We start from the raw sequence: 71,087 nt of genomic DNA, 5'->3' as shown, positions 1-71,087 counted from the left end.
TGGAAAAATCACGCCATTTTTTTTGAAGAAGGAAGCATTTGGACTGGAACGGGCTTAAAATTTTTTTTTTTTTTTTTTATTTTTTTTTTTTTTTTGTGAGACGGAGTCTCGCTCTGTCGCCCAGGCTGGAGTGCAGTGGCCGGATCTCAGCTCACTGCAAGCTTCGCCTCCCGGGTTCCCGCCATTCTCCTGCCTCAGCCTCCCGAGTAGCTGGGACTACAGGCGCCCACAACCGCGCCCGGCTAATTTTTTTGTATTTTTTTTAGTAGAGACGAGGTTTCACCGTGGTCTCGATCTCCTGACCTTGTGATCCGCCCGCCTCGGCCTCCCAAAGTGCTGGGATTACAGGCGTGAGCCACCGCGCCCGGCCAACACAAAGCCTATTTTAAAATAAAGTGTTATTCATTTATTAGAATTGCAGAGTACAAAATAAATATGAAAAATAATATTAAATAAAGTATTGCTGGGTGCAGTGGCTCTCATGCCTGTTATCCCAGCTACTCAGGAGGCTGAGGCAGGAGGACGACTTGTGCGCAGGAGTTCAAGGCTGCCATGCACCATGATTGTGCCACTGCACTCCAGCCTGGATGACAGAGCACAGTTCTAATAGAACTTCAGGACCGGGCCTGATATTATGTCCTGCAGAAATGCCTCTCCAGGGAACAGAGGTGGAGAAATTGTAGGTTCAGTATTTTAAATGGGCACCTGTAACCCAACTCCCAAACCTCACCCTCTTCAAAGTCTACATATCAGTAAGTTGAGAGTCTACCGTAAATTGAGATAGTCACATTACTTACTGCTCTCAGTAACGTCTGCCTCACTATGGAGCCAAGTTAGATTAGGAGAGTTTTACTGGAAGGAAATCAGAAAGCACATCACACATACGCACACACACACACACACACACATACACACACAGCCCTCACGCTCATCTTGGTTTTCTTTTACCTCTCTGCCTTTGGCAGGAAGAGTTTGAATAACACCTCCCGTTTTTTCGTTGTTGTTATTGTTTTGTTTGTTTGTTTGCTTTTAGACAGAGTCTCATTCTGTCCTCAGGCTGGAGTGCAGTGGCAAGATCTTGGCTCACTGCAACCTCCATCTCCCGTGTTCAAACGATTCTCATGTCTCCGCCACCCAAGTAGCTGGGATTACAGGCACGTACTACCATGCCCAGCTAATTTTTTTTGCATTTCTAGTAGAGGCAGAGTTTTGCTGTGTTGGCCAGGTTAGTCTCAAACTCCTGGCCTCAAGTGATCCACCCACCTCCGCCTCCCAAAGTGCTGGCAATTACAGGAGTGAGCCACTGGGCCCAGCCACACGTCCTGTTTTTAATCCAGACTGCTTTTGATGAGACAATTCAGGAAATCCGTATATTTATCTCTTTGTCTGCTTTGTCATAAGGGGGATAAATAAAGTCCTGAAGGTTTTATTTAAGTCCTAAGAATAAAATAGTCTTGAAAATACTTTATCTTTCCATTAAACATGTTACTTAAAAGAAAAAACTTTCTAGAAATAAAGACTTATTAAGAGTCAAGTTGCCCTTCTAAATGACATATGCAGGAGGCTGGAGAGCTGGGTCAAGGATCTCTTTCAATTGCATTTGATCAATTACTTTCTTTGTTCTGCTAGCTACAAGTAATTGTCCATACTAGCCATTTGGTTAGAATGTCTTCACGGAACAAATGGCAATCTTTTGCATATTCTTTTCCTCATGTTCTGTATGAAGACTATAATCCATTCTAAGCAACAACGACCTTTGTAAATTCAGGTCTCCCCTCAACCCCTGAGCTAGGGCTGGGACCCTCCCTTCTGATTCTTTGAATTTGCTGGTACCTTCCATTAGTCTTGAATGACATAAACCATTACAGCCCACCTCAATTCTATCCCATGCCCTAATCTACTTCATCTCTTATGCCCCAGACTAGTTTTCACAGCTTCCTGTTCATTTGTTCATTCCACCCTGGGTCTCTAAGGAGATGAAAGAAATCTACCTGATCGTACCTCTTTCCCTCTACAACATGCTGTGAACAGCAGCCTTGGAGTCCCAAAACCTGTGTGCAAAATTTTAACACTTATTAGTTACTTCACTAGTATAATAATAATACTGTCCTCGTAGAGTTATTGTGAGGGTTAAATTAGTTAATACATGTAAAGCATGTAAAATAGTGCTATTCAAAGGATATTCTTTGAATCTATACCGTCCAAAAATTGCTTGCTACTAGCCTGCAGCTAGATAGGTATAAAAGTATAGAATGTTTACAAATGAACTTATCAAATCTTCATTGGATTGATAAATTTATAAATCAAAAAAAAAGTTCATTGGGGGCATTAAAAGCTTTAAATGTTGATATATACAGCATTTATTCAAAGTGTACATAAAGGGCTGGGCATGGTGGCTCACACCTGTAATTCCAGCATTTTGAGAGGCCGAGGTGCAAGGATTACTTGAGGTCAGGAGTTCGAAACCAGGCTGGCCAAAATGGTGAAACCCCGTCTGTGCTAAAAATACAAATAATTAGCTGGGCATGGTGGTACACGCCTGTAGTCCTAGCTACTTAGGAGGCTGAGGCAGGAGAATCGCTTTAATCTAGGAGGGGGAGGTTGCAGTGAGCTGAGATTGAGCAACTATACTCCAGGCAAGGTGACAGAGTGAGACTCTGTCTCAAAACAAAAAACAAAAACAAAAAAACAAAGTGTACATAAAGGCCCTTAAAATCAGGAATCATTATTTCACTCATAACTTTTTGTGAAGTTATGATTGTTAAATAATATGTAGAAGTTATTAGTATAATAATTTTCTATATTAAACACTTTACATCTACTTTCAACGTACAACATATACAAGTTTTGTAGTTGTTTTTCTTTTTTCTATGTCATTTTTTAGGAATTAAGGTTTTTTTTACTTTTTTATTTGTTAAATATTTATTGAAGCATTTGTAGTAATTTATAACCAATAACTAATTTGTACAGTGATTTCAATTTTAAGGTTTTTTTAAAAAAATTTTCATTGGTCACTGTAAAAGCTCATAGGAAGTAACTTTTAATGTACTTTGCAGAAATATTGATCTGTGACAAACTGGAAATTCAAGAAAAAAGTTAATCACTTACCACAGAGAGTTTGAGAAACACTGACTTATTACAGAGCTCTGCCTGGCACATTGTAATATGAAACACATTAAAAAGTGCTAGCCAAATAAGAAGTGTTCACGAATACTTGCTATTACTACTTTCATTTGATAGATGAAGAATCTTAGGCAGAGAGGAGTTGAAGAACTTACCCATGTCCAGTGTCCATGATCCTGGTCCACTGAGGCACACTGCACTGGACTAGAAGTACCTGCCTGCCTACCCCGGGTAAACTGATAAAAGGAGTTTTCTTTATTGAGACAGGGGGCCCTGCAGAAAATCCGGGACAAAAAGCAGAAGCCAAACACATATTTCAGAGTGTCCCCAAGATGTTGATGTTGCCATCAAGAGCCGGATGAAATGGAATTGCCCAGAAAGCACCTGCAGGTGCATTGCCCAAGCAATAGTCACAACCCTAAGTAATAACCAGCCGGAAGTTGGCACTGGAGACCAACAAGGCACCTAGCAACCCAGCAGAAAAGAAACATTATCCAGAAGCCAGGAGATCTACTGGGGACCCCAGCTTCCCCACAAAACAAAAGGTCAAATAAGCTATATCCTTTCCGGATTCTACACACTCTTAGAGAAACAACAAAAGATAAGCTGTTTGAGCACTTTTGGCTAACAGAAATTGAACCCCACTAAAAGGGAATAAACTTCGGTTGTGTTAGAGATGTAGTTAATTGTCTCCTAGTATCCCCTAAGGGAAAGGGCTCAAGAGAAAGTTCCAGTTACAGAGGAAAAATCTCCTTTTCATTGTACCTCTGAGTTGTGAGATGAGTTGAGTTTTTCTGTCACTACAGTCACATTGGGAGAAAACTAGAGAATGAATTAAGGAACCTGTGAATCTCATGCTTCATGATTCATTTTTTCCAACTCCTTCCCTCCAAGCCCCTGTGAGAGCAGAGTTTGCAGTGCCTCATGTCTGCTGGCCTTGGAGCAAAGTGTCAATCAACGTGTCCCAGCCCATTAACCAAACTTGAGGACAAGGGAAGTTAAGTGCCGCAGCCCACAGGGGAGCATGTAAGTGGATTTAGATTCCCCAGGGAGCATAACACCTTAAGGACTGTGCCTGCAACCGCTGGGGAGACAATGAGACAGGCGGGCAGTGATTCTTCGAGAGACTAATGAGGCTTTTCCTGGCAGAAGCACGTCTCTGCCTACACTGCACTAATGCAGCATTAATGGAGAAAGGAGAGGAAATGCGAGCATTTTCTTCTGCGGAGGACAGATCTTGTGTTACGTCTTTTTGTTTCCTTGATTTATTATAAGGTTTTTAACCTTTTTTATGAGTTAAGTAAATTTTAGTATTACATGTTATATATCTGTATATTTGAAAGATAAATGTAATGACAGCTTTAATATTTACACCTGTAAAATAAAAGAAAACATTTCTAAAAACCCAATTAATTCCTTAACAGTTTTAAAAGTAAGAGGCTTTTGTAAAGTTTCCCTACGTTGTTTGTAGTGGTTACATGACTGTATATGTTCCTCAAAACTCATTGAACTAGGCCAGGGGCAGTGGCTCACGCCTGTAATCCCAGCATTTTGGGAGGCCGAGGAGGGCAGATCACCTGAGGTCAGGAGTTCGAGACCAGCCTGGCCAACATGGTGAAACCCTGTCTCTACTAAAAATACAAAAACTACCTGGGTGTGGTGGCAGGTGCCTGTAATCCCAGCTACTCTGGAGGCTGAGGCATGAGAATCACATGAACCTGGGAGGCAGCGGTTGCAGTGAGCCAAGATCTCACCAAGCCACCGCACTCCAACCTGGGCAACAGGGTGAGATTCTTTCTCAAAAAAAAAAAAAAAGATATCACTGCACACCTATTTACACACCTATTAGAATGGCAAAAACAAACAAACAAACTAAAACCTCACTGAACTATATATATGTTCAAAAAGCCTGAATTCTCAGCATGTTAATTATTCTTCCATTTGAAAAAATATATTAATTTATTAAATCCCAAAAGCAGTTTTAAGGAAACATGTGAATATTATAACAGACTTTTTGGAAATAACTTCAAACCTACGGAAAATTTTCAAGAATAGTAGAAAAAACCTTATTTTTTTCCTAAACTAAATATTTGAGAGTAAAATGCCTATTTTACTCAATCTCACCTTGTGTTATTTAGAAAGAATGGAAGAGAAGGGAAGGGGATGAAGAGGAGGGGAGGGGATGCAGGGGAGGGGATGAAAAAGAGGGGATGAAGGGGGGGTAATGAAGAGGAGGGAGAATAAAGGGGAGGGGATGGAGGGGAGAGGATGAAGGGGAAGGGGAATGAAGCGGGGGATGGAGAGGAGGGGATGGAGAGGAGGGGATGAAGGGGAAGGGGACTGAAGGGGAGACGGAATGAAGGGGAGGGGATGAAAAGGAAGGAGATGAAGGGGAAGGGGAGTGAAGGGGAGAGGAGGGGAGGAAATGGAGGAGAGAGGATGGAGAGGGGATGAAGAGGAGGGGAGGGGATGTAGGGGATGAAGAAGAGGCATGAAGGGGAGGGATGGGGATGGAGGAGAGGGGTGGAAGGGGAGGGAAGGGTGTCAGGACTGATTTCTTCCTGGAGGCTCTAAGAGAGGGTCCACTTTATTGCCTTTTCTGGCTTCTAGAGGCGATCTGCTTTCCTTAGCTTTTAGCTCTTTCTTCCATTTTCAAAGCCAGCAATAATGGGTCCAGTCCTTCTCACATCACTCTGATCTCCTTTTGTGCCTTCCTCTTCCACAGGTAATCCAAGGTAATGTCCCCATTTCACGATTTTTAGCTTAATCACATCTGCAAAGTTCCTATTTCCATGTAAAGTCATGTATTCATGAATTCCAGGAATTAGGATATGAACATTTTTAGGGACTCACTATTCTGCTGGTGTTTTGGGGTTTGTTGTTGTTGTTGTTTTTGGTTTTTGTGTGTTTTTTGTGACTGTCTCTCTCTGTCACCCAGGCTGGAGTGCAGTAGTGAGATCTCGGCTCATTGCAACCTCTGCCTCCCAGGTTCAAGCAATCCCCACCTCAGCCTCTTAAGTATTCTCACCACGCTCAGCTAATTTTTCTTTTTTTTTTTTTTTTGGTTTGCAGGTAGAGATGGGGTTTCACCATGTTGCCCAGGCTGGTCTCAAACTCCTGGGACTCCCAAAGTGCTAGAATTACCAGTGTGAGCCACCGCGCCTGGCCCACCATTCTGCTGTTAAATCAGCCACTGTGCCTGGGCAACTATTCTGCTGTTTAGCCTAAAGTCGTCTTCTTCCACATTTTAAGTTCAGCCTAAATGTTTCTCTGTACATAATGAACTATAACCTAAATGGAAGTGCAAACAGACTGTAACCTACTCTTGTGCCAATCAGAAAAAGTTTTGGCCAATCTAAGGGGGCTAACTGATCAAATCGTGTTCAAATAAGGTAGACACCCAGCTGTAATCTATCCATGTTTCTGTCCCTCTGTTTTCTGTATGCCACTTTCCTTTTACTGTCTATAAATCTTTTACCCTGTGGCTGCATTGGAATCTCCCTGAACCTATTCTGGCTCAGGAGGCTGAGCTATTCATAAGTCATTTTTTACTCAATTAAACTCTATTAAATTTAATGTGGTGAAGGTTCTTATTTTAATACTGCCTACCACAAAAAGGAAGGATGGAAGAAAGGAAAGGAAGGAAAAAAGGAAGGAAGAAAAAGCCTTACCCAAATGTTCATATATGGGTTTTTATGGTCTTACTAAATCATCCAGAGGATACCTAGAATTCATTGCCTCCTATCTTGAAGTTCCAGCACTAGAAGGACCCTTGCGACGGCTTCTTTTCCTCCCCTCACTCATCAGTTTTGCTGTTTCATAGCCACCACCTGCACCTCTAACCCTAGCAGCTGCTGCACAAGTCAGGCCCACCACAAACAAGCTCATGGCTGAGGGCTCTTAGTGTGTCCCCGTGGTTTATGGACCAGGTGCCTTCCTGCGTTCCCATTTCTCCAGAGGAAAGGGGTACTTGCGGGGTCTTGAAATGGCACCTCATGGTTAACAATTAGAGGCTGAAAATATTTATTTAAACTAAAAGAAAAATGCTTCTTGGAGGGATTTCAGGTCCTGTGACGTGTCACTGAGGAAAAAGGATGAGGAAGGCTATTATTCCCTGAGGCCCCTCCAATGCTAACAGAAGGCCCTCTTGCACCCATTCCCAAAGTTGCCTTCTTGCACCTGTGAGTGCCTGGTTATGGGAGGATCAGGTGTCAATCCAATGCCACATTTTCATCCCAGGTGAGGAGAGGCCCCATCGTCCTCTCCCCTTCCCTGCCCCCTCTTCCCCTGACCAGCTGTTGCCAGCACCTGAGCTCAGAGGCTCCCTAAGAACCAGGCACGAGCCTCATCTATTCACGCTGGTTAACTGGTTACAGCTTGAAGACAAGAGAACATTCGTCCATTTTTGTTTGCTCTCTGATATACTGGTGACCCTTGGCAGCTTTCAGACTAAGATTCAACCCCAGAAGGATCTGGAAGGCCTGGGATGTGCTGACTTCCACCAAGCCATGAGCGCCAATGGATGCCCTTGTCACCTGTTTGGGTAACACCAAGTTCTTCCTCAGCCTAGTTAGTAAATGGTTCTGCTGTCATTCCGAAGGACTGGCAGAATGTCCAATCAAAGACTTTTGCTGCTTCTGGTCTAGAAGTTTTGGACATTAGCCCTCAGGTTATGGGGATCTGGTCCTGACTATCTAATGGTGAGATTGTGTAGGTGGGGATAGGGCAGGAGGTGAGGAGTAGTGGGAACAGGTGAGGCAAGACTCTAGCTTACCAGTTAAGAACTGGGTGCTGAACTCTGACTACCTTGTTTGGAATTCTAGCTCTGTTGCTTTATAAGCTTAAGTTCTCTGTGCCTCAGTTTTCACACTTTAAAATGAATATATACCTTCCTCATACTGTTACTGTTGTTTCTGTGGGGAAGGTTTTGTAGGACCAAGGGAAACTTCCTATTTGCCCTCTTAAGGTTTACTGAAAAATCAACTCACAACAGTCTGTTTAACTGGAGAAAAGACACAAATTTTATTAACATGTACACAGGTTGAACCACAGAGTGATCACTCACCCCTCAACAGTGTTCAGAAGCTTAGAGACCATCCTGGCCAAACAGGTTATGGGAGGGGAAAGAAGAGGAACTATGTTGCTGCGGGGTGAGGGGAGCAATAAAGGATTACTAGGGAGAATGAATTGATTCAGGAACAGAGATGAACTGGTACATTATCTTGTAAAAGGGTCTGACCAGGTGTGATGATATTCTTTGTCTTACAAAGAGGTAAAGAAAAAAACAATTGTTCCTTTTGGTGGGTCTGGATCTTAGGTAGATAAGGAAACTTTGACTTCATCTTTGGGAGAGTCAGTTGCGGGCAAAGTCAGAGAGACCATGAGGCTTCTCCAAAACACCATATATTGAGGTAGTTGTTTCTGAGATGTAACAGCTGATATTTACCAAGCACTTCCTAATACTACTATTGTTTTATTCTGGGTGGCATTCAGCTCCCGAGGGAAACAGGGCTCTGAATGGGCACTTCCTCAACAATTAAAATGGCTCCTTCTCTGGGTATTACTGTGACTTCCCTGCCTCTGTGCTCCTTCTGATTAGATTTAAATCAGAGAATAAACAGGAGTGATCAGACACCTCACTGGAGGGGAGGCTGGGGACCTGAATAGCAGTTTGGATTTCTGCTCCCAAGACTGTCCGTGGGACCTGCAGAGCTTACGTAGAGGCAAATCCAGAATATGGGGTCTGGGACTGAGACAATTTGGGGAAACCTCTTTTAGGAAAAAAATATACAGAATCACGAGTATAAAATGAGGCAGTAGCACATGAACATATTGCTGGGATGCTGCTGGAGGAACAGCCCTGAAGTTTTATCCTCCTTAGCTTTGGAGTGAGTTCACTCTGGCTGATATGGTTTGGATGGTTTTCCCCTCCAGATCTCATGTTGAAATGGGATTCTCAGTGTTTTGGAGGTGGGGCCTGGTGGGACGTGATTGGATCCTGCAGGCGGATCCCTCATGAATGGTTTGGCACCATCCCCTTGGTGATAAGTGAGTTCTTGCTCTGTTAGTTCATGTGAGATCTGGTTGGTGAAAAGTCTAGGACCTCCCCGCTCACCCCCACCACCCCCTGTCTGTACTCCCTTGCTCCTGCTTTCTCCTTGTGATGCCCTGCTCCCTCCTTGCCTTTCACCATGATTGTAAACCTCTTAAGGCCCTCACCAGAAGCAGATGCTGGCCCCAGACGTCTTGTACACCCTGCAGAACCGTGAGCCAATTAAATATCTTCTCTTCATAAATTTCCCAGTCTCAAGTATTGCTTTATAGTAATGCAAATAGACCAATACACTGGCTAATTTTCAAGTTTCCTATGAGGAGCTCTGTAAGTGTCCCCTCTGTGCAGAACCTCAGAGATTCTATCAGCCCTCAAACGGATCTTCAACAGAATGCAGGCCCCGGGCTGGACAGCTCCCAGAGAGGTTTGCCTGCCCTCTTGGGAAGACTGAAAAGTGTTAGGGGTGGGGCTGTCTCTGCCCTCAGAAACTGCCCCAGGACATCCTGGGAGCTGCCCAGCCTATTGGGTGAAGGCTCCCCGGTTTCGGTATCCTTCCGCAAAGAGAGAGGCTGACTGACCATGATGTGATGGAATGCGCAACCTCTTCACTCTGTGATCTCAGGAAAGCCAACCTCTTTGATCTTCAGATCCTTTAAATAGGGTAATAATAATAATAATGCCATCCTCACAGGGTTGTTGTCGGGAATAATCACAAGTACGAAACTCTAAAGCCCTATGTAAAAGTTGGTTCTATTTCACTGCCCTCAGCAAGACTAGTCCACAGATGAGAAATGATGGTGAGCAACTGGGCGGTGGGAAGGACTTCATCTCCTCCTCCACAGCTCACTGCATCTGCATTCTTCATGAGTCTGAGACTAATTTGTTACCATCTTTCTTAGGCAATTGAATTATCTTCATCATGATTATGGCAGAAGAATAACCACAACATGAGGAGCTAGGATTGCCCAAGTGGAGTTTGAAGCGTGGTCCTTGTGAGAGACAGGACTAGCTGGATTTCCTAGGCCAACTAAGAATCCCTAAGCCTAGCTAGGAAGGTGACTGCTTCCACCTTTAAATACGGGGCTTGCAACTTAGCCCACACCTGACCAATCAGAGAGCTCACTAAAATGCTAATTAGGTAAAAACAGGAGGTAAAGAAATAGCCAATCATCTATTGCCTGAGAGCACAGTGGGAGGGACAAGGATCAGGATATAAACCCAGGCATTTGAGCCAGCAACAGCTACCCCCTTTGGGTCCCCCTCCCTTATGCGGGAGCTCTGTTTTCACTCTATTTCACTCTATTAAATCTTGCAACTGCACTCTTCTGGTCCGTATTTTGTTATGGGATGGAGCTGAGCTTTCGCTTGTCATCCACCACTGCTGTTTGCCACCATGGCAGACCCTCTGCTGACTTCCATCCCTCCGGATCCAGCAGGGTGTCCACTGTGCTCCTGATCCAGCGAGGCACCCATTGCCACTCCCGATCGGGCTAAAGGCTTGCCATTGTTCCTGCACGGCTAAGTGCCTGGGTTCCTCCTAATTGAGCTGAACACTAGTCACTGGGTTCCATGGTTCTCTTCCGTGACCCAAGGCTTCTAATAGAGCTATAACACTCACCGCATCGCCCAAGATTCCATTCCTTGGAATCCGTGAGGCTGAGAACCCCAGGTCAGAGAACATGAGTCTTGCCACCATCTTGGAAGTGGCCTGCCACCATTTTGGAAGTGGCCCGCCACCATCTTGGGAGCTCTGGGAGCAAGGACCCCCAGTAACATTTTGGCAACCACGAACCGACCTCCAAAGCGGTGAGTAATATTGGACCACTTTCGCTTGCTATTCTGTCCTATCCTTCCTTAGAAATTGGAGGAAAATACCAGGCACCTGTCAGCCAGTTAAAAACAATTAGCATGGCCACCGAACTTAAGACCCAGGTGTCAGGCTATCTGGGAAAGGGCTTTCTAACAACCCCCAACCCTTCTGGGCTGGGGATGTTGGTCTGCCTGGAACCAGCTTCCACTTTCAGTTTTCTTGGAGAAGCTGAGGGCTGACTGGAGGCAGAAAGCTGTTGTCCCGAACTCCCAGCATTAGCCGGTTGAGATCACGGCACAGCCAGAAGTCTCTACTCAACAGTCGCCCATGTGTGCGCCCCTACCTTTCCTTCTGACCCATACCTACTGGGTCCCGACCATGACTTTCTTGAAAGTGTAGCCCCCAAATTCTCCATACCTCTGAATCTACTTCCTCCGATCCCTGCCTGCTACGTACAGACTTTCATTTCCTCTGGCAAGTTGTATCTCCAAAGGGATCTAAGGAAGCTCTAGGCTGCGTCCTTAGGCATCTAGGCTATAAACCCAGGGAGTCTTATCCCTGGTGTCCCTCCCGATTTAGGTATACAGCTCTCCACATGGGCAGTTATGTAGGATCCATTCCCCACCACCCTTGCCAGGGTCCCAAGTTTGTAATGGCTGAGAGAAAGACACGGAGAGAGAGACAAAAAGGGAGTCAAAGAGAAAAAGAAAGGAAAAGATAGAAATAGTAAAAAAAAGTGTGCCCTATTCCTTTAAAAGCCAGGGTAAATTGAAAACCTGTAATTAATGATTGAAGGTCTTCTCCGTGACCCTATAACACTCCAATACTACCTTGTTGTCAGTGTAAACAAGGGCGTAGCCTGAGAACGCTGAGGCCACTGACAACCTGGAGCTTTCCTATCAAAAATCCTTAACCCAGCAGATTTCCTAACAGGGGATTCAAATCTTAATTACCATACAAAGGTCTGACTAGACCTAGGAGGAACTCCCTTCAGGACAGAATGATAGATGGCTCCTCCCAGGTGATTGAGAAAAAACCCAGTGGGTATTCAGTAATTGATACGGAGACTCTTGTGGAAGCAGAGTTAGAAAAATTGCCTAATAATTGGTCTCCTCAAATGTGAGAGCTGTTTGCACTCAGCCAAGCCTTAAAGTACTTACAGAATCAAAAGAATATCTCAATCCTGACTCAAAAGGTTAGCTACACCCTCTCTGAAATGAATTTGCATAAGAACTGTTGTTTATAGGAATTGCATCTTGATGGGGCAGCTGAGTTGTTATGAAATACTCAGGAATCCAGTCCAGCCCTAGGACTCACCCCTGAGTGCACACGCAATATTGGGCACGATGGTAAAGGACCACTAGAATCCAGCAGCCCAGACCCCTTTCTTTGTGGTCAAGAAAGGCAAGAAAACAGGCACAGGACTGATACATCAGTGAGCGTAACTAATCCAATAAGCAGAGGTCCATGGGTGGTGATGCACCCTGGAAAGGAATAAGCATTAGGACTATAGCGGACGCTCCATGACTAACGCTCATCGGAAAATGACTAGGGGTGCTGGCATCCCTGTGTTCTTTTTTCAGATGGGAAACATTCCCCACCAAGGCAAAAACACCTCTAAGATGTATTCTGGAGAATTAGGACCAATTTGATTCCAACACGCTAAGAAAGAAATGACGTATATTCTTCCGCAGTACCGCCAGGCCACGATATCCTCTTCAAGGGGGAGAAAGCTGGCCTCCTGAGGGAAGTATAAATTATAACACCACCTGACAGCTAGACTTCTTTTGTAGAAAAGAAGGCAAATGGAGTGAAGTGCCATATGTACAAACTTACTTTTCATTAATAGACAACTTGCAATTATGTAAAAAGTGTGATTTATGTCCTACATGAAGCCCTCAGAGTCCACCTCCCTACCCCAGCGCCCCCGTGACTCCTTCCCCAACTAATAAGGACCCCCCTTCAACCCATACAGTCCAAAAGGAGATAGATAAAGGCGTAAACAATGAACCAAAGAATGCCAATATTCCCTTATTATGCCCCCTCCAGGCAGCGGGAGGAGGAGAATTCGGCCCAGCCAGAGTGCATGTACTGTTTTCTCTCTCAGACTTGAAGCAAATTAAAATAGACCTGGGTAAATTCTCAGATAACCCTGATGGCTATATTGATGTTTTACAAGGGTTAGGACAATCCTTTGATCTGACATGGAGACATATAATGTTACTGCTAAAGCAGACACTAACCCCAAATGAGAGAAGTGCTGCCATAACTGTAGCCCGAGAGTTTGGCGATCTCCAGTATCTGTTAGGTCAACGATAGGATGACTACAGAGGAAAGAGAACGATTCCCCACCGGCCAGCAGGCAGTTCCCAGTGTAGATCCTCATTGGGACACAGAATCAGAACATGGAGATTGGTGCCGCAGACATTTGCTAACTTGCGTGCTAGAAGGACTAAGGAAAACTAGGAAGAAGCCTGTGAATTATTCAATGATGTCCACTATGACACAGGGAAAGGAAGAAAATCCCACCACCTTTCTGGAGAGACTAAGGGAGGCATTGAGGAAGCATACCTCTCTGTCACCTGACTCTATTGAAGGCCAACTAATCTTAAAGGAAAAGTTTATCACTCAGTCAGCTGCAGACATTAGGAAAAAACTTCAAAAGTCTGCCTTAGGCCCAGAGCAAACTCAGAAACTCTATTGAACTTGGCAACCTCGGTTTTTTATAACAGAGATCAGGAGGAGCAGGCGGAATGGGACAAACGGGATAAGAAAAGGCCACCACTTTAGTCATGGCCCTCAGGCAAGCGGACTTTGGAGGCTCTGGAAAAGGGAAAAGGCTGGGCAAATCGAATGCCTAATAGGGCTTGGTTCCAATGCAGTCTACAAGGACACTTTAAAAAAGGTTGTCCAAGTAGAAGTAAGCCGCCCCCTCGTCCATGCCCCTTATGTCAAGGGAATCACTGGAAGGCCCACTGCCCCAGGGGACAAAGGTCCTCTGAGTCAGAAGCCACTAACCAGATGATCCAGCAGCAGGACTGAGGGTACCCAGGGCAAGCGCCAGCCCATGCCATCACCCTCACAGAGCCCCGGGTATGCTTGACCATGGAGGGCCAGGAGGTTAACTGTCTCCTGGATACTGGCACAGCCTTCTGAGTCTTACTCTCCTGTCCTGGACAACTGTCCTGCAGATCTGTCACTCTCCGAGAGGTGCTAGGACAGCCAGTCACTAGATACTTCTCCCAGTCATTAAGTTGTGACTGGGGAACTTGACTCTTTTCACATGCTTTTCTAATTATGCCTGAAAGTCCCATTCCCTTGTTAGAGAGAGACATTCTAGCAAAAGCAGGGGCCATTATACACCTGAACATAGGGGAAGGAACACCTGTTTGTTGTCCCCTGTTTGAGGAAGGAATTAATCCTGAAGTCTGGGCAACAGAAGGACAATACGGATGAGCAAAAAATGCCCATCCTGTTCAAGTTAAACTAAAGGATTCCGCCTCCTTTGCCTACCAAAGGCAGTACCCCCTCAGACCCAAGGCCCAACAAGGACTCCAAAGGATTGTTAAGGACCTAAAAGCCCAAGGCCTAGTAAAACCATGCAATAGCCCGTGCAATACTCCAATTTTAGGAGTACAGAAACCCAACGGACAGTGGAGGTTAGAGCAAGATCTCAGGATTATCAGTGAGGCTGTTGTTCCTCTATACCCAGCTGTACCTAGCTCTTATACTCTGCTTTCCCAGATACCAGAGGAAGCAGAGTGGTTTACAGTCCTGGACCTTAAGGATGCCTTTTTCTGCATCCCTGTACATCCTGACTCTCAATTCTTGTTTGCCTTTGAAGATCCTTCAAACCCAACATCTCAAATCACCTGGACTGTTTTACCCCAAGGGTTCAGGGATAGCCTCCATCTATTTGGCCAGGCATTAGCCCAAGACTTGAGCCAATTCTCATACCTGGACACTCTTGTCCTTTGGTACGTGCATGATTTACTTTTAGCCACCCATTCAGAAACCTTGTGCCATCAAGCCACCCCAAGTGCTCTTAAATTTCCTCTCTACCTGTGGCTACAAGGTTTCCAAACCAAAGGCTCAGCTCTACTCACAGCAGATTAAATACTTAGGGCTAAAATTATCCAAGGGCACCAGGGCCCTCAGTGAGGAACATATCCAGCCTATTACTGGCTTATCCACATCCCCAAACCCTAAAGCAACTAAGAAGGTTCCTTGGCATAACAGGTTTCTGCTCAATATGGATTCCCAGGTACGGTGAAATAGCCAGACCATTATATACACTAATTAAGGAAACTCAGAAAGCCAATACCCATTTAGTAAGATGGACACCTGAAGCAGAAGCAGCTTTCTAGGCCCTAAAGAAGACCCTAACACAAGCCCCAGTACTCAGAACAAGAAATAGAATAGGGAACCTCACGAGGACATAGTTTCCTCCCCTCAGGATGGCTAGCCACCGAAGAAGGAAAAATACTTTTGCCTTCAGCTAACCAATGGAAATTACTTAAAACCTTTCACCATACCTTTCACTTAGGCATTGATAGCACCCATCAGATGGTCAAATCATTATTTACTGGACCAGGCCTTTTTCAAACTATCAAGCAGATAGTCGGGGTCTGTAAAGTGTGCCAAAGAAATAATCCCCTGCACTGCGGGCCATACATTTCAATCCCTGTATCTTTAACCTTCTTGTTAAGTTTGTCAGCCACTGGGGCAAATGTTCAAAGTGCAGGTCACCTATCCCAGTCCATGCTGACTGAATCAGAAAACCTGCAGATTCCACAAGCATAGATTTTTCTGATGCACACTGAAGTTTGAGAAACACTGGTTTCAAAACATTACCTAATAGGAAAAGCTGTGGAGTATTTTTTTGGAAAGAGAATGACTTAAATTTCAAGAAATAAGTGACAATTAGAGGCTAAAGCCCAGTAGGGGGGAAAATAAGCCCTATTTCCACTTCTAGCAAAGATAATTATTTAGTGGCTTAGGTAAGAAGCTGTGCCCTGATCGTAGCCATCAGCTTAGAGAAATGAGCACTAATAAGTGCTAGGAAATGTTCGGCATATGAAATTCAAATGTGCTAACAAAAGTAAAATGCTTTCCCTTTAGAATTTGTGGACTAGAATGTATGTAGCAGACATTATTCCAAATCAACAGAGATTAAATATACCAATGTGAACATCACCTTATATATTAAATAATTAACTTTAATTTTTAAAATTAATATTCCATCAAGGTATCTGCATTTCTCACAAACAGTAGCTCTCTAACTTCAATGAGTAGAAGAAATCACTTAAGAAGCTTGTTAAAATGTATATGTTCTAGACTCCCTCTCCTCCATTGATTTTTTTAGGTTAGAGATCAGCCTAGGATTTTAATGAGATTTCCAGTTGATTTAGAAATGGTGTTAGAAAGGCTAACCTGACTGGGCACGGTGGCTCATACCTGTAATCCCAGCACTTTGGGAGGCTGAGGCGGGTGGATCACCTGAGATCAGGAGTTCAAGCGATCAGCCTGATCAACACGGAGAAACCCCATCTCTACTAAAAATGCAAAATTAGCCGGGCCTGGCGGCTCATGCCTGTAATCCTGGCTACTCGGGAGGCTGAGACAGGAGAATTGCTTGAACCCAGGAGGCAGAGGTTGCAGTGAACCGAGATCACGCCATTGCACTCCAGCCTGGGCAACAGAGCAAGACTCCATCTCAAACAAAAAAGAAAGGCTAACTTTTGAAAAACAAACACTTAGGAAGAGTCTGACCTCTGACCAACGACTCTCTCTTCCCCCACCAAAAAAAAAAACAAAAACAAAAAACACTCAAGACAATTTATTCAACCAAACTTCCTACTTAGCTGCACATTGAATTAATACTCAGTGACTAATTTAATATCATATACCCATTTCCAGAGCCATGAACACAGTAACAATTGTAAGTTCCCAGAATTGAATTTTTTTGCCCGTAATTATTACAAGAAGAAGCTTAATAGTAAATCAACTTAGGGTGGTACTCTGGTCCTGTGATGTGTGAGTACACACATGTAAATCAAATGCATTAATACATTAAATTTCAGTTTTCTGGATTTCTGCATACAGGACAATATAAGTGGAATGGATGTTGGTCATGCTTTTTGGTTACTCAATAGTTTTTGAGCTCTGTTCCCACTGAAAAGGTAAAGAACGTACCATCCCAAAATATGCAAAATAGGTATATGATTATTTCGAGTAGAAAACATTAGAGAAATTGTAGTTTCAGAGAGAGCTAGCTGATTTGTGTCTTCCTGCAGGCTTGGTCTTCCTGAAGGCAGCAAGCCATGAAGGGGTACACGTCTCATACCAGGGTGAGAAAATAGCTCTTATTACCAGACTGGGAACTGGGCACTACAATAGACCTGAATAAATATATTTATAGAAATAACCCTTATCTTCCACTAGTTTCACACACACCCACACTCACATATTTTGTAGTGACTTCCCTAGAAACTTGCTGTTCCAGGCTGGGCACGGTGGCTCACGCCTGTAATCCCAGCACTTTGGGAGGCTGAGGTACATGGATCACAAGTTCAGGAGTTCGAGACCAACCTGACCAACATGGTGAAACCCCATCCCTACTAAAAATATAAAATTATCAGGGTGTGGTGGCATGTGCCTGTAATCACAGCTACCTGGGAGGCTGAGGCAGGGAATCGCTTGAACCCAGGAGGCAGAGGTTGCAGTGAGCCGAGGTCATGTCACTGCACTCCAGCCTGGGTGACAGAGTGTCACCAGAAAAAAAAACAAAACAAAACAAATTTACTGCTCCTAGCCAGGTCCCCTTTGTTCTGTCATTACCTCTCAAATTTATCATTCTTTATCTGATAAGTATAAAAGCATTTTTCTTTGACCACTTCTTCAGACTCCACTTTCTTGTGAAGATATCCATCTATAATTGCCTGACAGGTTCTTCCTGCCCACTGCACAGACAAAACCAATTCACTAAGACGATAATATTGCAGTAGAGAAAGCATTTCATTATTGCAGAGCTAGCCAAGAAGGACTAGGGTTATTAATATTACTCAAATAAGTCTCCTTGAGAACTCAGAGGATAGAGTTTTTATGGACAATTTGGTGGGCAGAGGGCTAGAGAATCAGTGCCACTGATTGGTTGGAAATGAAATCATAGGGGTGTGGAAAATGATTCTCCGTCAATCTTTGGGTGAGGGCCACAGGACTGGCCTGAGTCATGAGTCCCAGGTCTGGGTGGGGTCAGTTGGCTACCAGAATGCAAAAGTCTGAAAAAAGTCTCAAAAGATCAATCTTAGGTTCTACAATAGTGATGTTATCTATAGGAGCAATTGGGGAAATCTTGAATCTTGTGACCTCTGGCCGCATGACTCTTAAGCAGTAATGAAGATTATAGAACCTGTGCCTACCAGAATTGTAGCAGAATTCAGGCTCCTCCCATAATCCTAATTTCATGGCCTTTCATTAATTTACAAAGGTGGCTTTGGTTCCTAAGCAAGTAGGGAGTTAGTTTTAGGGAGGGACTATTATCATCCTTGCTTCAAAGTTAAGCTATAAACTAAATTCCTCCCATGGTTAGCTTGGTCTATAGCCAGGAATGAGTGAGAACAGTCAGCCTGTGAGCCTAGAACCAAAATGGAGTCAGCTTTTCTAGACTTCTCTCACTGTCATAATTTTTGCAAAAGCGGTTTCACATCCATATACATGTAAAGCTAATAAAATTTATGTGCTTTTCTCTTGTTAATCTGCTTAGTATTAATTTGATTTCTAGATCCAGCTAAAAAGCCCACTAAGACCTAAAAGGGGTCCCCTAAACTACATTTGGGGAATTTTCCCCATCATTCATCTTCTCTTCAAGATGGAAGCCCTCCACCAACTTCCCTTAAAACTAGTGCACAAGGAGCATTATTTTCACAGGAAGAAGGTGGTACTGGGTGAGTCCAGTCAGCAAAGAGATGTGGCTGGATCATGATGGAGAGATGCCAGCTTTCATAGGTAGCATTGGCAAAAGCGCGAGGGCAGAGAGAGATGCCAAATGCAACACAGAGGATCTTTGGTCTTTGGCAAGCACCATTTGAATGGTGTGGTGAGATCTGAAATCAGAGTATCAGGGACACAGAACACACTGGAATAGAAAAGATATTGGTGCATTTAGGTTTACAGGTAGAAAGCAATTAGGGAAGAAGTTGATGATATAAAGGGGATAACTGTTGAATCAGGTATGGGAGCAGATGCAAATAATAGCATTACTTTTCTTACACTTTATACAAGGCCCACTGATTCCTACTACTGATTCCATGAAAGAGGAATGTGTTAGTCCATTCTCACATTGCTATAAAGAACTGCCCAAGACTGGATAATTTATAAAGAAAAGAGGTTTGATTGACTCACAGTTCTGCATGGCTGGGGAGGACTCAGGAAACGTACAATCATGGTAGAAGGCAAAGGGGAAGCAAGGCACATCTTACGTGGTGGCAGGAGGAAGAGAGAACTAAGTGGAAGTACTATACACTTTCAAACAACCATCTCTCATGAGAACTCACTTTAACAAGAGCAGCAAGGGAGAAATCCACCCCCATGATCCAATCACCTCCCACCTGGCCTTTCCTCCAACACTAGGAATGACAATTCCACATGAGATTTGGGTAGGGACACAGAGCAATAACGATATCAAGGTTTTATGTACATTTTATGGGTAAGTAAAGAGGCTCAGAGAAATTAAATAATGGGTTATCCAACCGAGAAGAGACAGAATAGCAACTCAGCTGGCTCCAAAGCTCATCACCTTGCTTCTACACCAGAAGACCAAGAGGTCCAGTAGAATGGTTGGACTTAAAAGGAGGGAGAAGACCTCATTTACTGGAGGGAAGAAGGGAAATACTAATATAAGTTTCTAGATTTAATGACGTAGGAGGAGAGCAAACAGTCTGCTGTTTAGTAGGGGAGTAGACGAAAGTGAAGTGATATTTGAAAATATAAAGTTATGTGCTTTCTATAGGCTCTTAGGGAAATTCAATCTTGAGGAGATGTAGGTATTTGAAGAAAGTAGTGACAGTTACTGAGGGACTTGAGGGACTAGATAAGGAAACTACGTATAGAGATAAATTATGGTGCAACTGAGGTTGGAGATAATTAATTGGAAGTAGCTCCAGTTCTTAAAATTCTAGACTGTTTTCTTTAACAGCGCTCAGTCTCTTAACTGTAAATTTGTAGAAACACTCAGCATTTTTTTTCAGTGAATCAAGCAGGTCATGGATGCATGGAAATTGGAATTATTGGAAAGAGGTTTATAAGTGATTGGCCATGGAAATTAAGGTTTAGTGAGGAAGAGAAACAAAAGGGGAGACAGAGCAGGAGACAACCAGGGGTGGAAGGTTGGGGAACAAAGGAATTAAAAGACTAGACATGGCAGAGGACCTTTGATATGGTTTGGCTGTGTCTCCACCCAAATTTCATCTTGAATTGTAGCTCCTATAATCCCCACATCATGGGAGGAACCCGGTGGAAGGTAACTGAATCATGGGGGTGGTTACTTTTATGCTGTTCTCATGATAGTGAGTTTTCACAAGATCTGATGGTTTTATAAAGGTCTTTTCCATCTTTTGCTCATTTTTTTCCTCCTTCCTGCTGCCGTGTGAAGAAGGACGTGTTTGCTTCTCCTTCCACTATGATTCTTAAGTGTCTTGAGGCCTCCCCAGCCCTACGGAACTGTGAGTCAATTAAAACTCTTTGCTTTATAAATTACTCAGTCTCATATATTTATTCGTAGCAGCATGAGAACGAACTAATACAACATTTTAAAATTTTAATTTCCAATTTTTTTAAGAGACAGGATCTCTGTCACCCAGGCTGGAGTTCAGAGGTGCAATCATAGCTCACTATACCCTGGAACTCCTGAGCTCAAGCAATCCCCCCACCTCAGTGGTCTGAGAAGCTGGGACTATAGCTGGGAGCCACTGGGCCCAGCTGTGGCAGAGGAATTTCAATCCTGTTTGCTCAAAATTAATCTTGAAACAAAGACAGAAGCAGCTGTCCATCTTTGGACCAGAAATCTGACCACAGTAATTCAATCTAATTGGGTTTTTTCTGTCATATAAAAATGCAGAATTAGGCAGTCCAGGTAGGTTCAGTGCATCTACCACATCATCAATACTCCAAACTCTATCACCCTGTTCTTGTCCATTAACCTGTGGTTTTCATTTTCATGGTTTTGAAGGTGATTAGAAGTTGTGCATAGTTTGGTTCTTCCCAAGAACCCTACCCCAAAATATTGTTTTTTTTCTTTTTTGAGAAGGAGTCTGGCTCTGTCGCCCAGGCTGGAGTGCAGTGGCCGGATCTCAGCTCACTGTAAGCTCCGCCTTCTGGGTTTCCGCCATTCTCCTGCCTCAGCCTCCTGAGTAGCTGGGACCACAGGCGCCCGCCACCTCGCCCGGCTAGTTTTTTGTATTTATTAGTAGAGACGGGGTTTCACCGTGTTAGCCAGGGTGGTCTCGATCTCCTGACCTCATGATCCACCCATCTCAGCCTCCTGAAGTGCTGGGATTACAGGCTTGAGCCACCACGCCCGGCCTATTTTTTATTTTTGAGACAAAGTCTCACTCTGTCACCCAGGCTGGAGTGAAGTGGCATAATCTTGGCTCACTGCAACTTCTGCCTCCTAGGTCCAAGCAATTCTCCTGCCTCAGCCTCCCAAGTAGCTGGGGTTACAGACATGCGCCACCATGGCCTGGCTAATTTTTATATTTTGGGTAGAGACAAGGATTCACCAAGTTGGCCAGGCTGGTGTTGAACTCCTGACCTCAAGTGATCCACCCACTTTGGTCTCCCAAAGTGCTGGCATTATAGACACGAGCCACCATGCCTGGCCTAAAGAAAACATTTTAAAAGAAAAGAATAATTATTAACTACAATAACACATACAGAAAAGTACTAAAAAAATGTAATCATAGAATACTATGTGCTTATTAGAGCATAATATTTATGGTCATAATAACAAAGACACCTAATATGGATTTCACAAAAAGTTGACATATGACATTAAAAGGATGGAGGGAAGAAATGGATTGTGAAATAAACTCCTCATTTTCTGAAACAGGAAGTCAAGAGAGGGGTTCTAAGAGTAATGAAGGCCGGGCGCAGTGGCTCACGCCTGTAATCCCAGCACTTTGGGAGGCCGAGGCAGGCGGATCACGAGGTCAGGAGATCGAGACCATGGTGAAACCCTGTCTCTACTAAAAATACAAAAAATTAGCCGGGCCTGGTGGCAGGCACCTGTAGGCTCGGGAGGCTGAGGCAAGAGAATGGCGTGAACCCAGAAGGCGGAGCTTGCGGTGAGCCGAGACCACACCACTGCACTCCAGTCTGGGTGACAGAGGAGACTCCGTCTCAAAAAAAAAAAAAAAAAAAAAAAGAGTAATGAAAAGAGACAGCAACAATCAGGTGTGGTGGCTCACTCCTGTAATCCCAACTATGTTGGGAGCTGAAGAGGGAAGATCATTTGCGGCCAGGAGTTCAACACTGGCCTGGACAATACAGTGAGATCCCATCTCTATAAATAAAAAGTCAAAAAAATTAGCCAGGCATAGTGGTATATACCTGTAGTCCCAGCTATTTGGGAGGCTGAGGCAGGAGGGCTGCTTGAGCTAGGAGTTCGAGGTTGCAGTGAGCTATGAGCCACCACGTTGTGGCCTGGGCATCTCTATTAAAAATAATGAGATTGCAATAGTATTTAGAGATAGGAAAAGAGATATACACCAGCGTGTCTGAAAGTGGTTGCCTCAGTAAGAGGAAGAGAGATGGAGGTCAAAAGGACAAAAAGTTGGTTTCCTTATAAGCCTTTTTTCCCTATTTGATCTTCTTTTTTTTTTTAAAGGCAGAACAGAATAAGGACAGAGTGGGGATGAGAGCCTTCTATTCAAAGTATATTTCTCAACATCAGCTGGGAGCTTGTTAATGCAGTGTCTCCAATCCAGCCCAGACCTACGGAATCAGCCTGCATTTTAACGCCATCTCCTGGTGATTCATATGGCCGTTGTCATTTGAGAAGCATTTGTCTACTAGTCACAGAGCAGGGGACCTGAGATGAGGTGCAGGTGTCTATCGCTGTAGTAAAGGTGAGGAACTGAAACAAGATTCATAAGTACACAAGATTCTGAACTCAGCCCATCATTCGAGGTAACTTCACCCTTTTCCCTTATACCTTCTTAACATCACTGCTCTGTGTTTCTGGCAAGTCTTAATCTTGTTTCCCAAATTTCCTGCCCTGATCATCACTTTTGTGACAATCTGGTTTGAGTTTGACCTCTTTACTTCACAAAATCTATCTTTACAGATTTTGTCACATGGCAGTTGCACGTATTATTTTTCTCAAATTGTTCCTGTTTATTTAATTACCAAGACCATATAACTCACAATAGATTAGATGCTCAAGAAAGCTTAACAATTGGGTTCTTTCAAATCTTCAAGTTATATGCCAGAACAGATGAATGAAGAACTGTATGTAGACCAGTCTCTGCTCTCCAGGAAAGGAAAGAAAATAAGATTACAGATAAGAGCTTTGATGGGGTAAATCCACAATTATAATTGCTCTTAGTGGTCCCTGGGTGTCATGGCTCACACCTGTAATCACAGCACTTTGGGGGGCTGAGGCAGGAAGACTGCTTGAGCCAACGAGTTTGAGACCAGCCTGGGCAACATAGTAAGAACCTCATCTCTACAAGAAATTAAAAAATTAAAAGTTAGCCAAGTGTGGTGGCATGTACCTGCAGTCTCAGGTACATGGGAGGCTGCCGTGTGGGAGACCACTTGAACCCGGGAGTTCAAAGCAGCAGTGAGCCCTGATTGTGCCACTGCTCTCCAGCTTTGGTGACAGAGCAAGACCCTTTCTCAAAAAAAACAAAACAAAACAAACAAACAAAAAAAACACAAGAACCCTCCCATCAAGACAGTGGCCCTCTAATGATTCCACTAGAAGTGAGGACTAAGCTAAGTAGGTGTTAGTTAGATCAAAAGAAACCTTTGATTTCCAGTCCCACTAAACTATGCCTTTATTATATTTTTTTATCCCAAGTTTTGAACGATTTGTAAAGCTTCTCTAAATGTTGAGTCTGGTTTAAGTATAAAATTAAATTTCCTTCAGACACATAAAAATTACAACTCTATCAAAAGCTAATTTTGAAGCTATTTGGAAGCAAGGCTTAATTACAAAGTTTCAAAAGAAAACCCCTCTATGATTAAAGATCTTAGTTCCTTTATTAAAGTGAAAATTAATCTATGCAAATTAGCTTCTCTTTGAAGTGACCCATGTGTGTTAGTCAGGGTTCTCCAGAGGCACAGAACAGGATATATGTATATATGAAAGGAAATTTATTAAGAATTGACTCACAGAGCAGTCTTGAAACTGATATGAATAATTTTTTTTATACCATAATCCAATTCTAGTTATCTTAATTGAATTTAAAACTTTTTCAATTGCATTAAATTTACAAAAAAGTTCTTCCTCATTATACTAAAGCATTTCCAGTACTCAGATACTGAATGAGTAAAATCATTTTATTGGCTCTTTTAATTAACTCCTTCAAATGCACATTGTTTAAAAACTGACTAGGTCAAAAATAGTTACGCCTGCAGGTTGACCTACTCGGACTCTGCCAAACTCCTTCAAGTTCAACATAAATTGACAATTTCAGAGTATAAAGTCAATGTTATGGAAACACTGCTCCTCCTTTTCCATGGGGCCAATCTGGGCAATTTTTTCATTAAAATTCTTCTTCTGCCTGTTTGCTGCGGGACTCCTTGAGCTGCTGTAGCCGCTCCATAGTTTCAGAAATGGTGCGTTCCCCGTGGACCTTATTGTCTCTTGTGCGGATATTAACAGTGCCACTGATTTTCTCTTTTTCACCAACAACTAAAACAAATACACAAAGCTTTGTCAGACTTAATCTAAGATATGGAAGGATTCACACTGAACATCTGAAAAGAAATGATCCTAGGACCCACCCCATAGCTTCTGACACATTAAAAGGTACAAGTGACCACGTGTTAATATTTAAAAGAAACTCTTTGCAATATCTAAAACTACTACTGTGCTTATTGAGTCAATCTAGACAACTTAAAATAATAATAAAACCCTAAACATCATGAATATCTTTTTCAAGTAATTCCACATGAGGAATTATCTTAAGAAAGTAATCAAACAGATGTATTTAAAACAATGTGTCTTCATCCTTGATATAGCAAAATATTTTTTCACAAACATCCATGATTATTTAAGTGAAAAAAAAAACAACCAAAAAAACCAGTATGTATGCAAGAGCCTATTTTTATAGTTATTATGTATTAAAATATATAATAGAAAAAAATCAGGACTGGAAGGAACTAAATTCTTGATTACAATTCACTTAAGTCTGTCTCAAGGTTTCAGTAGATTTTCCTGATGTCTGGCAAATTTTCTTTGTTAAGTTTCCATTCTTACCTAAAATGAAGTTATACTGTGCTAACTGTGCATTTCGAATCTTCTTATTCAATGTACAACCTGGATCCAGATCAATGTCTGCCATGAATTTGGCATCATGGAATTGTTGCCGTACCTATTGTAACAGAGATACAGAATTTGTCAGATCTAAAATTAGAATTATATTTTGATCTTACATGATTTTACTGAACACAGGGATCAGGACTTCCTGGGTGAACTTCCAGCAATTTAAAGCTGGCAAAACTGTCTTAGATAATATTATTCACTGCCATTTTTCCCCCCTTTTTGAGAAAAAGGCTAGCTCCTCTTTACTACCTCAGGTCATGTGTATTAAGTAAACAATATCTTCAGTATTCTTCTTTTCCAAAAAAGCAATACACTAGATTACATTTTATTAATTTTACATTAACTAAACTTCCCATTAACATGATAACCTATTAACATGACAAAAAGACCTAAATGAATAATTTTATTTCACTATCATTTCATATGAACCTCAGATTACAGATATGAAAAATATCACATGATCAACACCTGAAAAAAATGATCTTCAACTGAATAAATCTTAACTTCTGAGTATCAGAAAGTTTATCAGATTATCATAGGCATTAGTCCCTTAACTTCAAAATAGAATAATATTTAATAGTCTAAAAGTAATTTAGATTAGAACAAAGTAACAATGAGTCTAAAAAATGTTTCGCCGCGCCTGGTGGCTCATGCCTGTAATCCCAGCACTTTGGGAGGCCAAGGCGGGCGGATCACCTGAGGTCGGGAGTTCGAGACCAGCCTGACCAACATGGAGAAACCCTGTCTCTACTAAAAAAATACAAAATTAGCGGGGCATGGTGGTGCATGCCTGTAATCCCAGCTACTTGGGAGGCTGAGGCAGGAGAATCGCTTGAGCTGAGGAAGCGGAGGTTGCTGTGAGCTGAGATCGCGCCATTGCACTCCAGCCTGGGCAACAAGAGTGAAACTCCGTCTCAAAAAAAAAAAAAATGTTTCTGTTCAACCTGCTATAAGAGTTGGGCATTTTACATTCAAATCACCCCACACCTGGCAGAAAACTGTTTCCTTACAGTGGCCATTAACCCAAAGGAAGAACAGAAGAGTTGGAGGAAGCTGGTGTTCCTTCCTCATCTCTGCCATAGGGACAGTATCCTTGGGCTTTCACAAAAAGCCAATGTGAGCAGTGACTGTCTATCATCTTTTTGTAGACACAGAAGTTATACTGTCGACTAGCAGAATCACCACAATTCCACCCAGACCACTTAGAAGAAGGGTCAGAGTTTCTGGAAATCCTGGTCAGAAAGCAGAATGAATTTTTCCAGGAAAACATCTTAAGTACAGCTGAAGGTGAAACAGTAACTACCATACTCAAGAATCACCAGTAAAACCAGCATTCTCCGGTTGACCTAGGTGACAAAATATTTCTTTCAATTTTTGATTGAAAAGGATTCTAAATGATCTACAACACATTCATTTCTCAAATGCGAGTTATGTGTAAACCAAGGGTTATTTATGTATGTCAATGTTTATTTCTATAAGGTATACTTTTTGAAACAATCTAGGTGACTTTGCCTATACTGTGCACAAGCTTTAGCATATTAACTAGTAGATTTTTAAGCCATAGTGATCACAAACCAATTAACCTGTTGAAATTTTGTAACACCCATTTCAGAAGGGTCGTTACAGAATTTTAGAATGCCAAGATAGGTCTACATCTTCAACTGATAACTACTTTAAAGAATAAAGCATCAGTTTTTTTCATTTTTCTCAACATGGGTCCTGTGTGTGCCTGTGAGATGGGCAATTCTGCAGTTAGGGAAGTGGCCTGATAATTACAGGGTGTTTAACATGTCTACTCTACAGTTATTAGGTATCGGGAGTACTGCCCTGTCTTCTCTCCCCACAAACGAAAAACTTACCACCACGTAATCTGGAGTATCACCCTACCCCCAAAGGGAAGTGGGGAAGTCAGTGATGTCTCCAGTTGAGAACTCAGTTAACCAATACAGAACTTTTTCCTACTGTGTGAGCTTTCACATACAAATAAGACAAAGTGCACTCAACCCTAGAACATTAACTTTGATTCTCATCATTTGTAACTAAAACTACTGTGTGCAGTAATAGTAATAGGAATAGTCTGAATGGTTTATCTACTAGATGGTTTAGTGTTCATTTTTTTTTTTTTAAGAGATGGGGTCTCACTATGTTGCTCAGGCTGGAATGCAGTGGCTACTCACAAGCACAATCATCACACCCTGAACCCTCAAAGATCCTCCTGCCTCAAGCCCCCAAGTAGCTGGGACTACAGGTATGCACTCCATGCTCAAGTTCATTTATTTCTTAAGGGTAATTAAGACCTGAGTGTGGTTTATTCTGATGGTATGGAGACAGGATGGCTTTGATGTTATGGTATTGTTCACTGATCAACTTTTAATAATTTGAAATTCCTTAGTATGGAATTTTCACTACGGCAGAACAGATTGTTATATGCTTTAAAGTGAAGTTATGAATGGTTATACATTTGTTGGTTACGTTTTTTGGGGGTAGGGGCAAGACACTGGTCTGCTATGCTACTAACCTGGAAAAAAGTTTCAAATAGCTGAAGAAATTTACATTAAAATGAAGCAAAATTACTCTTTGAGTCAAAGAGCAGCTTCAACTGTATTTTGAACTGGAATTTACCTATCATACTGAAGTACCTGATATTTGCTAATTTGGTTTTTTAAAATACTAAATACTAAAATATACAAGTGTAACTGGGTATGGCGGCTCCTGCCTGTAGTCACTGCTACTTGGGAGGCCGAGGTGCGAGGACTGCATGAGCCCAGGAGTTTGAGGTTACAGTGAGCCAGGCATTGTACCACTGCACTCCAGCTGGGGCAAGAGGAAGATCCCATCTCTTAAAATGAATACAATAAAATATACAAGTGTACCTAAAACACTATCCAAATATGTCTTCTGATTATGGAATCATGTAGAAAAGCATTACAGAAGAAATATAATCTATTCAGGCTTAACAAAGATTAAAAATAGTAACATTTCTCTACATCACAACAGCTCGATTCACCAAGAATATAGGGCTTATGTGATCTGAAAAGCTTAACAGATACTAAGTTGAAAGAAAATTCACATCTAAGGCTTACCTTTTGGGCATATTCATCACAGGTTGGTCCCACTGGAACTACCATTACCTGGCGAGGGGACAGCCAAAAGGGCCTTTGAAAGAGAATAAAAATACTCAGTGTAGATGTGGGCACATTCACTAAACAGGGACAGCATATTTCTTAGTCTACTCTTCAGTATCTTTTCCTGGAACATGTAAGGACTACTTTTAAAACTTGGCTTAAAAAACCCCAAAATGAAAAATCCTATCCAATAAAGATTAAGGCGAGGAGATGCAGAAGAAAACTAACCCTACATAAGGAAAGTCTGTAACTACGATTTGTCTTGCTAAGCAGATAGCAAAACCAGTTGAGGATAGGACTATGCCTCACACTTTAATACATCACAAAACACTGTGAGAGGGGGTAACAAATTATTTAATAACTGCATGTAGTGATTAATTGTTCGAGTATTTTATTACTTATTCTTCACGGGGACACAGTGTCCTCAGTTTATTCAAAATCCATTTTGCACCACTCAGCAAATTGTAACTGATAATAACTGGTTATGGCACTTGGTAAAAATGAGAGTTTTCACTACTTATTAAAAAATAAGCCCATCCAATTCTCCCTTTGAAGCAATTCAAGTGTCAAATGCTTCTGATGCTGCAAACATCAGGCTAATGTTTCTCTCCATCATTCCTCTATTTTCAGTTGTTCTGTTATATCAGGCAAACATCAGGCAAAAGGCTAAAGTAGGCACTAAATTCTACCCTAATCATGGACTTTTCCCCACCTACAACAAGTTTAGCAGAGCAATTAGCTGAGGACTCCCTTAATTCTTGAAGTACCTTATAGAGCATGTGTCTCACACTTTATCTGACTTTGAAAAATCTAAAGAGATTATATCATTGACCAGTATGAAAAACTGTTCTAATTTCTGAAGTAACCAAGTTCAAATAAAACTGAAATGACAGTAATGTAAGATTAAACCAATGTACATCATTCTACAAAAGTGTTAAATCAATGAGATTAATATGGAAGGCTCTACACATGGGTGCTTTTATAACCCTGTGCTGCTTTCAAATGCATTGTGGGTCCAGAAAAAAACTGCTTAAGAAGTAAGATGAAAGTTATGTGGCCATGTATCTTGCCAACAAAAACGTAACCTCATAGAAACGAATCACAAAATGTTGATTAGTTTGGCATCTGTTTTAAAAAACGCTTGGCTTTTAAAAGATGTCAAAATACTTGCTTGTTATGATTAGCAAGGCTGAACGAAAAAAGCCATAAGCTTCCTCATTTATCTACGTAAAACCCAGCAAAGCCATCTAAATCCCAAAACAAAGTTACCAGAAAAGCATCCAAAACAATAAGTATACTTCTTAACAGAATACTAATCCCTAATTAGAAAGTATTACACAACATTCAAACAAACCAAGTTCTGGAATTAATTACTACTAGCATAAAAAGTTTGTGTTTAGATTATGATTCCTTATTTTTTAGTGAACACTTGTCATTAGTTAGAAGCAACTGACTGCAATCATTCTCCCTTTCCATCTGATAATTAAATCAAAAAGTAGACATTTCTTGTAGCCAATTTATACTAATCAGAAAAAAAAAAAAAAAGACAAAAATTACCATTTGCCCCCATAGTTTTCCGTGAGGATAGCAATCATTCTTTCCACTGACCCCAAGATGGCTCGATGAACAATCACTGGCCTTTTCTTATCATCACCATCGTGGCTACAAAGAAAAAGAATTTGTTTTGCCTTATCATATATATATATTTTCCCCCATATATCCCTGGAGAATATTCAGAGCAGACACCAGAAACTCACCTTACATAAGTAAGATTAAACCTGATGGGCAACTGAAAATCCAGCTGGATGGTCGCACACTGGTGGTACCGCCCAATCGCATCTTTAATCTGTATGTCAATCTAAGAGGCAAAGACTGGGTTATTATAAAATGCCAGTGATACTAACGTGGAGTTCAATAGTTGGATTAGGGCTGATTTTTCTTTTTCCCAACTTCTTTCGAAGCCATATCCTCTTCATCCACAAGTGAAAATCATATTATCCGAATACACTTCAGTGCTCACCTTTGGACCATAGAAAGCTCCGTCTCCAGAGTTTAACTCCCACTTTTCACCAAATTCATTCAGACTGTTTTCAAGTTGCTGAGGATAAAGCAAAAATTTTTTTTAATTGCAATTTCCCTTCTTCCAGCCTGAGACTAAAAATACAGTAATTACTTTCATAGATCAATATTCTCTGCTTTAGAATTTTGTCCACCTGAACATATGCTCACATCAACCCCTTTTTAAAGCTTATAGCTTGATAACTGAAAAAAGCCATTAAATTCAACCATTCCTAAAATACACAAAGAAAAAAACTAGCTTACTCAAACCTAGGAACCATTTCCAATTTCCTTTTATCCATTTAAAGAGGCTTGGCTTTCTTACATCTCGGAACAAGCCAATTTCAAACAGTATTCAAAAGCATGCTGAAAAATACCACTTACTTTCTCAGCTTGGTCCCATACTTCAATATCTCCAAGGAATTTTTCCGGGCGAGTAGAAAGGTTCAGTTTAAAAGAAAATCCAAATACGCTATATACCGTACGTAGAAAATCCAAACAACCTTTTATTTCATCTTCAATCTTTAAATTAAAAAAAAAGAAAAAAGAAACAGTAGTTATTTTCCTTGAGTTTCTTGACACTTCTTTCAAAGTATTTTATTCCCCAGGGTCTCATACCTGCTCCATGGCACAGAATATGTGAGCATCATCCTGCTGGAATCTTCGTACCCGGGTGAGTCCTGTGAGTGCTCCAGACAGCTCATTCCTATGAAGTACCCCAAAATCAGCTAGCCGCAGAGGCAGTTCTCGCCAGGACCTTGGCCGATGATCAAACATAAGGCTGAAGAGAAAAAGAAAAGTCCACGGACACTTAAGAATAAAACTGCTTGTGTAATGTTATATTTAATTATATGAAATGTTGTCAAACAGCCACTGATTCTAGCTGTCCATCCAAGCAACATTTCTCAAATTCTGGGCTTCATACAGCAGTAAAAGCATCTGCATGAATAAAATAGCAAATAAGTTATAATTCAATGAACCACAGTGAAGAATAAAAAATGTATTCCAACAACTGAAGAATCTGGGAAAATTAAGAAGGAACTTAGTTGATTTCCTGGCCTATAATACAGCTTCTTCACAAAGATTCTTCTCTCACCTCCTCTGCCCTCCATGCCTGGCTAATAGTTGCTGCGGACACTGAGTTACCTGTATCCACAGCTCTCCTGTGTCTTCCCTTAAGCTGTTCTTCACCCAACTTTCAAAGATAGAAAGCAGAGCGGCCTCATGACAAGGAACATTTTCCAAGAATGCTGAGTCATTAGCAGGTTTTGACAGAACAAGTTTCTTTAAAAACAACAACACACTAGATAATTTGTTACACCCCTATATTCCATCTTCCTCTTTTATATTCTGCCTTGGTCACTGCTGTGATCCCAGTACCATTACTGAATGCCCATAGATCTGGAGATCTGGCGGGACACAGTGGCTCATGCCTGTAATCCCAGAGCTTTGGGAAGCCAAGGTGGAAGGATAGCTTGAGGCCAGGAGTTTGAGACCAGGCTGAGCAACATAGCAAGACCTCATCTCTACAGAAATAAAATTTTAAAAATCAGCTGGACATGGTGGCATATGCCTGCAGTCCCAGCACTCCAGTGGAAGACCTCTTAAAAAAAAAAAAATAGATCTGGGGATCTAATGAGGCACAGAAGATGTAATACAACAATGATGTTGCTTTTAAATGCTCTTCTGATCACATAATTTGTTTTTAATGAAAATGTTGTTAAAGGAGAGAACCACCCAGGATGAATTGTAGCATGTGAAAATCTTCAGTAGAAATTCAAAGCTGCCGAATACCAGTGTCCTGGGCAGTTCATGGGTTTCAAAGCAAACAGCTCCTTCTCCACCTCAAAGGAGAACATGTTCTCGCTGTAGTGCTGCCAGTGACCCGAGGTCATCCAGAGTCGGCTGTTGAAAATGTTTGGGGTGACTACCTCCTGGAATCCTCTTTTCCTATATTCACTCTGATAGAAAATAAACAGAAACATGTGTAGGCAAATAAATGCTCATACTTCAAGTGGGAGTAAAAACTTAAAAGAGAGATTTTATACTCTCTCATGAGAACGATGCACACATGCCATGATTAAGAAATCTCACTTCTAAGTATATACCGAAGAGAAAACTCTTGCCACATGTACATAAGGAGGCTTATAAAAGCAATGCTACTGCAGCATGGCTGATAATAAGGGACAATTATACATCAGTGTCCATCAGAAAAGGGTTGAGCACATTGTGGTAGTTACATAACAAAATAACATGTAGCACGTGAAAATAAACTGGATTTGTATGTCTCTAAAAATAAATCACAAGGCAGTCTGATACACAATGAGGCTTCCTATATGTAACACAAATACATAAATAATTTAAGGGTACACATACACAGGCTAGATGTAAATAACATGGACAAAAAGAATCCACGTCAACTTCAAAACAGTAGTTTCTTCTAGAAAGCTGGTATATGGTATACCAGTATATGGGTATATATAGCAGTATATGGAGGTATATGGATCAAAACTGGGTCCTAAAGAGAGGCTTTTTAAACAACTATTTTTTTTTTTAATATCGTGAACAAAAAAAAAGCAAATATAGTTCAAAATGAATCTTTGTTAAATTTGGGTAGTAAGTACACAAGATATTGGATATACTATTCTCTATAAAGTTATACTTGAAACATTTCATAATTTACAAAGGAAAAAAGCAATGTAAAAACCGTTTTTTCAAAGAAAATAGAAATCAATGATCAAAGTCAAAGAGGGCACAGAGCTCCTGTGTCAAGGACCACGGGTGCCCCTTCAAGCTCACCAGCTTCCATATGTATATGAGCAAAATCAACTACTAGGGATGATTTATGAGGCCACAGACTTCTACTTTTACTTACTGTTTTATATATTTCTTCTCAAATAGAGATTATCTTCCTTTTTAGTAGACCTTATTTAATAAAAATGATCATATACCCTAAATCTAAAGAAGAAAGCAATAAATATGACTTACCCTAATGAATTCAATAAGTGCATTATAAATGTAGGCTCCCTTTGGCAGAAAAAAGCAACTTCCAGGGCTGAGTTCATGAAAGAAATATAGTTCTTGGTCCTGGGTAAAAGAAAAGCAAAAGAATATTTATGTACGTCATGTATATGTGTGTGTGTATATACATGAATTTCAGTGTTCTTGAGCTCAGAATACGGTCATGATGTCCCATATTTCAATCAGTGCCAACTCTGAATCAAAGAAACCATGTCAGTGTTTCTGGTGGTACAGAATTGCAGCTGATCTACAATTTGGCAGACGTGTAACACATGCCCTGCTTGTTATATTCCTCAATCCAGTCAAGTTTCCCCAACAGTGGCAGGGAGGAAGGGTCCCTCAGTTCTCTATCCACTGCAGTACCTCTTATAGTTCTTAATTCCTTAAAGCTCCAAGATCTGAAAGTTTTTTCATTTTATTTATTTATTTTCTTAATAGGAGTGTCAGGAAGGAGACTGGGATAATGAAATAGATGATGGTAAAGTTGGCTGACTTTGGGTCACGGTGAAAGAAACACACCCTCCTACCTCCTTGCCCAACATCCCCCTCACCAAGTGCCCAAAAGCCCTCAGGGAAGGGCCCACCAATCGTTGCTGGCTGCCTCATGGCTGGAAAGTCAGGTAGTCAGGGGTGCAAGGCACTGGCTGCTAGCTTCAGCTCAAGCTTCATAACCTAACAGCCAAGGACCCCTGGCACGGAGTGCCTATTTTAGAGAGGAAAGTTTTATCTAGCCTAACTTCCAGTTTAGAGGACATTCAGCAGTAACAGAGATAATGGGTAGAGGAAATGACAGCACAGGATCTGTGTGTGACACGCTGTGTTACCTTGGGCAACAAGTAGGTTAATCTCTGTGGGACTCCGTTTCCACATTTTAAATGAGTCAGTGAGACTAGATGGTTTCCAAAGTCTAGTTCTCCCAGCTCTACGAGAAGCTGTTATACTTCTTTTACAGAAAACTGTAGATCATCAGCGTTTGTTCTGAATAAAAGTAGTTCAAATGCATTTTTGTGTGGTACTGAGCCCACTCCAGGCAGATAATGTGGACAATCAGCAAGTATTTATAGTTCGTACAGGACATAGCACCAGTTACTAAAAAGCTACAGCATCTCTTCAAAACAAAATTCCTAGTACTTCATACAGCTAAATTTCAAACTTCAAATGAAGTTCAAAACAACTCAGTCTACACATATCATTGTTCTTGAACATACCCTGCCAATTTTCCTATGATCTCGGTTTTTAGCTTCCTCTTGGAACTTCTCCCACTCTTTCAACATTTTAGGATCTGGGAATGAAATGCCATAAATTCTCTGCAGAGTCTCCATATCTGCTTTGCCTTCCCAGTATGTGGAAGAATTCTGAAAACAAGGATTAACCATGAAACAACATTCAAATTTGTAAACATCTCACTTATTTTAACTCACAATTGCTTTGAGGCCTTGTTAGAGTAGTTACTCATTCTGCAGCACAAAGTTGGCTGTTTACTTCCCTCGAAAATGCCCCTCCCTCAATTTGCAGGTGGGTGCAGTGGCTCACGCCTATAATCCCAGCACTCTGTGAAGCAGAGGCAGGAGGATCGCTTGAGCCCAGGTGTTCGAGACCAGCCTCGGCAACACAGGGAGACCCTGTTCTTTACACACACACACAAAAAAGGAAAATTACCCAGGCATGGTGGTATGTGCTTATGGTCGCAGCTACTCAGGAGGCTGAGGCGGGAGGACCGCTTGAGCCTGGAGTGCAGTGGCACAATCTCTGCTCACTGCAACCTCATTTCCCAGGCTCAAGTGGTCCTCTACGCTGTCTTTTTGGGGTAACACAGTGAGACCCATTCTACACCCCAACACCCCCAAAACTGCCCACCCCTCAATACTTAACCACAATTCCACAAACATTACTTTGCCTGCAAAGGCATTTCTCACAAAACGATTGAGCAAAAATAGAAATGAGCCAATAAAAAAAATCTTGAAATGACTCAATTATTCTCTTGATTTAAAGTGCATTTTAATAACCTCCACAAAATGTCTATGAAATAGTATAAAACTGGGTTCTGTTAAAAAGAACAACTTGGGAAATTATTAATTTAGACATACAAAGGGCAAAAGCACATACTCCTAGTGAGTCTCAAAGCTTTTATAGAGCCAGGATGGCCCATGCTGTATGATTTTGTAAAACCTCTATCCCCTGGGCTTGCTCTGGTAATGACAGCAAGTCAGTCACCCCTTGAGGGATTTCAATTATAAAAACCTGATGGCATACAGCTCCCAGTCAATAGACAGCATGAGAAAACATCGTTTCATGTGCAGCAGAAAATGGTAAAGAGAAATCAGTGAAAGTGTAAACACATATCTATTCCAGACAGATACACTCACATAGTCTTTAAAGTTACATTGCTTACTTTGTGTATTTTTAAAGCCTTAATTTTGCCCGTGTGTCTGACATGAGGACCCCGGCAGAGATCTATCAAAGGGCCACACCTAAACATAAAATGAAAGGAGTTTTAACAAACACAAAATGACATACATACCAGATACATTTAATGACATCTAATATTCTCACCTATAGACTGTGGTAGTTGGAGTATTCACCTTTTCATTCAATATCCGACATTTGAACTTGTTGTACTGAAAACAGGAAAAATTATTCTTTTAAAAGACTGTCCTTTAATTTTTACTTCTAAGTACTATAGGTAAAATGTAGCACTGTATGAATATAAATGTTGATATTTCATGTTTTAAAAATGTGTTGAAGGAATGGTTTGCTAGGGAAAAAAATGAAATAAAAATAATAATACTTAATGTTTTCTAAAGAACCAAATACGCTTCAGCTTAGTACACTGAACTCCAGTGCTGTCACTTCAACTAACATGAATAAATGATATTAACGGTGGGGGCCACACATTATGGTTCAATTTACCTTAAACATTGCCAGTAAAGTTTCTTTCTTAACTTCCAGTCTTTCAAAAGCTTGTTTTTCTTTAATGATTTTCTTACATAAAGACTCCAGAGAAGAGAAATCATTGCTAGACACACCCCTGAAGGAGAAGAGAGTATAATCTTTTCATTCCATTTGAATCACATCATGGCTTCAAAAAATGTTTATGTGGAAAAAATATTTGGAATACTTCAAGGGTTTTAATATCAAAAAATTAGACTATTGCATCATATCTTAGAATTCTAAACAAAACATTTTTCATAAGTAATTTTTACATTTTATATTTTCAGTGGCTTCTACCTTGGTCATCCATGGAGACCTTTCTCACTAGTGACCCCTTCCCACAACTCCATCACCAGGTTTTAAAGGAGAGGGGAGGACCAGTCTCCCTGAATTTCCCAAAACACCTTAGGACTCTACCTCCATCAATCTATAATAGAGGTCTCATTATTACTTCAAGGAAAATGCAACATTTCAAGTACCGATAATGGGCATAAGTGATGAAGAAGCAGCGAGAGCTATAACATTTCTCCTTTACTGAGAACTCTAAAAATAACTTATGGATCCATAGTCACTGACTTCAGTTTTCTTTATCTAGTTGACAGCTTACCCTTCCTCGAGGTACATGTCATAATAGAATCCATTTTCTATTGGCGGTCCATAACACAAACATCCACCATAGACTCTTTCCATGGCTTCACCCATTATGTGAGCACTGGAGTGCCAATACACCTGAAAATTTAAAGAAAAATGGCATGGTCTGAGTCTTGGCATACAAGTTGTCAATTAAGGTGATTGCCTGAAAGAGACATAATATTTATTACAAGTAAACCCAATATATAAAATCCTAAATTTCTAAATCTATAAACTACTGTGTGTTTCTATCCATAGCCAAAGTAATTCAAAAGGCTTCCAATTACTAAAGTGTATTTTTATTTTGGAAATCATCTGGTTTAGCTGTTTTCAAACAAATGAAACTAAACTTGCCATCACTAATTAAATAGCATTGATTTTGCTCTCTGAAAACAATTGCTCTCACAACGTGACTATCTCATTGACTGCAATGGCCCAGGTTCTACTGAGTCAATGTGCCCACAGCACCATGTCTCAGACACTGTGATCTGGTCTTTAGCTGGCTATGGAACATCACTTAGAAATTATATGTTGTTATTGGCCCAAAACAAAGGTGGTACAACCCGACCCCACAACACAACGACAAAACATAAGGACAAACATCTGTACACTGAAACCAAATGGCACTACTTGGTTTTAAAGTAATCACTGGGATGAGTCAGAATACACCCAAAGCAATGTTTTCAAGATTTAGTATTAAGGTACCAAAGTGACATTAAAAAATTCTCATAAGAAACTTGAGGACTCCAAAATACATTTGAAAACCACTAATCCACATACATAAGTGAACAATCATCACTAAAACAAAATACTTTGTTTCCCCTTATATGATACACAGCCATGAAGAATTAAAAAGAAAATCTTGTCATCAAATGCAGGTTGACTTTTATAGTGTTATCCAGCAGATTTGCATCTTAAGACGAAAAAGATACAGAAAAAAATACAGAAATTGTCCAATAAAGGGAGTGCTTTGAAGTAAGGTTCAAATTTATTTGTCAAATGTACGTATCTTGCTAAAGTGTTCATAGTTTAGAGGCCAGGCGCAGTGGCTCACACCTATAATCCCAGCACTTTGGGAGGCTGAGGTGGGTAGATCACTTGAGGTCAGGAGTTCGAGACCAGCCTGGCCAACATGGCAAAACCCCATCTTTAGTAAAAATACAAAAATTAGCCAAGCGTGGTAGCATCCTCCTATAATCCCAGCTACTCGGGAGGCTGAGGCAGGAGAATCGCTTGAACCTGGGCGGCAGAGGTTGCAGTGAGCCGAGAGCGCACCACTGCACTCCAGTCTGGGCGACAGAGCGAGACTCAATCATTTAAAAAAAAATTAAAATTAAAATTAAATAAAATAGTGTTCACAATTTAGAAAACAATTTTTACTTGTTTAATCAATGTTTAATAAAATTCCCAAAACATTTTCCCTATTGAAGTGTCTAGTAATGAAAAGACTTATTCAGCTTCACCTCTTTATTTTCTAAGGCAAGCACTTTTATTCTGTTCCCTAAATGAAGGACAAAATGAAGATTTCAAATATGACAATGAGGCAACAATAACTGTTTGCCACCCAATCGCAGCAGGACTGAACTGATGCAAACATTAATCTGCATCCTAAAATTCAATGAATACTAAATCAGCTACTTACTGCCTGAGCCTCCTCATCCTCAAACTTGAGAAGCTCCAAGGTACAATCTTCTTCCAGAGGGCGGTCCAGGTCCCACACAACATTATTTACTTTAGCAATAACGGTGTTGTCGGCCAGGCCTTGACTTAAAAGAAAAAAAATGTCCATACATATATAAGAACACAAGAATCTAATTTGAAAACAGGAAAATAAACACTATTTTTATTATGTACTGATTCTTTTATCGATGTATCTCTATTTTTCTGAAATATAACAATAAAAACAACAAACTCCAAAAATGTACCTAAGAATGTAACTGGAAGATCCTGAAAATGCAGAACACTATCATTTGACAGTGAATGCCTCCTGTTTAAGCAGATATGGCAACTCTGATAAATAAGCACGATCAATTGCCAATGGTTTGATTAATCTTAATTTCTCCAATAAATAAGTTTTTTTTTTTAAATTGTTTAGAGACAGGGTCTTACTATGTTTCCCAGGCTGGCCTCCTGGCCTCAAGCAATCCTCCAACATCAGCCTCCAGAGTAGCTGGGACAACTGGCACAAGTCACCACACCCAGCTTTCTCTTAATACACCCACCTTTCTCTTTCTACAAAGGTAAGCTATTTAGACTCCAAAGGGGGGGGCGGGGGAAAGGCCTACCAAATACTTCTCTGTTCCTCTTCTTGCTTAAAATGTACACCGGTTCCTTACTTTGACAGACAATGCTAACCTCAGAATAAATTCTGCAAATGCCTAAGATGATAATATTTATAATATAGAGGTAAAATGAAAGACTATTTAATAAAACTTTTCATAATGTGAGTAAAAATATTACACACCCAATATACAATATCAAACATAAAGTATCAAATGATGAAATATCAGAGCACACAGAGTGTAAAAGCCACAGGAGTTCTGAGGAGGCAAAGCAGCACAGGACAGAGTCATCTGGAAAGGCTTTGAGGATAAAGCACTCACAGGAAGAAAGCTGGGGGGCCATGGCATTCCAGATGAGGGAATGGCCACAGACACAAGCAGAGGTGCAAGTGAAGAAAGGTTTATGCAGGAAGCTGTGTGACTAGAGTAGAGTTGAGTAAGGTGAGCCAGATTATACATCTAAATGCACAGCTAGAGAAATAATAGTCTATAACAGCCTGGACATCTCAACGAAGGTAAGCAACATTCTAAGCTGTGAAGAAAAAGTATACACCTTTTACACTGTAAATCTCAAAGAAACCTACCACTAGAAGGCTTTAAGCTAGCTGGGCTTGCTGTGTTGGTGGTTCTCTATGTGTAAAGGTTTACAACCAAATGTATACAACTTCTCCCATGTAAGGATCAAGAAAGAAGAACCAAACAGAAGGTAAACAACAAACTCCTTTCTATTTTCAATGCTCCTACTAACTTTACCATAGGTTATAGACAATGTTTTCTTTCCTCCTGAGATCAGATGGAGCCAATAAAATAAATACATGCATTTCACAAAACATAACATGAATTTGGCAGACAGAAATGTATTTTATCATATTGGTATAAAATAGTTTTCAGGAGATTAAAGAACTGATAAAAAGGTTACTCATATTCTCTAGATTCTTTGGGAAGAACATGACTTTTATCTTACGATCCAAAATGGAGCCCCAAGATTCTAAGAATAGAGTTACTTTGAAAATGTAGATTACACATGGGGCCATACTGGATCATGTCAATTTCTCAAAGAAGGGTAAAATAATCTGTAAGGTTTGCAACAAAATGGCCGGGTGCGGTGGCTCACGCCTGTAATCCCAGCAATTTGTGAGGCCGAGGGGGGCAGATCACGAGGTCAGGAGATCGAGACCATCTTGGCTAACATGGTGAAACCCCGTCTCTACTAAAAATACAAAAAATTAGCCGGGCGTGGGGGCGGGCGCCTGTAGTCCCAGTTACTCGGGAGGCTGAGGCAGGAGAATGGCATGAACCTGGGAGACGGAGCTTGCAGTGAGCCGTCTGTACAGTGAGTGTACTCCAGCCTGGGCGACAAAGCAAGACTCCGTCTCAAAAAAAAAAAAAAAAAAGATTTATAACAAAACAAAACTTCAAAGAAAAATCTATTGACGCAAATGGAACATGTCTTTTTTGTCCTTCCCTTTCATATTCACCACTAATTATCTGAATCTTTAAATAGCCTGTTATCAATGTTATAATTTTTCACAGAACAAAAAGTTATTCTGGACTTTTGTAAAAATTTCCTAAGGTATTCTCAGTGCAGATCAGTGACTTAACTCCAGAGCTAAAGCCCATCAATGTTTTATGTAATTCAACCTTTTTTTTTTTCCTTCCACGACGGAGTCTCACTCTGTCACCAAGGCTGGAATGCAGTGGCTCAATCTCCACTCACTGCAACCTCCACCTCCCCGGTTCAAGCTATCCTCCCACCTCAGCCTCCAAGTAGTTGGAACTACAGGTGTGTGCCACCACGCCTGGCTAATTTTTGTATTTTTAGTAGAGACAGGGTTTCACTATGTTGGCCAGGCTGGTCTTGAACTCCCGACCTCAGGTGATCTGCCTGCCTCGGCCTCCCAAAGTGCTGGGATTACAGCTGTGAGCCAGTGTGCCCAGCTATGTAATTCAACTTAGAATTTTATAGTTCTTGAAAAATATTTTTCAACTGAAGACTTGATAAATTACAACATAATCTAGATCAACATTGTAGAAGGTAGGGGAAAAGGTTCCCAGACTAACAGAAGCCTAAATTTTAATGACACAGCTACAATCTCATTGTGTGACAACAGAAGAATCTCTTAATCAACCTGACCTTCAAAATTATCTCTAAAATGAAAGGTTGAACTGATACTTGAAGGTCTATCCAGTTCTCTGTGCTCTCACATAGAAACTTGCATGGTATCACAACTGTTTACTTCCTTTGGAGTACGGTAGAAGTACTTGTAGGTAGAAGCCCTTGTCAAATGAATGGAAATACTCTGTTCACTTTATAAAAAGTACTAACCAATGTCGGTGGTACAGTTGAGGCTCATGGCTCATAGGCCTAACTGGTTCTGCTTCTACTAGTTGTATAATAGGCTTACCAAGAATCAGCCATGCTGGTTCCCCAAACTGTTTTTGTGCTTGTTCTTTTACGTGTTTGGTTCAACAATACAAAATTGATGACAATCAACCATATGATAATTCATGTGGTGAGATCAAAGGGTTCATTTCAATACATAACAATTATAAATAAACTTAAAAATACATAATTATAAAATAATACAATGAGGGAATTATGGTTTCTATGAAAACCAAGTTGAATGTTTGAGAAGGCTTGATAAATCCAAGTCACACACACAAAAATATTGTCAAGTTAGGTGTGACTCTACAACTACATGAAAATCTGCAAGGATTCTGCGCTCAGACCACTTCTCAAATGTGTTAAGATAATGTCAGAACTCTAATTAGTACTCGCTATCCCCCAAAGCTTTGCCATACATATATATTCACTGTTTTATATAGGCATATAAAGTTAGTGAATACATATATGGTCACATATTTAAAGTTGAAGCATTTAAGACCAAGATTGGCAAGCTTTTTCTGTAAAAGGCCACACAAATATTTTACACTTTGCAGGCCAAACATGGTTTCTGCTGCATATTCTTTTTAGTTGTTTTATTTTTTCCAACTATTAAAACATGTAAGAATTATTTTTGTTTTTGGCTTTTAGGACGTACACAAACAGGTTATGACCATAGTTTCCCAATATCTGGCTTAAGACATATATATATATGTTTTACCAATTATTATTTTGATAAAGTGACCAATTACTGATCCCAATCATATCAGATTAAGAAAACTTCTCCCCTATTACAAAACATGCATCTAATTCTCACTTAATTGAAATAACTTCTTCCCACCCCAACAAAAGTTTTAAGACTAGGAATAGTCCTTCGTTGAATTTATAAAAACAGTACACTTTTTTCATGTGTCATATAAAGTTTCTTAACCTTTCCATGTGAGATTATCTAGATTCATTTTTAACTTCAAAACTAAGGCATTTAAGTCAAAATAGGTAAACACCGTCTACTCGGTTTTGTAACATTTATAATCACAGTAAGACTAAAAATATACAATGCCCCACAAGACCAAAGTGAACTCTTTCAGAAATTAACTTTGAATTTTGACTACATAGCTCTGTATCATTCTGATTTTTTAAAAATCCCAAGTAGGCCAAATTAAACAGATTAAAAACACTGAATAGTAACATAAAAATGTTATAAGAATAAAACATGGCAGGATAATAAAGTGAAGCTTAGTTAGGCCACAAACTATAGAATGTCATGATGGGTGTAGTTTATACCTAATTCCACAGGCAATTTGATATGGTGTAGTTTTCCAAGATTCCGCATCAACCTGTTTACCATCAGGCAAAGTGACTTTAATTGGCTTGCTATCTTTTTCTGCCTTTTCTGCCAGAAGGGAATCATGTTCTGCTTTTAGTATATTATACATCTCAAGACGTGTGTAAATATATTCAGGCCAAGGATTCAACTGTAAGACAACAAATCAGGAAATAAACAATCAGTAAATATTGCTTTCCTATTTAGAAATGGGAAAGAAATAGTAAAAACAATACAGAAACCCACGACTATTGATTCAATGTAGTAAATAAACACACTGCCAAAATCACCGGCATTACCTCAATTTGGTCCTAAATGAAGGTAAAAGAAGGAATTAAATGCCCTATTTTTTTTTTTTTTTTTTTTTCAGACAAAGTCTCACTCTTGTCCCCCAGCCTGGAGTGCAATGGCATGATCTTGGCTCACTGCAACTTCCACCTCCTGGGTTCAAGCGATTCTCCTGCCTCAGCATCCCGAGTAGCTGGGATTATAGGAGTAGCTGGGATTACAGGAGTGCACTACCACGCCCAGCTAATTTTTACATTTTTAGTAGAGAGGGGGTTTCACCATGTTGGCCAGGCTGGTCTCGAACTCCTGACCTCAGGTGATCTGCCCGCCTCGGCCTCCCAAAGTGCTGGGATTACAGGCGTCAGCCACTGCGCCGGCCTAAATGCCCTAGTGTTATGCTGAATTGACAATTACCATTTTGCTATTATTTTACAGCAAGTGGTCTTTTCTCTTTTAAGATGCCTTCTTAAGATCTTTCCTAACAAAATTATTTTACAAATAGAGCTATAAACAATACTGGAAATAAAAACAATAAACTGGCTTTTCCATTTTGTTTTAATCATGTCCAGGTGATGGTCTGTGTAGCTGGTCGGCCTATATGTCCACTCACAACCAATCACAAATGTATTTGACTTAAGGTCTCCCCTTCAAGGAAAGTATTTACTGAATTCAAAGATGCCAAGATCACCCTGAAATATGTAATTAGCAAATATAATAAAACATCATACTACTACTTTCTATAGTAGATAAAATTAACAAAAATATTTTATATAAAACATCAATTTAGGTTTCTAAAGGTTTGGTAAAGAAAGAAAAAGAGACAGCAATCAAAGAGCTGACTTCCTCTACTGTCAGAGACTCTATAATTTATCGAACATTTCAAAAAGGCAATGAATCTGTGGTTACAAAACAGTCGAACTAACATCTACAGCATTTATCATCTTGAAATTACACGAACATTAACACTGCATACAAAAGTGAAGAGGAGATTGCTTAATTTTGCCATGACTTTCTATCTTCAAATGAATTTCAATCTATCAGATATAAAATGACTTACTGCAATACAGATTTTAACATTTGTTCAATGTTGATAATGCTATCAAAACATCTCCATATATGTCAACATACAATTTGAAAGGAGTACAAGCTAATATCTAATCCTTAAGAAAATGACCAGGCTCATTCCTGTAATCCCAGCACTTAGGGAGGCCAAGGCAGATGGATTACTTGAGGCCAGGAATTTGAGACCACCCTGGCCAACATGGCGAAATCCTATCTCTACTAAAAATACAAAAATTAGCCAGATGTGGTGGCGCAACATGTAGTCCCAGCTACTTGTGGGGCTGAGGCATAAGAATCACTTGAACCTGGGAGGCGGAGGTTGCAGTGAGCCAAGATTGGGCCACTGCACTCCAGCCTGGGCAACAGAGTGAGACCCTGTCTCAAACAAAATGAAACAAAACAAAACTGACTGGAGATAATAGAAAATAATATCAAATGAAAAAGATAATCATTGTCTGCCCAGTAATTCCTTCCGTCCCTCCTTCTTTCCATTCTTTAACGACAGGGTTTCACTATGTTGCCTAGGCTGGCTGGAGTGCAGTGACAATTCACAGGCACATTCACAGCACATTTCGGCCCCAAACTCGTGGGCTCCAGTGATCCTCCCACTCAGTCTCGAGTGGTTGGCTCCCACCACTGTACCAGGCCCTAATATCCTTGTAATTCCCACCCACAGGGGTCCCTCCCTTTCTTTAGTCATTCAGTTGTTCTTTGGGAGCTTTTCATCAAATTACCACAACGGTCCATAATCTTCAATGGTGAAGAATCCATGAATTAACTAAAAGCTCAGAGCCTGTCATTCTACAACCATAATCTGAACCCCTCAGAAGAATGCACAGTACCTGCTTCCATCCACTCTAAAGCATCATTATAAACCTCCCCACCAGCACTACCCTCTGTATCTTAACTGTGTTTATCATCATAGCCACTTGGCATGTCCCAATTAGAATTTCGTGTCAAAATCTCTTCAACATTCATTCAGCAGACACCCTCTGTGTCAGGCTCTGTGACTGCAGAGATGAATAAAACCTGCATGTTGCCCTTGGAGGGGAAGGCCAAGGTCTTGGACAGTTCACTGTACACTCTTTTCCAGACCAATCGTTAAACATAAATAATCACATGTCCCACTTAAAATTCTCTGTTCAGAAGAGTCTTCTAATTATACTCTTTGTCTTATTTCCAGGTCAATTCTCAAGCTGTGATGGAACAGCATGTATGTTTGTATTGAAAGTATGAAAAAGAAATTAGGGAACATATGCATTTTTCCATTTGCTTGCAAATTTTAAAATTCACAATCAACAATTTTCTTCACAATTACAGTGGGGTATAATGGTCGGAAGACTGATCAATTGATCAACCGTAAGAGAAATGGTTAGGTAGGGTTCTAAGCAACACTACACTTGATCATCTATAAACTTACCCTAAAGTAAATGACGGCACTATACATTTAGTAATTGCAGCGTTTGTAAAAGTGGCTCTTAAAAGCCAGCTTATTGTGCTACTTCGAAAAAGGCTGTTCCTTTGTGCTTCTTCCTTCTGGTAGCTTTCTAAAGAGTCTCCAATAAAACAGCTCTAATGACTAAATCAAAAAGTGAAGCACAGTTCACAGTAGTAAAAATATAGTAGAAAGACAAGCTTAACTGCCTCTAAAAGCAAAATACTCAGGAACCAGGTTGATTTAAGGTTGGCTTTTGATATGCCAGTTCCTTTCAGTGTGAGCCTGGGGAAGGGAAAGCATTTTCTCCAGACTTGAGAGGCCTTAAGGGGAATCTGTCCTGGCTTAGAAGCCAACCCTAGGGCAGGTCCAGATACAAAGGGCAAGGAGGCGGTCACAAAACTGGCTTTCTTTGGTTTTTGTTGTATTCAGTGTAAGCCCAAACACCAAGCCTCTATTCCTTAACATCTCATTTAATGAAATAATCAGAGAGCTAGCATCACGTCTGGCAACTAAATAATTACCAGTCTCCTCTTCAACTTTTGTTCTCTGATTTTTATATTCAACCCCACAATCAGATCACCTTATACAATCATACGCCAGTTGCTTCCTTTTACAGTAACAAAAGCCTGAAAGTCTTTTTTCCCCTCTCAGATTATCCTTTCCTAATTCTTCTTCCTGATTTTTCCAACCAGTACCATCTTATAACACCATGTAAACCATTAGAATCCTTACACATTCAGAAAGTCTCAGAAAGTTCCCTGTGATTTGCCAACCTTTGATAACAGAGCCCTCTGCGATAACTTTTACCTCAGCTCGACCTCCATCTCCAGATCCTTCTTTGTTCTTCTTTTTGCCTCCTTCCTTTCGCTTCTCTTCACCAGCATCAATCTAAATAAGCAAAATACGTTTTATATTTTAATCTAATGTGACACCTCCACCCTGCGATGCCCCAGCAAAAGTGTTGAGAATGTTATTTTAGTAATTGTTATTGAATTTTTAAAAAATGGAAATCTGATATTGAAAGACTGAACAATTTCATCACTGGCAAAGACAGGTTAACAACTACAATAAAGACGAGTCTTCAAAAAGTAAGAAGGAGTTACTAACGATGTTTAACTCCTCAAATTTCATTTATTTTATTTTAACTATTCCCGTGACTCTCGCTTCAGGTTTACTTGGACCACATACCAAACATATGGCCACAGGGAAGCATGCAGTTGACTCAGTAAGCATATTTCCAGAAAAAACAAACAAACAAACAAACAAACTGAATACAAAGTGTGCCCATGAATTCCACCAGTGCTACCAAAAGCCATGGAAGAAGCAAATATAAGGCCCAATCTCTACCATGTGTAAACCTAGTCTCTCCAGGGAAAGTAAGGCATACATGTGTGAGAAACTCCCGGAGAAGAAAAGAACACAGTAGTAGCGCTATGATTAGACGTCAAATAAGCTAGGACTAGTGTAAGAACTTTAAAGGATGGAATGCATTTCAACAGGTGGATTTTGAGAATAGAGGCAATGTGTCCTACATGTACACATAAACTTGTTGTCAGAAACGTTAAAATTTAAAGAGAGAAAAAATGACTAAACCAGGCTGATTAATGAAGGATTGTTTTGGAAAGTAATACAAGGTAAGACAGACTAATGCTCACAGAAGAACTAAAAGTTACCGTAAGGAATACAGGCTTCAATTAGAAGTAAGTGAAGTCATACAAAGTTTTAAAGTAATAAATCCTGTGCCAGGAATGTAAAGGGGGGGATTTTACTTAGTTTGCATGTTTGTGACCTTTAGTTTTTTAAAGTTTTAAGATACAATCTATATATCATACAAGTTACCCATGTAAAGTATACAATTCAATGGTTTTTAGGTATTCACTGTTGTGCAACTATCGCTACCATCAATTTTAGAGTATTTTCATCACCCTCAAAAAGAAACCTTGTACCCATTAGCAGTTCACTCCCTGTTGCCTTCAACTCCAGACCCTGGCAACCATTAATCTAGTTTCTGTTTCTATGGATTTGCCTATTCTAGGAATTTCATATAAATAGAATCACACATTACGTGGTCTTTTGTGACAGGCTTCTTTTAGTTAGCATAATAATTTCAAGATCATCAGGTTGTAACATGTATCAATACTTGTCATTGTACCTTTTTATTATCAAATAATATTCCATTGCTTACTTATCCATTTATCAGTTGATGGACATTTTGGTCATTGTCTTTTAAATCCTATAAAACATGTTACTTGTATAATTTTTTAAAAAACTAGTTTTAAAATATGACTCCTAATTTCATGCTGAGCTAAAATTCCCCCCTACTCCACGAGTCTGGATTTAATAAACTTTAAAGGTTCATTTAGATTCAACAGATCCTTTGTCATACAGTAGAAGTGAGGTAACTAATCAAGTATACTGGGTAAAAAGAAAACTGCAGGTGTGTGCAGGTTTAAAGTTGAAAGATAATAAAATAAGTTTTATATTTCTGATAAGATTATTTGGGTTTTGATCATTTGCCAAACGAACAGGGGTAGTGACAGAGAGAGAGAGAGAGACAATCACCACAAAGTTTTTCTGGTTCTAAATACGGCTCCGTTTTATAAACAAGAACATTGGCTCAAAGAAGCAACTTGCCCACTTGTATCATTAAGTAGTAGAGGTGGGACATTACGACAGGTCTCTCTGGAACCCTGAGGCCTATTACCTCTTTTCTACAACACTGGGAAGAGAGTGGGCAACTGTTCTCTATTTCCCTGAGTATATATGTTATGTACATCTACATACAAGTAATCTAAAATTTCAACCCAAAAATTGGGAAGCAGAACTGGATTGTTAACAGATGCTACAGAATTACCTTTCTCAGGAATGATCTGTCCCTGACTCACTCAGAACAGCACAGGCGTTATTAGTATTTGCTATAGGATACTGGGTTTGAGAAAGGGGAAAAAAAGGGATACTTGGTTTGAGCAAGTTACTGTTCCTATGCCTGCTTTCTCATCTGTATAATGGAGATAATAACAGAACCCAGTTCATAGCGTTATTAAGAAGATTGAATGAGGCCGGGAGCGGTGGCTTAGGCCTGTAATCCCAGCACTTTGGGAAGTCGAAGCGGGCGGATCACGAGGTCAGGAGATCGAGACCATCCTGGCTAACACGGTGAAACCCCGTCTCTACTAAAAATACAAAAAAAAAAAAAAAAAAAAAAAAAGTTAGCAGGGCGTGGTGGCGGGCTTCTGTAGTCCCAGCTACTCGGGAGGCTGAGGCAGTAGAATCGCGTGAACCCGGGAGGCGGAGCTTGCAGTGAGCCGACATCCCACGACTGCACACCAGCCTGGGTGACACGGAAAAAACAAAACAAAACAAAACAAAAAACAAAAGACTGGGCCCGGCGCGGTGGCTCAAGCCTGTAATCCCAGCACTTAGGGAGGCCGAGACGGGCGGATCACAAAGTCAGGAGATAGAGACCATCCTGGCGAACACAGTGAAACCCTGTCTCTACTAAAAAAAAAAATACAAAAAACTAGCCGGGCGAGGTGGCGGGCGCCTGTAGTCCCAGCTACTTGGGAGGCTGAGGCAGGAGAATGGCGTAAACCCGGGAGGCAGAGCTTGCAGTGAGCTGAGATCCGGCCACTGCACTCCAGCCTGGGTGACAGAGCAAGACTCCGTCTCAACAACAACAACAAAAATAAATAAAAAACCACAAAAGACTGAATGAGTTAATTCATGGAATACATTAATACAGTGCCAAACCCGTACTTAGTACTCAAAATAAATATTAACTGTTGTATAACTATTACAGGAAGGAAAAAGTAATATTTCTTAACCATACATATTAAGTCCAATTAAGAATAGTACAGGAGAATATTTATGGACATGGAAAGTTGTTGACCACATCCTATTAAGCAAAAAAAAAAAAAGTTACAAAACAGTAAAAATACCATTTTATGTGAAAAAAAAACTATGTATTGTCACCATTTATCATCTAGAATTAAATTTACTTGGTTTAGAATGTGCTCCATTCAATTCCGAGTAGACAACCAAGAAAAAGTTTTGGCTTTTAAGTGACTTGTCCTGTCACAGACTTGGGATAGAGGCTCCCTTAGCTCAAGATGCCACCACTTCTCACTTGGACTATTACAACAGTTTTCTGCATGTGGCCTCATCTTCTACCCCAATGCCAGCGTGACTTTTACAAATTCAATCTTCCTGCTTAAGATCCTTCATGTATAGAATACAAGTATCAAACATCCTTGTTGCCTAAGATCTTTCTGACTGCTGTTCCTTTAACCCTTCTGGCATATCTCTTGCAAACAACCCGAAAGACAATTCACCTGCGTGCCCCTTTTCACTGCCTTCCCTACGTTTATGTGGGAAGCCCCGTTCTGCCTGTTTTCCTGGTGAAATTACTCTTCCAAACTCAATTCGAAAGAGCCCTCCTAAGCTTCCTCTTCTGTAATACCACACAGCTGATCACAAAGCACTAGGGCTGTTTTCCTGTCTCTTACACATCAGCCTGTGAGGCCCTCAAAGTCGGGGAACTGGGCCCTACTCATCTTCCCACCTCCACCACCCAGCTCAGTGCCGGGCAAAATGTAGACTTAACCACCCAAACTTGGACAAGTTGGGTCAGATCTCAGGGACTCGGTTTTCCTTTCCTCAAAATGGAGCTCTTTACCCCCGCAGGATCTTAGGAGATTGATTAAATAAGGCTCTGCAATATGTTTCCCGCTTACAGTAAGCCACAAACCCGAGTTTGGAAGCCCCAAGCCTAAGATTCTGATTCTGTCTCCGCGTTTAACTACTGTAGATGTGAGGCTCTGAACAAGTCGCTCAATCAAGGTCTGTTTCCTCATCTGTAAAGAGAATGGACCCAGAGATGAACTGCAAGGCCCCACCCTAATTTATGAATGGACGGTTCCCAAAGGGGGTTCCGACTTTCCATGAGTCCCACCGTCCCCCACTCCTCCGACCCACGCGGTACCAGCCGCTTCCTGCTTCCTGACCCCTGCCCCCGCCGTGAGGGTAGCGTCTGCACCCACGAGAGTCCGAGGCTGGTCTCTGGGTTCCACCAGGTCTGCTCACCGGCTTCTCCTCGCCTCCCATCTTCCCTGAAGGACTGCTGGCTTTCTCCTCAAACATTGGCGAACGACGAAGCGATCAGAGAACCCGAAAGCGACGGCCTAGAGGAGAAGAGCAAAGAGGCGGGTCGCAGGTGGGCTAGTGCCCGGGAACACTGCGCTTGCGCCACTTGGCCTCCGCTGGACCAGCTGATGCAATCGAAAGGCGCCCTAACCCCGCCCCCAACTTGCGGCGGAAGGGGCAGCCAATGGATAACGGGGGAAGACGGGCCCTCCCTCCTCTAAGCCAATGGAAAATCTTTTTGGATGACAGAGCCCTTCTAGGAAATCAGGTTGTGGCGGGTGAGGAGGAGCAACTGCAGGAGCTACAAGCCTACTCTCCGCAGACCTTGGTCTCGACGCTTTTCAGAGTCAAGTCCCCAATGCGCTTGCGCCTTCCTCCCTTCTGCCTTTATGTCGCACAATCATGGACCTTCCCGGACACCGTAGATAATAAGTCGGTCTTGGCATAAAGTTCCGGGAAGTTTTCGGCGACGTGGATACCATCTTCGACACTGGAACAAATCCAGGGATGGAGTCCAGGATTTCCTGCGGCTTCGGCGCTTCCTGACCTGGCGCGACTGCCGACTTCTCCGCACTACTCAGGTCTCTGACTCCCTGTCTGTAGTGGTGAATCGAGCCTTGCTCATGGCAGTCCAGGCTCCCCAAGCCCCGAGTCGTAGTGATCGGGGACAAACCCTTCCTTGAACATTCTTCACTGCTAGCCGCTGCTGATCTGTACTGCCTGGGGGAGCATTTCTATAGCGCCCGCAAAAATACAATAAAGCTCACCCAAGGAAATAACCATGGATTTTCACTCCTAGGTGTCAGTGTTTGGAATCGACTGGGATTTTAAAATTTATGTTAGTAGGCAATTTAAAACAATTACTTATTTGAAATCAGAAGCGCAATGGGCACAACTTCACGTACGTACTCCATCACCACGTTTTGTGGATTTTTCTTTTTAAACATCAGTTCTGTCCTCTACAACTCTCTGCCTTCAGGGAACAAGGGGTTAAGAGAAGCTGCTAGAAACAATGTTACACAGCAGTTACATATAATTGTTAACCTATAATTTTCTGCATCTAGCAAACTCAGTAATCTTGAGCTCTCTGGTTTTCATTATACTTAGTTAAAATTAAGATATAATTCAGGCAAACGTGTCTAATGAGCATAATTAAATTGTTTTACGTTAGAAGGTAAGAGTAGATCCCGTTGATTCTCATTCTAATTTAAATGTGGGGAGTTAGTTTGGTCTATCTAAGCCTATTAAAATTGAATATAACTCCTGGAACATCAAGCACTACTAATAATCTAGTCTCATCATAAACTTTCTTCTAGGTCTAGTTAGTAAATGGGTTTTGACTTCTTTTATAATACAAATTAAGAGGTAATTTTCCAAACCTTGATTGAAAAATTAAGCAAGTTTTGTCTCAACACTTGACATTTATTGAACATCTGCTGTGTGATAGGTTTACATCTTCCAGGTGCTGGCAAAAATACACAAAGTGTGCTTTCGTGAAGTTTTCAATCAAGGAGATAAAATACATTTTTTTAAAACTGTAAACTTGCTAGGTAGGAGGAGAGCTTAAGCTCAAGAGTTCAAGACGAGTCTGGGTAACATAGTGAGACCTCGTGTCTACTAAAAATTAAATATATATATATATATTAGCTAAGCATGGTGATGTGCACCTGTAGTCCCAGCTATTCAGGAGGCTGAGGCGAGGGGATCACTTGAACCTGGGAGATCAAGGCTGCAGTGAGCTATGATCACATCACTGTACTCCAGCCTGGGCAACACAGCAAGACTGTCTCAAATAAATAGATAAAATAAAAAATTAAAAAATTAACTGGGTTTGGTGGTGTGCGCCTGCAGTCCTACCTACTTGGGAGGCTGAGGCAGAAGGACTGCTTGAGTCCAGGAGTTTGAGTCTGTAGTGAGCTATGATTTTGCCACTGCCCTCCAGCCTGGGTAATGGAGTAAGACCTCATCTCAAAGAAAAAAGAAAAGAAAACGACTGTTACTGAAATCAAAGTGTCAGCTACAGAGCAGTAAAAAATATAGATAGATAGATAGATAGATATAGATAGATAGATAGATATAGTAAACTTGCTTAGCTCTAAATACACACATAGTGAAAGAACAAGTTGAACCAGTAAGTTCTACCAAGAACTACATGAAACTACCAGCACATACTATTGTAAGTGCCAAGAGGAGAGGTCCCCTTAGCCCTCTGAAGTTTGGCTGAAAATCACTGACATGAGGTAAATTAATAGAAAAAACATACAAATTTACTTAACATGTATACACAGGAAGAATCACAGCATGATTACCCACCCCTCAGAGGGCTTCAGAAACTTGTGTATACAATCCCAGAGACACAGGTTATGGTAGGGAGAAGAGGAATTCTGTTGAGAGGATTACAAGGGAGAAACAGTCCTCATTTAAGGATGGCAAAAAGAAAAAGCAGAAGGCATTTCTAACAGGTTGACTGTGGTGCAGGAACATAGGGGAGGCTGTAACGGAGTTGCTAGTGTGGGAACCTCGCAGAGGTATCCCTGTAGCACAGTGCCCTCTGGTGTTAGGAAGATTTTTTTTTTACTATGTGTGTATTTAGAGCTAAGCAAAGATCACGGGAGCCTCCAGCACATCTCAGACCTAAAGCACAAAACACGGTTATGCAACTTTTGTGTATTTGCCAAGAAACTTCTGATTTATTCTCAGTGTTATAATTTATGCCCACTGTATTAGCCCATTCTCTGCTATGAAGAAATACCTGAGACTGGGTAATTTATAAAGGAAAGATGTTGAATTGACTCACAGTTCTGCATGGCTGGGGAAGCATCAGGAAATTTACAATCATGGCAGAAGGTACCTCTTCACAGAGCAGCAGGAGAGAGAATGAGTACCAGCAGGGAAAATGCCAGACACTTATAAAACCATTAGATCTCATGAGACTCACTCATTATCACGAGAACAACATGGGGAAACTGCCCCATGATCCAATTACCTCCACCTAGTCCCACCCTTGACACATGGGGATTATGGTGATTACAATTCAAGATGAGATTTTTGGTGGGGACACAGCCAAACTGTATCACCCACTACCCTACATACTTTAAAATTTTTTTACATTAATTTATTATTTTTATTTTTATTTGTAGAGACAGGGTCTTGCTTTGTTGCCTAGCTGGTCTCAAACTCCTGGCCTCAAATGATCCTCTCACCTTGGCCTCTCGTGCTGGGATTACAGGTGTGAACCACTACACTGGCCTCCTACATACTTTTTAGGAAAGTGGTTGTCAATAGCTCTGCCGTGAGAGGTGAATCAAAATTCTGTGATATGCTACAAATAGTGTTACAAACAGTAGAAGTTTGTACATAACCATCTCTCTATCGGTTCAGGGGCAAAACAGTCTTCTTCATTATCAATCCTTAATTACTCATTTGAATAATTTTTGCTTCTGGTTCCTACAACCTTGGGCTGGATGGTTTTGAAGAAACTAGTCCCTGAGGGAAGAATGCTTCTATCAGGGAGCACAGTCATGGTTCTGATCAGTTGGCCTAAGAGTACACCCTATGTGGGGCTTCACGTACTGCTGCACTCACAGGCAGAATTGGGGGTTGTTTTTCTGGCCAAAGTGATTGATCCTCATTACAAGGGGACAAATGGGTTTCTTCTACCTAAAGGACAACTTTGTCAAGAAGGAGATTTTTTTGTAGAGACAGGGTCTTGCTTTGTTGCCCAGCTGGTCTCAAACTCCTGGCCTCAAATGATCCTGTCACCTTGGCCTCTGGTGCTGGGATTACAGGTGTAAACCACCACACTGGCCTTGTACATACTTTTTAGGAAAGTGGTTGTCAATAACTCTGCCATGATTGAGATTCACTGAGACATTTTTTAATACTTCCTTGTCTAATGTTCTGCTGTTGGAAACTCTGGGAACCCAACAAAGACAAGGAAGGAAGGAAGGTTTGGGCTATCCTTCTAGGTAAAGAACCCAGTCTAGGGAGGTCCTGACAAAGGTTAAGGGTAACTTGAATAGGTGCTGGGAGAACAGAGTTATGCAATGTTAGCTACATAATTTGAAGAACCTAATGCAAAATAAAAATGTAGGGCTCCTTGTTAATTTCAGTCTATTTACTAGGCACAGTGGAGCAGCAACCAAGTGCAGAGCGCTTCTAAGTATTGAGCCCTGTGTGACTGCCCAGGTTGTACATCCATGGAGCTGGTGCTAGTGCTATGATTGCTAAATTAGCCCTCATGACCAGAAAGAAGTATGGCCTGTAGAAGTTATGTTTTTTGTCACTTTTTCCACTCCCCCAACTTTTCCTTCTATATATATCATATATAAAGAGTACTAGAAGTGGCTAACTTTTTAGTTCTCATGAGGGAATATGATTGAATCAAGATCATTCCATGATGATACACATTCTAAAGGGACTTCATGTGTCCCTTGTGTTGGAAGCGCACACTTTTCATGTGGATGAAAAGCTATAGAGGATGTTGAAGGGGAAAAGGTGTGGCCTGTACCAATGTACTTCTGGGCCATTGGCCTCCCGTTGCTTCCAGCAGGAGTTGGGAGGGAAGAAAACAAAATCAGGACATGTATACCCCTGGTCCTTCCCTGGGAGGAGGTTGCCTTGGGCTGTTGATGTTTCACAACCAAAGGTCACTGCTGATCTCATAGCAATCACTACACAACACTTCCCTTCTAGGTTCCAGCAAATGCAGGCTACCCTCACCCTGCCTGGCCTAGATGTGGTTACAGATTTCCCACAATTACTATTTGTAGGATCCTGACTCCCTATACTTCTCATCTCTTTTAAATAAACCCTCTTTAAGTTACTCTAACTCAGGAGTGCCCTCTGTTCTCTGTTGGAACCCTGTGTGATATAATCATGTTCCTCAGCTATAAAATGGTGATAGAAGTAATAAACCTGATTCTAGAACTTGTTGGGAGGATAAAATGAAAGTACATGTATACAAAGTACTTTGCAAATTCTAAAGTGCTATAAAAGTTAATTATGTTTGGGGGAATGAATGCTCTAGCCAGTTACTCTCTCTGGTTTACTCTAGCTTTATTTGGAATCATTCTGAATAATATCCCTCAATTTGTTTTCATTTTTGTCATATCTCTTCCTTGCTGAGAGCTTTTGCTATGATTTAACTGTGTCCCCTAAAGTTCATATGTTAAAAACTGAATCCCCAATGCAACTGTTGGGATGTGGAGTCTAGTAAGAGGTGATTATGTCATGACAGCTCTGCCATCATGAATGGAGTAATGTCATTCTCTTGGGAGTGGGTTAGTTATTATGAGAGTGGGCATGCTATAAAAGTGAGTTTGGCCGCCTCTTGCTCTTTTTCTCTCTTGAGCTCTCTTTCCCTTCTACTTTCCACCATAGGATGATGCAGCAAGACAGCTTTCACTGGGTATAGGCCCCTTGATCTTGGACTTCCCAGCCTCCAGAATTTAAGAAAGAAGTTAATTCTCTCTGTAAATCTCCTGGCTATGGTATTCTGTTATAGCAATACAAAATGGACTAAGACAGATTTAAAATAGCTTTGAGAGGCCTAGCATATGAGGAATACATTCTGGATAGCTTTTAGGAGGTTCTGAACCTCATCTCCAAAGGGTATACTTACCTCCAAAGTAAGTTGTTAAATGTGTAGAATTGTGCATTTGCCTCTGGCGTTCCTCCCTTCTCATTTCTTTGCAGAGTATCTGTGCCATTCCCTGAAGGTACTTTAGGACCTCACACTTTTCTTCATCCTACCTCCCTCTATAAAAAACAGTTTCCAGGAAGGGCTGTGAGTTCATCTTTACTAAATAAATGGCTGCTAGACTTTGATATGTGGCCTTACTCAGATATCAAAAGCGTTGTCTGAACCAGGATTTTTCACAACCTCAGCACTATTGAAATTTTGGGGCTACATAATTATTTGTTGAGGGAAGCCACTGTTCCGTGTACTATAAGTGCTTAGCAGGATCCCTGGCCTCTACCCACTGAATATCAATAGCACTCTTCTCCCAGTTGTCATGACCAAAAATGCTTTCAGACATTGCCAAATGTCCCATGGGGCAAAATTACAGTTAGGAATACTGGTCTAAAAAATGAAAATCCATCTGTACAACCTTTTGGGCATCATCAAATCAAAAATAAAAATGCATATAAAGGCAGTAACTGGAAAGTCTAAAAATACAGAACTTGAGTGCTTGCTGCTAAAGAATCGCCTAGTTCTCTGAGTTGTATAGTCTGATAGTTTTTCCTCCAAACAAATCTGTACATATCCATGTTGTTTCTGAGTACTTCCCACCCAATAATTCAATTATGGTGACATGTGATTATGAATAAAAACATTTTTTCAAGTCCTGTTTAATATAGCAATAGATGAGTAATTTATGTATACCTAAAAAATATTCTGAATATTAGCTGAAGTTCTTCAAAGAAACAAAATCATCTATCTACTATCTATCTATCTATCTATCTATCTATCTATCTACCATCTATCTATCTACCAACCTACCTACCTACCTATCTGAAGAGAGAGAAAGAGGGGAGGAGAGAGACAGACACAGAGACAGATAAAGAGACAGAGAGATTTCTTAGAAGGAATTGGTTCACATGATTACAGAGGCTAAGAAGGCCCAAGTTCCACAGTTGGAAAGCTGGAGATCCAGGAGAGCCCGTGGTGTAAGTTCCAGTCCAAAAGCCAGCAGGCTGAAGATTCAGGAAGAGCCCATTTTTCAGTCAAGTTTGAAGGCACAATGTTCCAACTCAAGCAATCAGGCAGGAGGAGTTCCCTATTACTCAGCCTTTTTGTTCTACCCAAGTCTTTAATTGTTGGATGAAGCCCACCTGCATTGAGGAAGGCACTCTTCTTTACTCATTCCACCCATTCAAATGTTCATCTCATCCAGAAAACCTCACAGATACAAGCAGAATAATGCTTAACCAAATGTCTGGGCACCCATGGTCCAGTCAAGTTGACATGTAAATTAATTATAATATCTTCCCATTGACTATTTTAAATTCTCTCTCAAGAACTGAGTTTGGAGGCCGGGCGCGGTGGCTCAAGCCTGTAATCCCAGCACTTTGGGAGGCCGAGACGGGCGGATCACGAGGTCAGGAGATCGAGACCATCCTGGCTAACACGGTGAAACCCCGTCTCTACTAAAAAATACAAAAAACTAGCCGGGCGAGGTGGCGGGCGCCTGTAGTCCCAGCTACTCGGGAGGCTGAGGCAGGAGAATGGCGGGAACCCGGGAGGCGGAGCTTGCAGTGAGCTGAGACCTGGCCACAGCACTCCAGCCTGGGTGACAGAGCAAGACTCCGTCTCAAAAAAAAAAAAAAAAAAAAAAAAAAACTGAGTTTGGAAATGTTGATACCAGTATTTCAATCTGAGACACTATGCTAGTTCAAGGATATATATAGCCAGCTGCATTTTTCAATGAGAAGCATCTTGGAAGCTTAATAAAATTGGAGTCCTCTGCTGGTACAACCTACTTAGGAGCCAACAAGACCATGGTGCCACATTCATGCTTTCCCCTAGCCATCATAAGCCCCTATTTCTATCAATTAGATATAAACAGAAATCCAATTAATAAGATATGATAGTTACAGTATGTGCTAAACGGAGGTAGAAGAGAGGCTCCAAAATACAATGACAGTAAGCTAGATGTTTACTTATTTTTCTGTTACAATCATGTAGGGACCCAAGTTCCTTCTATCTTTTTGCTCTAGTGCGGTAGTTGGCAAACTTTTTCTGAAAACACCAGATAGGAAACATTTAAGGCTTGCAGCCCAACATGATCTTTGTTGCAATTACTTAAGTTCTCTGTCATTGTGGTGCAAAGGCAGCTATATATACTTTCTAAACAAATGGACATAGCTGTGTTCCAATAAAACTTTATTTACAAAACCAAGTGACTGGTCTATGGGTGATAATTTGTTAACCCTTTCTCTAGAGAGTTCTCATCTGCATGGTTGTACTTGGGTTGCTGGCACTTCTGCATTTCAATTTGCTAAAAAAGAGTGGAATTGCTTATTCCAAGTGTTTTAAGGCCCAGACACAGAAGTGGCACATAGTTACTTCTACTCATACCTCACTGGTCCAAACTGAGTTGCATAGCTTCTAGGGAGGCTGAGGAATCTGGCCTCTAGCTAGAGAGTCATGTACCTCACTTAATTTCTGTTACTGAGGGGAAGAAAATATTTTGGTGGAAAATTAGTAACTACTGCCACATGACACCAACCACTTGGGATAATTCTGCAAATTACATGATTCTCTATCTTTTTAATTTAATTTAATTTAATTTTAAGTTCTGGGATACATGTGCAGGAGTGCAGGTTTGTTACATAGGTAAACATGTGCCATGGTGGTTTCCTGGACCTATCAACCCATCACTGAGGTATTAAGCCCCACATGCATTAGCTATTTATCTTAATGCTCTCCCTCCCCGCCACCCCCGACAGACCCCAGTGGGTGTTGTTTCCCTCCCTGTGTCCATGTGTTCTCATTGTTCGACTCACACTTATAAGTGAGAACATGTGGTGTTTGGTTTTCTGTCCTTGCATTAGTTTGCTGAGGATAATGACTTCCAGCTTCATCCACGTCCTTGCAGAGGACATGATCTCATTCCTTTTTATGACTGCATAGTACTCCATGGTGTATATGTGCCACATTTTCTTTATCCAGTCTATCATTGATGGGCATTTGGGTTGATTCAATGTCTTTGCTATTGTGAATAGTGCTGCAGTGAACATATGCATGAATGTATCTTTATAATGGAATTTTTTTATACTCCTTTTGGTATATACCCAGTAATGGGATTGCTGGGTCAAATGGTATTTCTGGTTCTAAGTCTCTGAGGAATCGTCACACTGTCTTCCACGATGGTTGAACTAATGTACATTCCCACCAACAGTGTAAAAGCATTCCTATTTCTCTACAGCCTCATCAGCATCTGTTATTTCTTGACTTTTTAATAATTGCCATTCTGACTGGTGTGAGATGATATCTCATTGTGGCTTTGATTTATACTTCTCTAATGGTCAGGGATGTTGGGATTTTTTTTTTTTAATGTTTGTTGGCCACATAAATGTCATGTTTGTTGGCCACATAAATGAGAAGTGTCTGTTTATGTCCTTTGCCCAATTTTAATGGGTTGTGGGGTTTTTTTTTGTGTGTGTGTTTTTTTTTTTTTTTGACAGAGTCTCACTCTGTCACCCAGGTTGGAGTACAGTGGCACAATCTCCACTCACTGCAAGCTTTGCTTCCCAGGTTCATGCCATTCTCCTGCCTCAGCCTCCTGAGTAGCTGGGACTACAAGGCGCCCGCCACCACACCTGGCTAATTTTTATTTTATTTTATTTTTATTAGAGACAGGGTTTTACCATGTTAGCCAGGATGGTCTCGATCTCCTGACCTCGTGATCCACCCGCCTTGGCCTCCCAAAGTACTGGGATTACAAGCGTGAGCCACCGCGCCTAGCCCATGCCTGGCCTTTTAATGTTTTTGTTTGTTTGTTTGTTTTTTAAATAAATTTGTTTAAGTTCCTTAATCCTAAGCAAAAAGAACAAGGCAGGAAACATCATGCTGCCCAACTTCAAACTATACTAAAATGCTACAATAACCAAAACAGCAAGGCCCTGGTATAAAAACAGACATGTAGACCAACAGAACAGAGAGTTCAGAAATAAGACCACACATCTACAACCATCTAATCTTCAACAAACCTGACAAAAACAAGCAATGGGGAAAGAATTCTCTGTTTAATAAATGGTGCTGGAAAAACTGGCTAGCCATATGTAGAAAACAGAAACTGGACCCCTTCCTTACACCTATACAAAAATTAACTCAAGATGGATTAAAGACTTAAATGTGAAACCCAAAACTATAAAAACCCTAGAAGAAAATCTAGGCAATACCATACAGGACATAGGCACAGACAAAGATTTCATGACAAAAACATCAAAAGAAATTGCAACAAAAGCAAAGATTCTCTCTCTTACTGCAGATAGTGTGTTTTTAGTGTGTTTACTTAGGAGTTTTTTTTTCCCCCTTAGGAAATAACTCTTATAAACTATTTTCTCAGAATGTAATGCATAATCGGGGTAGTATATACAACTTAGACTTTATATTCCTGAAGAATATATCTACTAATGCCTACTTTGTTTTAGGGTGTTCTGTGATTTGTGCCTTTAGAGAGTTTACAGTATGCTTGAAGAAATAAAATATCCCAACATAAAGATTAGCAATATAGGGGATATATTATAACACATATAAAAATTGACTCAAGGTAGATTAAATACTTAAATGTAAAACTTAAAAGTATAAAATCCTTGGAAGATAACTTAGGAAATACTGTTCTGGACATAGGACTTGTCAAAGATTTCATGACAAAGATGCCAAAAACAATTGCAACAAAAACAAAAAAAATTGACAAATGGAATCTAATTAAACGAAAGGTATTCTGCACAGCAAAATAAACTTATCAACAGAGTAAACAGGCAACTTGCAGAATTGGAGAAAATACTTGCAAACTATGCATCTGACAAAGGTTTAATGTCCAAAATCAATAAGGAACTTAAACAAATTTGCAAGCCAAACCCCAACAACCTCATTAAAAAGTGAGCAAAGGACATGAACACTTTTCCAAAGAAGAGATACATGCGATCGATAAGCATATGAAAAAATGCTCAACATCACTAATAATTAGAGGAATGTAAATCAAAACCACCATGAGACACTATCTCATACCAGTAAGAATGGCTAATATTAAAAAAATTAAAAAAAAAAAGATTCTGGCAAGGTTGTGGATAAAAGGGAACGCTTATACACTGCTGGTGGGGATGTAAATTAGTTCAGCCATTGTGGAAAGCAGTGTGGTGATTTCTTAACACTCTAAAAACAGAAATACCATTCAACCTAGGAATTCCATTATCGGGTATACACCCAAAGGAATATAAATCATTCTACCATAAAGATACATGCATGGTATGTTCATTGCAGCACTATCCACAATAGCAAAGACAGAATCAACCTAAATGCCCATCAATAGTAGACTAGATAAAGAAAATGTGGTACCTATACACCATGGAATACTATGCAGTCACAAAAAATAATGAGATCATATATTTTGTGACAATATGGATGGCGCTGGAGGCCATTATCCTAAGCAAACTAATGCAGAACAGAAAACTGAATACGCATGTTCTCACTTATAAATGGGGCCCAAACAATGAGAACACATGGATCCACTAGGATAAGAACAACAGACACTGTGGCCTACTTGAAGGTAGAGGGTAAGAGGAGGGAGAGGATCAGAAAAGTACCCATAAGGTACTGTGCTTATTACTCAGGTAACAACATTACCTGTGTGCTAAACTCCCAAAACACACAGTTTGCCTATATAACGAATCTGCACATGTACTCCTGAACCTAAAATTAAAGATAAAAAAAAGATTGAAGCAATACATTTTCAATAGCTGAATCAGATGCTGCAATATAAGCATTAAGAGAAAGAGGAAGACATAATTGATAACTCATATTTGGATATGATTTCCTATTTTCAAGCTGAGTTGATAAAACTGCCTTGTTTTGCATGGAAATAGTTGGGAACTGAAAGACTTGTCCTCAAAAAATTGCTTTTTTGAGTCATATATTTTAATTATTACTATTATTTTTGAGACAAGAGTCTTGCTCTGTCACCCAGGCTGGAGTGCAGTGGCATGATCTCAGCTCACTACAACCTCCGCCTCCCAGGTAAGCAGTTCTCCTGCCTCAGCTTTCCAAGTAGCTGGAATTACAGGCACGCGCCACCATGTCCAGCTATTTTTTTTTTTTTCTAAGTAGAGTCGGGGTTTCACCATATTGGTCAGGTTGGTCTCAAACTCCTGACCTCAGGTATCCAGCTACCTTGGCCTCCCAAAGTGCTGGGATTACAAGCATGAGCCACCGCACGCAGCCTTTCAGTGATATATTTTAATATTATCAGCACTTGATTTCAAGAGACAGAAACCGACTCAAGCAAGTTTAAACAAACAAAAAATGGCATGGCCAGATTCAGAGGCTTTAATGATGAATTCAGTCTGTATCTCTGCTTCCCTTCATGTGCTAGCTTCAATTTTACGAAAGCGATTTCCATGTGCCAGGAAAAAAAAAGGGCCACTAATTTTTCTATTTTATCTTTACATCTTTACAGCTCAAGATCCCAGAGGAAGAGGAGCCATCTTTCCCAGTGACTTTAGCAGAAAAGTCCCTGAGTCAGTCACTGTGCCCACTGGAAGACAAATGGAGACTCACCAAGCTTTGGTCATGAACTCACTGGGACTGCAAGAGACTGGGTCAGCCCCACCAAAATAATGCAGAAGGGAAATACGTGGTTTTTCAAAGGAAAGGTGGGAAAAACCAGTCCAATAAATGTGTTTTCCTTTTGGTCACACATATCATATACAATATGTGCTCATTTTATAAAATTACCGCCCACTACATTTTAAAAAGGATATATTGACAATGTACTATTAATTCTTGCTTTATAGAGATGATAGATGATAGATAATAGATTAGATAGATGATAGAGATAGATTAGATAGATAGATAGATAGATAGATAGATAGATAGATAGATAGATAAGGACATCAGTGATAGGGTCAATATAGGCCTGGGTGCTGGAGCTACAAAGATGAGTGAGGCCTGGGGTTTCTCACCTCATGAAACTTAGGGGAAACTTAAATAAATAAGTAAACAAACATTACAAAACAGTGTAATTATCACTAACAGATTTGATATCAGAAAATACTTTTGCACAAAGGAATACAATTCTTTAAAGTGTTATTTCTTTCCTTGTTTGGCTTTTGAGGGTACAAATGTAAATGACAAATATGCTGGATTGGGAGTCAGTAGGCTTTGGGCAACCTCTACCTCTGTGACCTTAAGCATGGACAAAAATGACCACTTTGGTTCTCAGTTTTCACTCGTGGAAAATGAGAAGGTTGAAGTGTATGATCCCCTAGATTCCTCTAAGTTAAAATTCTAAATATTTGCATGCATGAGATTATAGTAATCAATGGTGACTAGCTTGGAATTCTTCATACATCAGGATGTATATAAACTGAAAAGCCACTAGATGTCACGCTTGTCACAGATTTTTGCTATTCAAGTTTTTTTTTTTTTTTTTTTTTGGTAAATATCAAGATCTGGGAGTTGAGCAGGACTTTAAAAACTGTATTTGTTCAATCATGGCTGTTAATTAAAAAAAAAAACTATTTGGATTAGATAGATCAAATTACTTAGCTAAATTCACACAGCTAGCTAGCATTAATACCAGACCTCCTGATTTCTATTCCAATGGAGCCGTCTCTTTTTAAAATGAATGATGTTTGAAATGATGTTTTTACATCAGCTATCAACTTTGGTAATGATAATTTTTTCTTTTTCTTCTTGAGCTATCAAAGTAATTTGGGGAACCAATTGTTCAAAAATTCTATGATTCAATATAATATCAATAACAATAGATAAAAAGTAGTTATTACTCATAGATTACTAGACTGCCTTGAAACCCTGTTTGAAGATAATTTACAGGATGATGTAAGAAATTGAGTAGATGTGAATAAAAGTGGAAATTAAAGTTCATACACACCTAGCTTATCTGAATTTCGGACTTTTAGAATTTCAGGTTTTCTTTTCTTAAGATGGCCCTGGATGGAAAATAAGTTTTTTTAAAACAGCTTTCTTTGAGAAGTGAAATAACTTTTAGGTTTCTGAACCAAACTAATTAACATTAATTTTTATGTAATCCCTTGAACTTTATCTAACATGCAGTTCTTAATAAACGTGGTTCTCTAATTTATGATTCCTAATGCTTAGTTGTGCAAGAGGATTTGAGACAGAAACAGGGCTGTAAGAGGCAGAATTGCAGCAGATAGCCTGATGAGAGGGGAGGATTGCTAGACTCCAAGAAACAAAACTAATCTACATCATTACAAAATAGCAGATGTTTCTAATTACAACCTTGTGTCTTCAAGAACCGGTTAAATTATATCGACAGTCCTTTGTGACATATAAGCTTTTTGAGAAGGATTTTCTACAAAATGGTCAAAATGAAGCCTTGGTGTCCAAAAGCAGTTAAATATTGCTTATATAGGGAAGTCATTTATGTAAGTCTTATAACTGTGAAGTTACAATAAATCCTTTTTCCAGAGTGAGGGTAATGTTGGATTATGGATATAAATAGTGAGCCTGTTAATACTGGCTCTGCTGCCTCAGTAAACTGAGAAGAATAATACTACTGCACAGAGGTGATGTGGGATATTTGAAGGAGTTGTGGAAAATGGAAAGTCCTATATAGTTGTAAGCTATCAAGATGATGACAGTTAGAAAACGTGAATGGCTACATTCTCCCAAGAAAAGCTCTCCCTGTGGAGATGAGCGACGGAAACTGGAAGAGCTCAACATTAAAGAACTAGAAGAACATATGGGAAGGCCAGAGGTTAACTTCTCTGTGGATGATGAGGTAGCTGGACTGATCTACTTTCCAAAAGTTAAGAAGTGATCACAGAGATTCTTCCAGGGATGAGAAAATGGGACCACTCTCTGAATCAATACTGAGATATGATGTGTCATGAATGCAGGTAAAACCACGGCTGTCCAAATAGGATGGAGCTTTGCGACCGCAAGGGACCAGCTGTTGCATTCGCTCTCCCCATCTTTGTTCTGCTTTCCCTGCTCACTTCTAAAATGAAGGAAAGCCAGGATCTGTGTAATATCTTTCTTGAGCTATTTTCAGTTGTATTTTGTATCTATTCCTGGGTTGGAAAATTGAGGCCTTCTGCTGTTTTTCCTGTTTTCTGTGGTCAGGCTTCAGTATTTTTCTACCTCTTTTTAAATCCCCTTGATGAACTTATACTTAAAAAACAAAAGTTGCTTGTTGCAGGAATATTCCAGTTGGTTTCAGAGAGGGAGCAAGACAAGTTGGATATCACGTGCCCGTATCTCTCACGTGTGTGCTAACTGAATTTCTACATGCCCTCAAATCACCTCATGTTTTGCAAAATTGTTATGTTGGAATCAGCAAACAGTTAGAAAATGTGCTATATTTCAGTGTGGCAATTTTATATTCTCTTGTCTATTACTGAAACAAATTATTTCCCACACATTTTGATCACATTATAGTGGTGCTAGTCACATTGTTGTGTTAAGGTGGCCTCAGCATTCCCACGATAAATTTTGTTTGTCAAGCTCTTGTAACTTGGCTACAAAACTCTACCTCGAGTTCAAGACTTGCTTTAATCCCAGAGCCATCTAGGAAAGAAAATAAATTTATCTTAAGTTGGATACAACGTTAGCAATAAAATAATTAACAGTGAAAACCTCCTCCCATTACTCAATTCTTGTTGCTATTTTTCAACAACTCCAATCCTGAAAACATCATTTTTTGAATTTAATAAATTCTCTCATTCTGTATGAAATTTCATATAATTTGGAAGTTCATCTTTAGGTCAGAGAAGGACATTTTATCTCTGCAAATAAACCAATTAAATATCTGGGTGAGAAAATTCTATTTTTTTAAAGTTTCTTATTTTTAACTAAGTCGTTTCCTAAGGGTTACACAATGGAAGGACAGAGAGGGCCGCCAAGAGCCCTGGAGGCACCATTTGTTCTGATGCTGTCTTTTATCAATTTAAGAAATAAAGCCACAGAAATCCTGCTTCACTCGCCTTTCCTCTCTTGAGTTGATTATTATTTGTTTTTTTCCTTTCTAAAGTTTTAGTTCAAATTCTTGTTATTTTGATAGAAAGGGAGTTCTGGTGATAAAAGTGCATAGAAAAGTGCATAAAAAGTGCATAGCTACAGATCAAATTCACTTTGTAAAAATGTCTCTTTAGAGATTATCAGTAAGTGAGCCAAGGTGCTGTAGAAGTGAAATGCTTTCTCAGTTGAACTGTCTTTCTACATAAGTTTAATTTTTAAACTGCCAATTTGTCTGCACGCCTCCATTTTTTACTTACCCACTTGATGATAACTTGGGTGACCCTGAGGCTTTTGTTAAACTTACATTCAGAGATCAAGGCTCCAGTCAGGGACTCACTCGGCTCCACTGGGGTTGTTTCCTACTCTCACGGACTTCAAAGAAAACGGAGCCCGGAGAAAGATAGCACATTGGGGTTATCTGAGCCAATTTTTAAAAAATCAAGAATATCATGCAATATACCCAGGTAACACATCTGCACCTGTACCCCCCTGAATCTAAAATAGAAGTTGAATTAAAAAAAAAAAAAATGTCCGGGTGCAGTGGCTCACGCCTGTAATCCTAGCACTTTGGGAGGCCAAGGCGGGTGAATCACGAGGTCAGGAGATCGAGACCATCCTGGCTAACACGGTGAAACCCCGTCTCTATTAAAATTACTACATATATATTAGCCGGGCGTTGTGGCGGGTGCCTGTAGTCCCAGCTACTCGGGAGGCTGGGACAGGAGAATGATGTGAACCCTGTAAGCGGAGCTTGCAGTGAGCTGAGATCGCGCCACTGCACTCCAGCCTGGGCAACAGTGCGAGACTCCTTCTCAAAAAAAAAAAAAAAGAATATTTTGGGGTAGGGTTCTTGGGAAGAACCAAACTATGCACAACTTCTAATCACCTTCAAAACCCTTAATGAGAAAGTTTCACTTTAGTAAGTTCCATCTGAATTGAATGCCAATCAGTTGGAAAAATAGCAGATGTGTTATGAGACCTCTAAGCTAAATGTGCTTCCTGAAAAAATGCCCGCATTCGAGGCTCTGTAAATGTAGTAGGGAATACGCAGTGGGAAGAGCAGAAGAGAAGCCCTGTCTTCACCTTGTTGGGTCATTCTTATTAAGTTGCTATATTTCTCTGAAAAACAGTTTGTGAAAGTTTCTCTCTACATAAAATAAGAAAACGAAGCTATCATAATAATATTTTTTAGAAATTGTTTAATACAGGGACTGGCAAACATTTTCTGGAAAGGGGCAGATAGGAAATATTTTTGGCTTTGCAGGCTGCATGGTCTCTGTCATGACTACTCCGTTCTGCTGATGTAGAGTGAAAGCTGCCTAGACAATATGTAAATGAATGGACGTGGCTGTGTTCCAGTAAAACTTTATTTACGGAAAGAACCAGTGGCTCACAAACCAAAGTTTGGTGACTTTGGTTGGAATGTTTGCATTCTTATTATGTGACAGGTACCACTTCACTGCTTTACATACATGAATATACCTAATAAGGTGGATACTATTATTGTCATCAGTTTATGAATGAGGAAGCCAAAGTTCAGAGAAATTGATCTACTTGCCCAAGGACATATAGCTAGTAAATGACAGAGCTGAGTTTGAGCATGAAGTGTACCTCTGTCAGCCTCCAGTCTCTTACATTTTTCTTTTCTTCTTTTTTTTTTTTTTTAGACAGATTTGCCTTCCCACCTAAAAGCTAAAAGCTTCCACAAGGGACTTGTAACAACCTAGGAGTATTAGCCGGGTGTGGTGGTGCATGCCTGTAGGCCCAGCTACTCAGGAAACTGAGGCAGGAGAATCGCTAGAACTCGGGAAGCGGAGGTTGCGGTGAGCCCAGATCGCACCACTGCACTCCAGCCTGGACAACAAGAGTGAAACTCCGTCTCAAAATTAAATAAGTAAGTAAAAAAATAAAAAATAAAAAAAGACTCAGGAGTAAATACCAGGAAATTTGATGTAAATCTTACTAACTCCAACTGGTGAGTGATATAGAATAGCATTCAGAGTAATTTGTCACAGAACATATTTTCCAGATGATTCTTGGAATTTAGCTTGGTAATATGGATAATTTGCTTTTTCTGATATTTGATTATACTTGTTCCACTCATATTTTAGCTTAAAGGGGTATTCCTCTTCTCTCCAAATATATTTGCTAGCTTTCCCACATTTTCCCCCTCCCTTGAAAGCAAGAATACTACTATTAAAATGCACTACTTACTTGAACTTCTCTTTTGTAAGTGAAAAAACTCAAAGCATTTTTTTCTTTTACCCCTTCAAGAGGTAAAATTAAAAAGCAGTGTTTCGTAAATGGAAACAATGAGAAAACCTTGGCAAGCACCACTGAGGTGATGAATTGTAATTCAACATGAATGTCATTCCCATCCTCTTGTGTGATTTGACAGTTACTGAAGGGCTTGCATCTTTAATTGTATGGCGTTTGTGATAATAAAAGTGTATGCATTTTTACAATAAGATTGTTGGATTGTTACTCAGGCAGAACAGTTCATTTGATGAGACTTAGCAGTATACTGAGATTCCAAGTTGGTTCATCTCCATTAAGGAGAGGAGAGCTCCCCCTATACCTCATGTTTTCTATCTGGCTCCCAGGGCAGGCTAAGACTGAATGGAAAAATAGTGGAATATTGACTGACAAACATTTTCTGGGAAGGGGCAGATAGCAAATATTTTTCACTTTGCATGCTACACGGTCTCCATCACAAATAATCAACTCGGCTGACGTAGCATGAAAGCTGCCATAGACAATACGTAAATGGTGGATGTGGCTGTGCTCCAGTAAAACTTTACCAGAAACCTGGTGGCTCACAATCCAAAGTTTGGTAACTTTGGTTGGAATGTGTGCATTCTTATTTTGTGACAGGTACCATTTAGCAGCTTTATATACATTAGTATGCCTAATGTATGTAAAACGTAAATATAAAATGTAAAACTCTCACATTTTCAGTGTAGTAGAACCAATGATCACACTTTTCTATAGGCCGCCTGTAGTTTATGATGTTCTTCTCAACTGTTCTCTTAAATTTCCAAGAAGATCTTAGCACAGGGTCTCTGAAAGGGAACATGGGCTCCAGAGAAAGTCTTGTAGTGCAGCAAATATTCCCAGTGAGCCTCACCTAAGCAGTGTGAAGTTTCCCAATTGAAAGATTACCTCTTAATCAATCAGATCTAGAAGGGCGCAAAACAGACCCCAGGATTTGAGCTTTCAGAACAAAACCATCCACTCATGTATGTGCAGTGCTATGGCTAGAACTCCTGGGCTATCTTTTTGTAGGATGGAGCCATTCTGGCTTCTGAAGCTTGCCCTTGTTTTCCGATTGGAGTCATGAATGTTTTATGGACAATAAACGTCCTTGACAATTCTCTGGAGGTCTTCTTGGATTATTAACTCTGTTGAAGGTCTGATTAAGCCAAATCAGCATTTGTAGTTCATTTTCTGGGAGTAGCAATGCAGTGATGCAGGTGTATAGTTGCCACTAATATTATCATCATCAAGTGGTCATTAGTGACCCATTGGGGACAGCACTATGCTAGGCATCAGTGCTATCCAGCTGTCTTTCCAGAGTCTCTCACTTCCAGAAACCTCCACATTCTGGTGTCCCCAAGCTAATCTCTCATTTTTATTCTCTACCTAAGCCTGGCCCCTCCAGGTTTGTTACAGGGTCTCTGTGTCTTTTCATTTATCTAACCCAGATATGCACATGTTGCTTGTGTTGGAATAAAGTCTCATCAGGTTGTTTTTAGGAAAATTAACCTTACTTTTTAAATCATAATTAGGTCTGAAACAGGGAAAACGAGATTACGTTTCTTCTTCTTTTTTTTTTCTAACTAAGAATGCCAACTATCAGACACTAGGTTGAATTATAGTTCTCCAGGACAATCAGTTAATATATGTATAATATTAAAGTACATAGTTACAAAGGGGTAACAGTAAACTTTTGAACTCTTAATGTTTCAAGAGGAATTCTTTACAAATGAACTAGAAAATACATGTTTATGATACAGGATATTTAGAGACACCAAGGCAAAGATGTGATATTTGAATTCCTGAATTATCTGGAGAGTTCTCTTAATTATCTACTTATTGATGTAGAATTGATCTTCTAAGAAACTACATAGCTTA

At 40.4% G+C, this 71,087-nt stretch overlaps 1 protein-coding gene across 7 annotated transcripts; it reads right to left on the bottom strand.

Annotated features, from left to right (window-relative positions):
* Positions 1-24,399: 24,399 nt before the first annotated feature.
* On the bottom strand, positions 24,400-51,624 carry TARS (threonyl-tRNA synthetase). 7 transcript variants are annotated; one of them, XM_025387229.1, is made up of 20 exons: positions 51,530-51,624; positions 51,161-51,258; positions 46,886-46,966; positions 43,251-43,441; positions 38,944-39,067; positions 37,279-37,400; positions 36,651-36,768; positions 36,294-36,358; positions 36,133-36,211; positions 34,949-35,095; positions 33,708-33,806; positions 32,514-32,680; positions 31,338-31,500; positions 31,104-31,241; positions 30,682-30,759; positions 30,419-30,519; positions 30,219-30,323; positions 28,620-28,692; positions 25,471-25,585; positions 24,400-24,903 (listed from the first exon to the last, which is right to left on the bottom strand). In XM_025387229.1, the coding sequence occupies exons 2-20, from the start codon at positions 51,215-51,217 to the stop codon at positions 24,755-24,757; spliced, it is 2,172 nt and encodes a 723-aa protein (XP_025243014.1). In that variant the 5' UTR covers positions 51,218-51,258; positions 51,530-51,624; the 3' UTR covers positions 24,400-24,754. The 7 variants fall into 7 exon arrangements, with proteins under 7 accessions (XP_025243014.1, XP_025243013.1, XP_025243015.1 ...); XM_025387228.1 differs by adding an exon at positions 39,901-40,004 and having other exon boundaries at positions 38,944-39,062; positions 51,161-51,550; XM_025387230.1 differs by adding an exon at positions 45,525-45,644 and having other exon boundaries at positions 51,161-51,545.
* Positions 51,625-71,087: the final 19,463 nt, after the last annotated feature.

The sequence above is a fragment of the Theropithecus gelada genome, chromosome 6 (genome assembly GCF_003255815.1).
Source record: "Theropithecus gelada isolate Dixy chromosome 6, Tgel_1.0, whole genome shotgun sequence".
In the NCBI taxonomy this organism is placed as follows: domain Eukaryota; kingdom Metazoa; phylum Chordata; class Mammalia; order Primates; family Cercopithecidae; genus Theropithecus; species Theropithecus gelada.
The sequence above is the reverse complement of the archived record's forward strand: the minus strand, read 5'-3'. Positions and strand labels throughout refer to the sequence as shown.

What these genes read in the sequence shown, in the direction of transcription:
- TARS (XM_025387228.1), bottom strand. Translation starts at nt 51,217, where the DNA reads ATGTTTGAGGAGAAAGCCAGCAGTCCTTCAGGGAAGATGGGAGGCGAG. An exon ending in ATCATAGGAAAATTGGCAGG is followed by an intron (nt 33,807 to 34,948) that starts GTATGTTCAAGA and finishes TCTTTTACCCAG; the next exon opens with GACCAAGAACTATATTTCTT. An exon ending in GAGCTTTCTATGGTCCAAAG is followed by an intron (nt 30,520 to 30,681) that starts GTGAGCACTGAA and finishes TTTGCCTCTTAG; the next exon opens with ATTGACATACAGATTAAAGA.